Genomic DNA, 72089 nt, shown 5'->3' with positions numbered 1-72089 from the left:
AGGAGAGGTAACCTCGATTTTGAAGCGTTTGCTGTATATGTGTTCTGGTGACGCAGTTGCTGCTGCTGTCGCTTGTCATGCACTGAATCGTTTTGGCGCAGTGTTAATTGTGATTCACAACTGGAATAAAGCGCTACGGTATTGAAATACCAGGCACCGACTGTGGCATTGCCTGAAAGGTGGAAACCTTCAGGCAATGTCGAGGGAAACCTTCGACAAAGAAATGCACGCTCAAGCGGACAAAACCGCATTACTTTCCGCTCGGACAACTACCACAGGAACAACCAACCAGTTTTCCACCAATGTGCTCTCCGCCCAATAACAGGCAGGGTGTACTCGACAATACAGTGAGTGATCTTCCGTCTTTGTTCACTCTCCTCGTTCCCACGTGAATAAAGCACCATTGGTGGTGGTTTCTACGGCAAGGGTAAAAGTTCCAACTCTTTCAGATACTGGCTGAGTGGTTTTTGTTTTCAGGGATTGCATAAAAAACGCCTGTGAAATTATAGGCATAGCTTTGGGAAGGGTAAACACTAATCTGCTCGTGGCCTCTGCTCATTTTCTCTCTCCTACGCTTGCACCTCGTTTAGCGGTTACACTCAATGGACAAAAACTTCGGCAAGGTTTCCTACACCTACCCTATATTTCTTGCCCCATAATTTTTGGAGGCAATAGCCAAGTCGGGGATCAGGCTTGATGTTTGTACGGGCATCTAGAACCATGGCATCAAGAGAAAACCAATCAAGATTGTGCCTACTTTGCAAAAAACGCCATCTGATCGTCTGATCTGCTTGCAAAAAAATGTGCTCGTGTTCTTGGAGACCACAGAGCATTTTTTACTGTTATAAAATCCTTCAAAGAGCCATCACAGCTAAAAGCCAGAATTGGTATTTCAATACCGTAGCGCTTTATTCCAGTTGTTAATCACAATTAACACTGCGCCAAAATGATTCAGTGCACTACCAGCGACAGCAGCAGCAACTGCGTCACCAGAACACATTTACAGCGCAACGCTTCAAAATCAAGGTTACCTCTCCTTGCATACGACGGGAACACAACGCCTAACATTGATACCGCTTATAAGATAGCATTTTTTGGAGGAGGGGTGGACAGCGAGGCTTTACACACAAGCTTAATTTTATGCCACATGAACGATATTTACCTCTGCCGTAAATTACTGCTAATACTAAAATAAATGTTAACAGTAAACTTCTTTAGAGCACTATTTTCATACGTGCATGTTGCCCATTCATACGAGACTGTTACTACGCCGGAATTGTCCAAAGGAATAAACGTTGCTCTGTATGGTCTTGCAGTTCCTTCATCCGTTTACACAGGGCACTCTCGTCTTTCAGTTATTCCGTCTTCAGACTAAATATTCGATCCAGGTTGTGAAATGCAGCACTTAGGCCCATTTCAGAACACCGCTAAAGCCATTTGCTGCAATGTTCATAGAGGTTCCTGTCAGGAATAATGTATGGAGACGCAGAGTCGACAAAGGTGGCGTCCGCCCTATTCGTTTAAATCCGCGTCTCCTGAGCGTCCACCTGCGTGAACTTCTCGGCTCTGCCCTCAACGAAATGCTCGCGACTGGTGCTGTAAGAGCGTCGAACAGTCCTTGGCTGTTTCCAGTTGTTCTAGCTCCAAAAAAGAATGGCTCCGTGCGGCTGCGCGTTCACTACCAGCGGTTAAACGCCGTCAAAGATGAAGACCGGTGCCCATTTTCATCAATCAACTACGTTATGTACTCCCTGGTAGCGGCCGAATTCCTCACTACCCTTGACTGTAGCTGGCGCTTGCTGCAACTTCTGTTAGCAGAGTGCTATGCTGAGAAAAACGCATTTTTCAACATAGGGGATTGTACGAGTTTTCAAGATTATCTTTCAGGTTGTGCAATTTACCGGCCATATTTCAGCGTGTCCAGGACATAGTGCTTCAAGATGCCGAATTCAGTTGTGCAATGGCTTACACGTACGTCGTGTTAATGATTTCAAAAATTTTTGACGAGCCCGTGATCCACCTAAACACTGTACTACAACGAATGCAAGACGAAGGCACCACCATGCACCCGCGGAAAGTTCAGTGGGTCTCAAACATAATCAACCTCATAGAATTCATTGTCGAGGAATGCCAATACGGCCACATGAGCAAAAAAGCAGCATATTCATGAAGTGAATAATCGAGAGTGGGGCGAAGCATTCTTCCGTCCATTCGTTCTTGCTTCTGTCCGTCCATGCGTCCATCTGTGTGACGTCCATGCGTCCATACGCCCGTCCATGCGTGCGTCTGCTCGTGCGTCCGTCCCTGCGTTTGTCTATTCATCCGTACCTGCGTTCGTTCATAAGCCCTCCATGCATCTGTCTGTGTGTCTGTTAGTCCATCTATTCAACACTCCAAGTACCACCATCTTGCATCTTTTCATCATATATTCCACACAAAGAAGCACCGCCATCCAGCGGACATTCCAAGGACTAAACGAGAGGTGGCACACACACACTTTCTTCTGGCTTGCGCTTCGGGTCTACTTTCCACCTTTAACCATCTCGAGTTCATAATATATATTAGTTCACCGTATTCATGGCGCTGCGGCCCAACGCTCGCTAAACCTTTCTAAAACCAAGGAGGTTATGCCTAGCGAGTATAACGTAGCAACCTTTTCCTGTCAGATGTTGGTCAATGTACATGCCAATGGCTGCTCATGAGATATGAAAAACAGGAGAATTCGGCTTTTACTTTCTTACGGCTTGCGCTTCGTATCTACTTCCCACCTTTGACCACCTCGAGTTCGTGGTATATACTAGTTCACTGTATTCATGACACTGCAGTTCAACGCTCGCTTAACCTTTCTAAAACTGAGGAGGTTACACCCAGCGAGTATAACGTAGCAACCCTTTCTTGTCAGATAGAGCTCAATGTACATGCCAATGGCTGCTAATGGGGAATGAGAGACAGGAGCATTCGGCTTTTAGATAACGCGCACGCTGCGAACTTTTTATAATTCAACAAAGCACAGGAGAAATTTCCCACCGGCACTACCTTGCAAATTAAAATTTAACACTTGTTACATACTACGACTACGACTACGAGGGATGAACGGGTGCCGCTTTAAGGAGCTTCGTCCGTAATACTTGAAGCCATCCTGCATTTTCCACCACCAACGGGCGTTAAGAGCCTGTATACTTTTTCAGTATGATGGGCTTCTACCGCCACTTGATTCTTCACTGTGCCGATCTGGCAATACCACTTCACAGCTCCTACGCAAGGGTACCCGCATGGGTACTAGCATAGAGCAGGCAGCATTCCAGGCTCTGTAGGAGGCTATCGTGACACAGCGCGGCGACGCCTCCCTTGAACTTGACTCTACCTTCTCTGTGCAGACCAACACGAGTGAATATGGCCTCAGAGCAGTTTTACTTCAAGAATATGAAGGGATGCTTTACACGCTAGCCACAAGTTATCAGGCACAGAAAGGAACTGCAGCATAACAGAGAAGGAGTGCGTTGCAATTGTATTCGCGCTGAAGAAACATGATATGTATCTGGATTAAGCTGCATTTACGATTGAAACCGATGACCAGGCGCTGTCATCGCTGTCAAAGCTCCAAAACTGATCCGGTTGTCTGGCCCAGTGGGATCTTGATCTTCAGAAGTATACTTACAAATCAGAGTACAAAATTGCACCGGAAACCAAGTGGCTGAAGCGCTTTCCCTAGCGCCACTGTCCGAGGATGATAGACAAGGCACTGAGGTCCGGGTTGTGACAGTGCCTCAAGGTGCCTGACAAACACTGGTCTCACGACAGCAGCTCGTTGATGCTCAGACAAGCGACAACCACTTCAAGCAGATATACAGTGGCCTGGGCGCTGTCAGCCCCACTGGGAACGCCCGGTCCAAAAACACGCATGGCAGCTACATTCAAGTCTATGACGGCCTGCTCTTGCGTTGCATACCTTCACTTGAGACGCAGGATGAGAAGTCCCCGTTCCGCGTTTTCATTCCCCGGACTCTCTACAAAACGTCCTTGGCGTACATTCATGACACATGCCTCGCTGGTCACAAGGATGGCAAAAAACGTTTTTGAAATGTTGCATCGCCACATGGCCTCACATGAGAAAGGGCGCCATACAACACGTTCGCACTTGCTCTGCCTGTCAGACCGCAAAACCGAAAGGAGGCAAGCCACAGCGCCTCATTCAATCTGTAGAAACCAGGTACTTACGAGACATTGTTGCCTGTGACGCAATGGGCCCTGTACCCGAGATCAGCTAAAGGGTGTCTGTACTTGTTACTAGTCAGTGACCACTTTCGAAATGGGTAGAGCTGTACCCAGTACGCCAGCTCGAGTCGAAAGTAATCTGCACTGGTCTGCTGCAGAAGTTCACTCGTTTTGGTTTCCCAAAGCAGCAACGAACAGACAATGCCCCACATTTTACACATAGAATATTTGCGGTGACTTGCAAAGTTCTTGGTGTACACCACAAAAAAATGACACCTTACCTCCCACGGGCCAACTTTACTCAGGGAGTCAACAGAAAGATCAAAACATTGTTAGTGGCTTTCACTGACCTGCCCAGTGACTGGGATGCCCACGTACAAGAAATGGAATTCGCCACGCGAATAAAAGGGAATAGCTCAACTGGCTTTACTCAGGCAGCCATCCTCATAGGTCGCGAGCTTAACTACCCACTGAACATGCGCTCACCCATGGCACTGAATCACAGCGCTACAACCACGCGACGTTCGCGCAAGATCTTTCCAGTCGCTGGAGCGAAATTGCGGGGAAAGCTACAGAAAAATTAGACCACCTGGATCATCGCAATCAATATAACAAGGGCAGGCGACCACTAAAGTTTGCGATTGGTGTTGAAGTGCTCCGCCGCACGCATCTCCTCAGTAATGCAGCAAAAGGGTTTCCCGCCTCTCTTGCATCACGATGGAATGGTTTCTACGTGGTCGCAAAGCAATTTTTAGGTTGGCATACCTTCTAAACAAACGCGCTGGTCAAATAATAAACCATGTTAACGCGTGTGACCTCAAAGCTTACTACTAGCGCCAATGGACGCGCAAACACATTCCCATACTATCATCAACATTGCGGCCCTGCCTATGAGTTGTTTGTCGATCAGGGTGCGGCGCTTTCTTGTTGTCCTGCTGTAGTAATCTTGCCTTTCACAGAACGCCTGCCGCAAATTCAGAGACTACTATCCCGCGACAAAGCACAAGTCTGACACCCATCATGAAACGCCGGCACAGGCTGCTGTGAACACCAATACACGATAAGTGCACGTTAAATTATGTGCAACCGGCGGGACAAAGACAGGTCACGAATTGTTGTGTGATGTATGACGTGTGCGCAGGCTCCATTCAGTGCAACTCAGGACAAAGACGTGAGACTAGTGGTGATTCGTTTTGGCGTCTGACAACTGCGTCGCCAGTGAAATCCGACTAATAATAATGTGTTGTGGTGCCCGACTAACTGTGTGCACCGATCAGGCACTGCTTCTTAGTTTACTCTTTTCTGTTCTTATATGGTATTTATTATTGCCTTTAGTAGCCTGTGGACTATGACACTCAGTGGAGTGTGCATTTTTCTGCGTGGTGGAAATGTCGGGCCTATGGGCCCTTATCTTCCGCACGCACGGTCAAAGCAGGGCCAGGAGAACACATGCGCATCGCGCATGCGCGCGACGAGCGTCGGTATCCAAATAAGCCACAGGGGGTGAAAAAGTGGCTCGCCGATAAGGAGGGAGGTGAGACAGGCCAGGGGGCTTTTCGGTGGCAGGCGAGAGGTGTAATGTGGTGCCGGTTGCGCTAGGGGCGAGTGTTTTTACCTTCAGTGTGTGCTACAAAGCAGAGGCACGCCGGTGTGGGGCGTGCGCTAAGGCGAGACGATGGCTCGTATCCTACGGCGTATTACGCGTGATTTTGTTTTCCTGCTGTTTTCTTTCGCACTGGCTTTCCTGGCGTTATGGTCTGCGCCTATATCATTGACCACCAGTCAGCAGGCTTTGTTCGTTCGGGTTTTTTGTTCTTCCTGCATGCGCTAGTGCTGTGTCGTGCCGGTCCAGAAGGCTGGTTGTGATCAATTTAGTCTTGAATTAAAAGTGGTTCTTGTTCTCAGCGATGCTGGCTCATGTCCAGCGAATTTTCACTGACTGACCCCACTGAATGGAGGTGGGCCCTTCAGTGGAAAGGTGGGTAGGGCTATGGACATCAACGTTTCGCCCAGCAGTGCATGACAGGTACGTATAATGATATGAAGCTGAAGGGTATTTAATGCTGAGCTGATACATCCAGCTCATACAAAGCAATACACGTATAGGTCTCTACATTATAATATGACCTTCACCTGCACGAAAATTTTTTCGGCGGCTGTGAACCTGACGTAAATTTTATACGTGTTCCTAGCAAGTGTGCGCAGTTCAGATAGGCTGATTTTGGTTTTGTCAAGCATGAACAAGGGTGTCTTCAGACCACCTCAGCGCTAATAAAACGCATGGCAAAGGAAACGCCATTGTGATCTCTGCGTCTGGAGTCACTGCACACCGAGTACGAGGATACCAGGTACATCCAGGTCACCAAGCGAAGATGAGTTCGGGCTACGCTGGACCAACACCTCTGGAGGGAATGTGATCTGGGCTTTTAGGTACTGTGCCGGACATCGGCACAATGTAGGAGCGCTGCCTAAGTGCATTGTTGGTATAAGGGCAGTTGGAGGAGCTTGCTGTCGACACGTTGCACTGCGCAGCACCAGCCTCGAGGTGATGCCTTTCCAGAGCTGAATGCTCGTTCACAGTGAGGTAGGATTGGATGGTGGAAGTGAGTTAATAGCCATTGCGTTTGAAGGCTGCTATCTGCTTGGTGCTGCAGTGCGCGCAGGACTGCTGCCGCATGCCTTCACATTTGTGCCACACCGCGGTACCATCTTGAAGACGGTCAATGGCAATGCGCAGTTTCTGTTGGTTCATCCGATTCTCGCGAGCTCCGAGGCGGTTGAAGGTCACCAACCAGCAGGCTGCGTTGTTCTGGAACCCGTAAAATTTGGGTATTTCACAGGCGGCTTGCGTTGATAGGACCTCAGGCGAAAAGGCACAGTGTACCAATGCAAAGCTGCCCAGCTTGTCCTAGAGTTGAGAGAGGCTGCAGCAGTTCTCGCTCTCACATTGTTGTGATGCACCAGAAAAGAAGCCTGTACGCCGTTCTTTGGTGGCTCGTGTATAAGAAGAGTACAGGCAACAGATTGCAGGCTTTGGTACGATTGAACAGAATTCGCGAAGGACGGGTCCCATGCGTATTCCAGCTGCGAAGTGGTAACATGGTTTTCGTTAGGTGATGCCCTGTTACCGCAGAGAAAGCATGGGCGCCATGCACTGGTGGTCCGATGGGCAACTGAAGTGGCGGCCGGGTTGATGACTTCATCGGCAAGAAAGCGGGACGGCGTTTCTAGATGAAAAATCTCGCGCTGCCGACGACCCACGAGGCTACGAACAGATGACCTGAGCCGCAAGGTTCGGTTGTCGAGCTGCGCTATTGTATTGTGTGAAGCAGGCACAACACCCGTGTCATGGGCAAACTGTTCTATTCTGCCTCTTCTTCCTCGCTCTAGCTACCCACGCGCCGGAACCCCAGCATCTTTCTTGGTCATGACAATGTATACATATATAAGGCCATGAGCTTTGAGCCATAATAAAAACAAGTCAGAATAGTACTTTCAGACTTGAGAATCGAATAGGTGCTTTCTCGCTGCGCAGCACGCTGCGTTCACCACTCTGTCACAGATGCGCACGTTCTCCAGAATACTAACGGCGAGCTATGTATATACAACATTTATTGATGGTGGTACGACGATCTCTGGGGAATATACAAGGCCATCACCATCGAGTTGGCACAAAGTCCGTGTTTGGCGTACCGCTCCTTGTGATTCGATTATCCCTCAACCGGCACTTTGCCCATTTATGGGGCATTGATGCCTGTGCCCACTTGCACGTGCGCGCTTTCGTTGTGACGAAGGCAGTTTGTATACCGCGTGCTTTCGCGGGAGAGTTTGGTTTACGTTTCCGAGCACACAAAGGTAATCTTGCTTGCTGCAGAGGCTCCCAGCTGCGAAAGAAGAGTGTTGTTAAAACATAGTGCAGTAACACCGGTGACACGTGGTCCTTCCCACTCTTGCTTGTATACTCATCCGTATGTTTCGTGAATATTTTGGGATTGAGCAGCATGCTTCAACTTGAGATCTGCTTGCCATTCTTCGCGTTGCATTCGAATTGGCTGCGGTCTTCTGTGAACTAACTTATTTACCTTTTTTACCTGAATACTTTGGGCCCTAGCGAAATATACAAACGGATAGGGGCGGCCACTCCCCACAAAGCTCTGAAAAGCGCACTCCTTGAGCATCCAGGTAAATTTCGGGCGGCTATTTGTTTTTTTTTTTGCAGCACAATTATTACCTTCTTGGATGGCGCTACGAAAAGTGGGGTTAGTCGTCTCGGCAGCAGTGCGGGACTTGTGAAATGTGCGTCTTTTCACTGGTAAGAGCCTCCGCATGGTTCGGAAGCTAGACAATAATCTTCGCGTGCGTTTTGTGCTCTTCTATTGTCGAAGCCAGCATCTCATTTCTGAGAGGTACCTCAAGTTGGTAGAACGTGTTTTGTACCGAATTGCGTTCTGTCTAACGTACTTGTTGGAGCCTGTCCCTCTCTTCAAAGCGTCATCCGGCATTGATCAAGCGGAGAAGTACCGCCATGCAATTGAAAACGAAACCAAGCTATAAGTCCTGTTGGCCATGTTTGTGCCATGCATTTGTCAAACGACACAATTTTAACCACACTACAAACGGAGCTTAAGAGAAGCGTGTTACTTGGCGTGCCAGAAGACATATTTCATCTATGAGTGTTATTCTCACCAAATCTGTGAGCTGTTTTGAGAACCTCACACGGTCAAGATAACCTGCAAAGCCACCGAGGAAGTGTGAACGTCCTGTGGAAGCACTCAATCGATGACTTTCGAAGTCAAGGTGAGTGGACTTTATTTTAGAATATAAAACGGCTGAATGAAATACACTTATAAAAGATTCGTTTTTAGAAGCTTCATTTGCACAATTATATCTTTTTTGAGCTGAACTCTCGCTCAACACCAGCACACAAAAGCTTCGCAAACACTTATACATCATATCGTGACTTTTTTCGAATGAGTGGTGGCACCAAATCTCCCTCTATGCGTACTTTTGTGAGGAACTCTATGCGACAGAGGAATGTTATATTTGCTTAAATTTCATGCCGTAAAACCACTGTTTGATTTTGAGGGTGTCGTAGTGGGCGGTTACTGATGAATTTTGACGACGGGTGGTTTATGATGCACTTAAATCAACACACTGGTGTTCTTTGCATTTAGCTTCTAGAGAAATACGGCCACCATGTCTGTCCCGAAAATTTACTGATGGAGGATAGCATCCTTGCTGACGCTTTCTGAAGTATTTTGTGTGCGCAAGCATGAAGGCCTTACTTCGACACACTAAAGTACAAATACGGGCAAGCAGAACTAGTTATGCTATGAGAGAACTAGATGGAAACAAAAGCTAATGGCACAGAACAAATAAGCAAAGAATATCATTACACTAAGCAGGAAATGTTATTTTCAAGGGTTTCCGCACGGGTGATGCACAAAGAGTGGTCAGGCCTCGCTGTTATTGCAAATTGCCTCTCATGGTATGTATCCACCCCTCTCGTAATCACAACTTCCTCGGCAGTAAGACGTTTCTTCCGGTGGCAGCATTGATCGATAGGAAGCAAGCATTGCTTCTTCAGCCGAAACCACAAATAGGAAGCCCAAACATACACCCGGCATTACTGCTTCTCAGCGAATGTGTCGTTTACAGCCGTGACTGGGGGCTCTGCGACCTTCAGATGTACCATGCAATCTGAAGCAGTATCACATTTATTTGTGAAATGAAAGGACGTCTTTTTATGAAGAAAGGAACTTCCTACGGCATTTCGCAACTTAAAACAAAAAACGAAGTGGCACCTAAAGTGCAATGAGGCATGTTTTTTTTTTGGCAGTGAGGTGGAACTTGGGTGTGGTGACGATGCTAGTTTTAACACACCTATATACGTAGAGACCAGTTTGAAAACTCGGTACGATATCTTAGAAGAGGCCACCGAGTTCTGTTGTTTTGGTCTGCAGTGCTATGAAACACGCGGACAGAGAGCAACATAATAGATGGGAAGGGCGCTGAGTTACAACTTATGTTATTGCCTTCGCCAGCGCATATGTGAGCCATATTCGCTGGAAACTCACTGAGACAATCAGGTTACGCCAGAACTAGCAACCAGCAATAAAGGCAATCTAACAATTTGTTTCACAGTAAATTCTCATGAGCATGCGTGCGGTAATGAAAGCACTATGAGCAAGAAACAAAACGTATCAGCAGAAGGGTGATACAAAAAAACAAATCAAAAGACAAGAAACAAAAAGACATCCTAAACCAAGATGTGCGAGTGAAACCAACGAATAAATAAAAACTTTCAGATAATCTGTCTCAGCTTCTGACAAAACACTGAAAGGCCTGCTGAAGCAGTTGTTACCTTTCCTATGATTGAAGAAGAGCCCCCAAAATTTCGCGCTCAGGTTAATCTTTCCATTTCCTTATAAACTACGCACTTTGAAAAACAGCAGTACAGCAACAGCGCTTGCTATGCTAACCCAAAAATCATCTTGTTGGATAACAAACTTTGAAATTATGTTCTATACCTGCTTCATTAAAGCAATGACAAGTCTGACCTATTTATTGCTGACCACAACTCAGGGGAGTGCTGTAACCAAACTCAAAAACACACAGTGTAAAATCGAGGTGGTGTTTCGTGGCGCAGACGCGGCAGTTATCAGTGTCTGTGAAAGCATACAACTTTGTCAGTTTCTCTAGCGCGGAAATACAATTTGAGCGTATTTTTTTAAGTTCGCCTAATATCTGTCGACCACTGGTGCAAATACGGGATAACTTTCACTGGAATGTCAGCCCTTTTAGGCTAGTGGTTTGCAGTCGAAGTTTGATATTATGCAGGTAGGACTCACATCCGGTAGTTATGAGTTCTAGGGTTTAACCACCCCGCTTTAGTCTCGAACTTCACTACAAAGAGTTCAGAAAAGTGTAACTGCGAGCATTACTGAGGGCTGAGTTTAAACCTCCACTGCACTTGACAATTTTCGAGTGAGCGCTGCAGTACGACAGTGTAAAACTCTTTTTAGGGTTGTATAACGAACAGACATCACCATAATGAAAGTGCCACCTCTATCGCTGGGACATTTAAGCTGACTCTTTGCAGGCTCCTCAAAGGTAAACTTGGCTTCGTTGCCTTCTTTCTGAACTACAATGAGAACACTACAAATCTTTCAGGGGGAGCAAAAAATTGTCCGCATGCCAACACAATTTTTAGATACGTGGATATTGTGGGTTTGTATCAATGTGGCGTCCAAAAACAACAGAATAATACATACACAACACTGCTGTAAACGCTGGCCCAATAGAAATTATTTTTGTTGAACATAAAAATTGGTATAGAACTGCACCCCGGTAAAATCCAAATAATGTTTTCGGAAAATTCGAAATATTATACGACAGAGGCACTGGAAAATGTAGGTTCGCCATGTTCCTTGTGCTCTCCTAATTGTCATTATTCACTCATTACGCGGCACACTACAGTCACAATAGGCCATGTCAAAAGAAAACACACTGAGTAAGCCCTCATTCGTGCCTTGCAAAAACTGGGGGACACCCGAAGTCTTGTAAATGACAAACGGTTCATTTCTCACAAGCCCTATAGTCGCTTTAATAGGTAGCCGCAAACAAGATGCGGCCAAGTCACTTTTTAGAAAGCAATAGATCGAAGCGGAACTTCATAATTGTGTGTTTTAACTGCGAATGGTATTTCTACGACTTTTTCATCTTTTTTTGAGCGTGTTCTGGTTCTCCAAAGGATCAAGTCATCCGGGTTTTGAGGTGCAAAGAGTTTTTGTTCTCGAGGGTCGAGTGGAACGTGCTTAGGGTATTTCTCAATTGCAGACAAAGCTTTCTCCTCAAACAGAGAGATTAGGCACTACGACGAAACCCCCTTCTTTGCCTGCCTGAAGAATAGTAAATTAACCCTCACTCAAGACCCTGAGAACCTTCTAGAAAAGCCTTTTCATGGAATTTTTCGTGCTCTTGCGTCATTTAGGGCACTCAACAGAATTCTGAAACAACACTTTTTTTTTCAGCTGCTTGCCATTGCAGTTCGCGAGTTGACGAACGAAGGCTACCTTACCTTGCTGCCGTTTACGTCAGGCAAGTGTACAGTTAAACTAAAGACATGTTTCTTAAACACCTTTGACTTCAACGGAAATAATAGCGCCCTTCAGTACAGTGACGGCATTTTTTTGGACAGAATTTTTTTTCGAGATCTAAAACATGAATAAGCGAAATGCCTTGAGAACTCAACAGAGACAGCAGCCTGTTTTTTCACTTGATCACGCCACTTAGATTTTATTAAGTTTTCTTGCCCGTTCAGCACAAAGTCTCGTAACCAGTCTTGATGAATCGTTTATCGCCTTCACTACTAATCTTCAGAATGTTTCGAATTCGCTCGCAACTACCCCACGGTGACTGAACGACGCCACATAACAACTGAACTTCTAATGAAGCAGGCACAACTGCGTTAGCAGGCCTTCAATTGTTTGTCAGGTGCGGAGATCGACAATCTCAAAGGTTTTGTTGAATGTTTCGTTTTCCTTGCACACTGTCTTTTGGTGCTTTCACATGCTTATGATGTTTTACTTCTCTGCAGCACTCACCTGTGGTTACGTCTTGCTCGTTGTTATAGTGTTTCTTAGCTCCTGCACGCATGCTACATGCAAATTTTTATGCTGGTGAAACAAATTTCTATTATTGTTTTATCGCTGCTTCTCAGTTCAGGCGAACCGTGATTGTTCCAATGAATTTCGAAGGATTATGTCACGCGTGTATGTGCACTGGTGAAAGCAATAAAGATCAGGTCTAAGTGAGCGCCTGTCGCGTGTACTATGTGTCTCTCTGTCCTTGTGTTCGTAGTGCTGCACCCCAAATTGTTTTACCTCGAGCCAACTAACAAAAACTGAAATTCTGCTACCAAGCATCAATAAAGCCAGAATTCATCAACGCTTATGTTAGGCTGGGATATTAGGCATTAGGAGGCTGAGTTCATAAGACAGAAGGTTGGTCGACCAAAGCCGTTTCATTGCCAACATATACGTGCTAAAATGGGTTCTACAGGTTACACTCTCATAAGTCATAAGGAAGTGTCCCACAGGTTACACTCTCATACTGCGTATTTTGAGTGGAATTTACGTGTTAGTGAGTATATATGCCAATCCAGTGGCGATGCGATGCTCCCACCGCCACTTCATGACTTGTGTGCTCTTCAGCAACCCGCTATGTGGCAACACAAATTTATGCGAAACAAAACCATAAGTCACTCGATGTTTCATTTATTCTCCATACTTTTTCTCTGCATAAACTTCCAGTCCTGTTGAGCGTGATGCCATGGCTTGGAGGCTAATGGACAGAGGACAGGAAGAAGGAAGAAGAACAAGAATGGAAGACACTGCGCACGTGGAAGGTGTGGTGTATGTGTTGTTCCTCTAAGATAGCGTAGTCGACACAGTTCAGAAACTTTCTGTGCATTCGAGTTATTGTCAGAGTGATAATTTCTTTTTGTTAGATTGGAAAAGAAGTCATAGAAGGTGCCCGCACGCATTTGACATAGTAAAGTCGTGAAATTCACAACAGATGGTTTGTTCTGTGTAACATGCATAGTATAGTGACGTATCTATATTGACGCGTGAGATCTAGAAGCAATTCTCGTAGTATCGATCGAGCACGTGGTGTACAACCTGCGATCCGCGGTGGCTCACGTGTGCCTTTCACTTTGAGATGTTTACCCTTATATGCTGGCAGAAAGGCACTATTTTCAATACTCATCCTAAGCCCACGCCAGGAAAACAAGAGAAGTTCACGCAGCAAGACAAGTCCATGGCACCACAGCAAGACACAGAAAAAGACTGGACAGACAGAGCACTGCCTGCCGATGATATTCAGCGCATCGTCTGTGTTTGAATCTTTTGTACGCGCATGTTTTCCCTGTTTATAAATTTATCGATATGATCAAGCAGCTTGCCCCTAAAAAAATTGCTGATTTATTTCCAATGTTCTTTGTACTTGTAATATTTATTCGCTGCGATTTTAACATGGACGTACTTCACTAGCCCGAGGTATTTTTCTTTGTGGAACTAAAAAATGGTACAAAAATGCGTCGATTTGCTAGACACATGCCTAATGTTGTCATCATATTTCTGGAATGTATTTTCTCGATTGACTTTTCACCGGCATGTCTTTTCTTTTTTAATAAATATTTCTAAAGGCCGCTAATTTTTTTCTTCATTAACGATTACCACTGTGAGCTGGTACATGATAAGGTAAAGCTGTTTTCCTCACTGTAGCCTTCACTTTTTTTCTTTGATGTTTTTGTTTATCCAGCTCACTGTTTTTTCTTATTGCACTTGTGAACCATTTTTGTAGCACTATAAATCGGTGCTGGAGAACTGTGTTGAGGGAAAGTCTCCTGTTGAGTTTTTTGTCAAAGACAAGGTAAAGAGTTTGATCAGCTTATGCAGATAATAACAATTTTTCGCACGCACGTTCTGAGCAAAGATTTTGAGTGTGACATCGGGCATCATCTATCGAGTACAAAGCCCAGGACATACGTCTTCTAACGCAAGTGCGCATGGCGTTTGCCATTAGGAGGGCAGCAGGAGGCGATTCCTACTCCAACGCCCCCCTCCACTGTACTTTCTTATGACAAAGAGAACAAGCTCAGAACAGCCTACCATTGGTCCACATTTTTCCGGTGGTAAAGGCGAGAAAAACGGAGCTCTTGGAAGGAGCACCAGAGGCCCTTGGCTGCCATAATTGCAGATAACCTGCGTAGGCGTTTGCTAGAGTTTCAAACAATGATGGCGCAGGTGTGACACAGGGGGGGGGGGGGTCCTTATTCAAGTATGGTCGTCCTCCCCTCGGATAAACAATAAGAGAAAGAAGCAAAGCCAATTTTTTACCACTTACGCTCGCCTAATGTTTGAATGAGGGAACAGATCACGAGGAGTGGCAACGCTATTGTAATCACATAACGCATTTGTCGGGTGTTCTTCATCGTAATTTTTTTGTAAAGAGCACAACTATCCCTCAGAGACATTCACATAGCGAAGCAAAAACTTGTCAATAAACTGTTGCCCGAAACAGTTTTTCCAGAGCCATGAAAGCCATCAAGCAAGTATGTACACAAATACGGACACTGAATGTTGCAGTTGAAGAAATCACGATAATTACGGTCATTTAGGACTTCAAAATTTTGGAGCCGCTCAGGTACTAGGTCTCTAACTTTAGACTTATACACAAATATTTAGGGCGGAAACTGTCAGAAGATCACAACAACGGCTCCTGTTCGTGCCATCGTTTTCCGTCACCGCCGCCGCCGGTCTCCGCATCCGCTATATCTCACGAAATAAAAAAAATCAACATCATAAAATATTTTACCCAGAATGGGATTCAAACCCTAAACCTCTGCCTGGCAGGCCAGTATTCTGCCACGCTGGTGCTTCACATTGGTGACAAACCAAGAATCCTGAACGAATGAACGATGATAGGGCAACTTCATTTTTTTGTGTGTATAAAGGTAAACGGGATTGACACAGAGGTAGAAAAAATCACCTCATCACCTCTTGGCTCGTTGCCCATCACTGTGCGTGGTTTCCTATAACATGTCGCAGTAGTTTTATCTTACTAGTTTCTTTTTTGGCACCCTGTAATTTCACTAATACGTTCAGCATACCTTGACGTGAACATTGTGTCATCTATTTGGACGAAGTGACGTTGCTCTGCAGGTGAGTTCATTTATATACTGTTTGGGGCATCATATAATATTCTGCCTTGGACTCCTGGAAGGCAGACCTTGTTTTTCTCGATTGCAGTGAACAAAAACCACAAGCAAACTAAAAGTTGCTTTTTAAATACTTTGGAAATAACTGTGCTCAGGCAATGTTTCTTTTGGGGGAAACAGGGATAACCACTTGTCGAACTTTTTCAACATTCAGCTTTAAAATATGTGATTTTATCCCTCCTAAGACATTGTCACTGACCTGTTGTCAATGACTGTTAAAAGTCTCTCTAAAAAGTCGTATGTAATATGTGATTTGTTAGAGAGCTGGACAAAATATAAGTTTCGATATCTTTATTATCAGCGTAGAAATATTATTCTGGTGTTTTTCCCGTTGGCTTGTTCTTTAGAAAATGTCTGTTTGTTCCTACAGTGAAGGTTTTGTCAGCAAACATGGCCGTTGGTAACCAACAGTTTTCCTCGTTGGGTTAAATTATGGCTCCTCGAGATGGCTCTGTATCAATAAAGCGCTCTCATTCCCAACTTATCTGTAATAACGTAAAAAACTTCTTTGAAGGCACCATGAAATTTAACCATCTCTTCTTTCGATTCAGTCAACTCCCAATTCAGTATGTTTTCCACTTTTGTTGCTTCTCAATTCAATTTTCGGCACCTTGTGACGTGTGCCATTTAGAACACCACCAATTTCTTTAAAGGAAGGTGCCGAAATCACGTACTGTTTAAGCATTCTTATCCATGAGTGCCTGCAATCGCAGACCTTGAAGGTAAAAACTTGTCAATCCTCACTGCGGCTCATTGCGAATGCGTAATTGTAGAAGCCGTACCAGTGCTTCTTCACAGGCCAAGCTTTTGTTTTACTCTTCGAATCAACGTTCAGCCTGGGCATTCGCGTAGACTTTCAAATATTTTACCGGCACTACCGTCAGTGAGGAAGAGCATCCAGAATACCACACACGAAATGATCAGACGTGACTCTCGACCGTCAACGACTTCCGACAGGCGGGAAGAGATCTGTTAGTGCGCTTGTTTGAAAAGCGCAACGTGGCCGCAGCTGAAACGTGATATCCCCCTCGATGGACTCGACGCCTGTCAGTGACCGTCCGCTTTCTCAAAGATGACTCATGGCCTGCCTCCTAAAGCTCAAGTCAAAATAAAAGAAAGAAAGCACCTTCTTCTGCCCAAAAAGCAGCATATTGGCAGTTTGGAACAGTGGAGACAAAGTAAGTCTTTTCGGGTGTATAGAATTTCGTCTTGCCGTTAAAAAGGCAACATTCTAGTTTTGCCTACATATCGTCGCTTCTGACAACGCAAGACAATATCGCATTCTAAAAAACTCACTTGATAAATTTGCAGCCAGCGGCCCCAAAAAGAAACATCCAACGCACTTGTTTCCGTGCTTAAGTGAAAAACTGTAAACTAAACCGCCGTAAACTAAAGAAGTCAGGCTTTGGAGTTTGATTTCTTTAGATAGCGGCACCTATATTAGTGAAAAATTTTAGAATCCCCTGGTAGGGAATATGAAGAAACGACATACCGAATATGTCATTTATAGTGTTTATGCGTTTTTGTGTGTGATGGGGGCGGGGGGAGGGAGGTTGCTCGGAATCCAGAAGAGATGATTTGATAGTATATATTGTTATGTTAGAAAACACATAGTTCTAGAGGCCGTTCTACTTTTATTCCGCCAATCCTGTGTTTCTATATGTGCCTTCATTTCTTCTTGTTCTTTTTTTTTACGTGCACTACAAGGAAACCTACGGCAGATGAGCTACTAGCAAACCCGCATCGCATTCTCGTCCACCAAAAATACTGACTAGTTCGAAGTTTGGAGGGATCATTGGTATGGATAATTTTCCGTAGGGACATATAAATGCTGCAATGTTTGATCATGCGATGGTATCAGCCCTGCGGCTAACAAAGGAATTAGCTCTACCACACACGCCGTGAAACATTGTTCGATATTTCATCACCAAAAAGATGATAGGATTGAGATATTTACGTTTTTTCGGCGCAACCTACGCCACAGCAATATTGATATGTTTATTCCACTTCACATTTATGCCTCATGCAATAATATTTTGTCAGTAACCACCAGATTTGTTGTTAAAGATTAACATAGAAGCACTAATGCAGATACGATTGCCCGCTTCGATCTGAACTCACGCTCACAAGTTGCCCCCTGTTCTAACAGACTCGTAACTGTTGAAACCAGCTATCGGTTTATGTCTTTGACCCTGAGGACAAAAGTTGAGGTATGTTTCGTCTTCGGAATTTAAATCAGCTTTGTTTACTGGCCACTTTGGCAACGAAAGTTGCGATGACATTGCAACAAGGGTTACGTGTGTCCTAATTGTCCGCCACCGGCGCTACCAGTGTCCGTAACCACTATCGCGCGAAATAATAAAAAAAAACTACGTAAATAAAACAAACCGAAGACACATTTGGACTCGAACACGGGTCTACTAAACCCTAGTCCTGCATTCTGCCCTTAGCCAAGCTAGTGCTTGAAACTCCTTTGCATACGTGCATTAGGTCGGCTTCACGTCGGGAAAGGAATCGCGTTTAATGGGTAATGAAGCGAAACAACTAGATGTCACACAATGCGAATCGCGTAACGAGTGGGTCATCAAATGCACCAATTGATTACCAAAATGCGAAATAATGGACCAAACCAGCAAATATCCATACCAATGGAAGTTACGTGAGGTGTACCGTAGGGCAGTGTTTTAGCTAAATTCTTTTCCTTAATTTTATTAATAATCTGCACCAATTCACTGGAACGAACATCAAGGATTTTCACCGATGACTGGAATGTTTATAAAGGTATTTACTTTCCTTTAGATGAGATTGTTCTGAGCAATGCCCTAGAATTTGTCAGCCTGGTGTACGCAGCGGCAGATTACCATAAACGTTGAAACACTGGTCTCACTGAAAATATTGCAAAAAACATCATATTTTGCCTACGCTATTCGCGACATGCTGCTTACTTTCCTTAAACGTCATTATTTTGTACTGGTGATTTCTAGTGACATTAGATCACAGGAACGTGTCATGGTGGTGGTGTTTTCATTCTTGTGAAGGATTCTTTGATGTCCGAAGAAATTTTTATTGATAACAATGAAACTGAATCTGTTTGGTGCCGAGTAGTGCAAAGTAATCGTTCTAGTTTCATTGTTGGTGCTTTCTATCGGCCTCCTGTCTTTGAACCGAATGTTATGCGTCAGCTGAGAAAAATTGCCTGCACATTTTCTAAAGAATGTGTCGTTCTTGCTGGTGACTTTAATTTACCGGATGCTGAGTGGAATAACGGTAATTGTGTCTTAAAGTCTCAGGCAGCGACATACTGTGAATTGAAAACGTTGACTGACGTGCTCGGCCTCATGCAGTATGTTTCCAGTCCTACGCGAGGTGACAACATTCTGGATTTGTTGTTTTGTAATACCCCTGATGTCATTAATGAAACACACGTTATTCCCGGTATTAGTGATCACAACGCCGTCTTTGCAAAGCTAACAAGATCTCGGGTAAATACAAAGAAATGCGAATCTAGGAGAATCTTCTTTTATAGTAAAGCAAACTATCAGCAAATATCAGCTGGTCTTGAGCAACAATTTCTGTCTTTTGAATGCAGTGCAGACGAAGCAACTGTTGAGCAGCTATGGCAAGTGTTTAGCTATGGCAAGTGTTTAAGGAACGCATTACTGGGCTCATTCGGCGTCACGTCCCGAGCGTCTCAAGCGATAAACTGAGTAAAATAAAGAAACCTTGGATTAAGGGGCATCTTATTCAGCTTATCAAAAAGCGCAAGAGGGCTTTTTCCCGATACTGCCAAAAAAAATCCCCTGAAAATTTTAATAAAATGAAAGATTTGACATCACTTTATAAAATGGAACTGAAAGAAGCCAAGAAAAAGTATTTTAAGAGTCTGGCCGCTGACTTTTCTAATAAGAAAAGGTTTTGGAAATATATGAGACGATGTGGTACTGAGAAGGTTAGCCCACCAAACCTACGTCACGGTGGCGAGATTGTAATTGAGGATCGAGATAAAGCCACACTTTTTAACGACTTCTTTAAATCGGTCTTCCGCCCACCTACACAAGTGATTGTCACGAATAAAAAAGAACAATATTTGCCTATGGGTGAGATAGAGCTTTCATTCAATGGCATAATGAAGTTGTTACAGCGCATTGACGAAGGTAAAGCAACTGGCCCAGATGGCATATCACCAAGAGTTTTAAAACTTTGCTCTGAGGCAGTGGCTCGTTACCTTTATGTTATCTATAAAAAATCACTCGATGAAGGCAAGCTTCCTGATGATTGGAAAATAGCTAATGTTGTGCCAGTTTTCAAAAGTGGTTCTAAATCAGACGTATCAAATTACAGACCAATTTCTTTGACGCCGATTTGTTGTAAAGTACTTGAACATGTTCTTTTTTCTGCTTTAATGAATCACCTGACTTCAATTAAATTTTTTAATCCTAAACAACACGGATTTAGACAGGGTTTTTCATGCACAACCCAATTAATTGAATTCTATCATGATATAGCATCAGTTTTAGATAATCGAGGACAGATTGATTGTTTATTTTTAGACTTCAGAAAGGCTTTCGATACGGTATCACACTCTATTCTGATTCAAAAACTGCAGAACTTGAACATTCATCAAACCATTTGCCGTTGGATTGCGGACTATTTGACTTCAAGAAAACAAAAGGTTGTGCTTGGTGGATCTTGTTCGTGTTTAGCTTCGGTGACATCAGGGGTACCTCAGGGTTCCGTACTCGGTCCGCTTCTCTTCCTTGTGTTTATTAATGATATTTCGGATACAATTAGGTGTCGTATTAGAATGTTTGCTGATGACTGTGTGTTGTATACTGAATTGACCGACCAAACGGATTCCACCCAGCTTCAGGATGACCTTAATCACGTGGAGGCATGGTGTAAAAATAATGACATGGTATTAAACACGAATAAATGTGTTCACGTCAGTTTCACCAAAAAGGTTAATAGATTTACAAATCAGTACATCTTAAACAATGAAGTTATTAGGTATGAACACAAATATAAGTATTTGGGTGTCACGCTTTCTGAGGATGGGGGATGGTCTGAGCACATTGGCAGTGTTGTAAGTAGAGCGGGAAAAGCCCTAGGCTTTTTACAAAGAAATCTTAAACATGTAACCAAGGAAGTTAAACAGGCCGCATATTATGCCTATGTGAGACCAATACTAGAATACGCCTGTCCTGTGTGGGATTCGTTTAACAAAATACATATTCATGAATTAGAGCGCATTCAGTCGATGGCAGCAAGATTTGTTCTGGGAAAATATGGCCGAACTGAAAGCTCCCGTTGTATGAAAAGAGAACTTAATTGGCAATACTTACAAGATCGAAGACGTAATCTAAGATTAAAACTATTTTATTCGATATATAACAATAAAACGGGCATTAATGCTTCAGATTATTTAAAAAAAGCGTATTATCAATCCTCCCGTCATGATCACAAATTTAAAGTACGGCCATACAACCCCAGAACGGATCTTTTTAAGCATTCTTTTTTTCCGCAATCCATTGTTGAATGGAACACGTTACCAGCCGATGTAGTTGGCCGCAAGACTGCGGATTCATTTTATGAGGCTCTGTGCCCCCCGCAATAATGCCTAAGTGGCGCTGCGGGATTTGTTTCAAATAAAAAAAAAAAAAAAAATAGGACGCATCTTTAATGTTAAAGGAATATTTTTTTAAAGATGACTATGGTCCACACCACCTCAAACAAAACTCTTACCTTAGAAGGCCTTAATTTTTCCATTCATAAAATACGCCTCGTCTGGTCCTCGCCGAAAATTTGCTAATTAAAAACCTAGAAGGTGTATAAGAAAAGCGGTCAAATTTACCGTAAACAAATACAGTTTTTTTATTTCAATCACTGAAGAAAGGGCAAGAGCGGAGCAACTAATATTACGAAACCACGCTAAACGCACACGCCTAAAAATTCTCTTCCAGCCAATTCATAGACAATTGAACATTGAAAGCTCTAGATTCCTATATATATCAGAAGCCAGACATCCACGCCACAAATATTCGTTAACATTAGGGAATTACCGTTTCAACACCAGTATTCCTTTTTCCTACAGTAAAATAGAGAATTGAGTAGATTTCTCGCCTGTAAATACAACAATAATTATTTGAATAAATTCGGAACTTTACTTGATAAACATAATCATGCTACCAAACTTTTATTGATGTTTTTTTTCAGCTTTTTTTCTAACCTTTGCCCTTCTCGACTGCCTTTTGATTATGTCAATTTTTCAGTGTTTTTTGTGATCACATTTCTCTCACGGTAATTAGCGACCAGTTTTCAACATCATTTAGATATGTCTATTGTGTACTATTTATTCCTAATAAATCATGTGCGCTGCATAGATTATCGTGCCCCTACTCCATGTAATAATAACGAACATCCGCAGGCATGCATTTTTCACTTTGCAATGAATGGGTATCTCTTGTGTATTTAGGTGGCCCTCCTGAAATAGTCCCGAGGGGACGGCACTATGAAAAAAAAGGGTTCAGGCAATAATCTTTGTCTTCGTCAGCCACCGCATAAAATATTGTACAAAACTCTTTGCGAGTAGGTAGCGGGTGCCATTTCTCCGAAAAATGGCTAAGGATTGCATAGTTGGTAGCTTACAAGTGTGCTTGTACCATTGCTCAAAAAGTATTTAACAGAGTCTGAAATGTCACTTTTCAAACTTTTGCTGCGATTGTGCTGCGCGCTCCGCGCAGGCCTGGCGGTTTTAAATTCGAAACATTTGTTTTCGTACTGCAAGCACATCGGGCGTCTATTGGCACATCTATCTATTTATCTATCAATCGATCTATGTCGCCGCTTACGTCTGGGTGCACTCGTAATCACCGAGTTAACTTGGCTTGAACCAAAGTTAGGATGGGAGGGTATGACATGGTATGACAAATATGACGCGCTGTTCAAAGCATGGTAATGTCACAGTACCATCAAGTACGTCGTCAAACACTTCCATGCCAGATAGTGGCACATACCAGTGGGGCGGGTGTGTGCAACGTGTATGTGGGTATGTGCCACAAGTGATTGACACTTAGTAACTACCAAGGAACGAACAGAACACAGATGAATAATTTAACCACGTGAGCTTTAAAACAAAACCTGACATCTTTTTCAAGTTTTTTGTTTGTTTACAAATCAAACACCGTTAAAATTTTACGAAATGAATTGATTTAAAAATAAAGGCACCGCCCATTCATGGCCTATCTCCCTCGGTGGGTTGCGCGAAGTTGTTGAGAAACCGACCAACCGACCTGGCATCGGCGGCGTTGACGTGACGTATGCAAATAATAAATTTAAGGGTCCCAGCAAGGATCGAACCCCAACAATCTGCGTGGCAATCAAGCAATGTGCCACTGAGCCATGCCAGTTTTCTGAAATACTTTTCAAATATACCCTAATTTTCTGAAACGTCACTTGTGGTTCCAGTCTAGCTATCCAATTTTATAAATATTATATATGTATACTCCTATCATACAGTCGTCACCTCGCGTGGTTGTCCATTCAATTAGGCGTCATGCGCTGAAGTTCATTTACGTAGCAGTGTCAAGGGCTACCATCTTCGCGAGCCCGTGCACTTTGCATCACCTTATTGCTTATGGTGTTGCTAATACTCATGTTCCTACAAGTTGAAATCGTCATGCAAGCGCGAACTTGTTATGCAAACATCTACAACTTTTCATCGATTGAAAAGCCAGGTACCAGGAAGGCCATCCTATTTTACTTGCTCAATCTACAAGCGGAAAACAGAATACAGATTAGGTGATATATAATGGCATAATACTAAGGGTGACTCTGAACCGTTTCGAGAAATGAAACGGCTGACCAAAAATTACTTCGTCATTTCGTCGACCACACATGTGTTTTTCCCTTTTGATAAGAATACAAGTCCCGTTTTTTTCCCTCTGCTCTGTCACCGCATATTCAGTGGTGTCCCAAGATACTTTGTGTATTTGAAAAAGATCAATGGTAGTAAATCAATAATGCGCTTTTGCTTTTTTGAGATAAAAATTGTGCCACCTGCTACAGTTTATTAACGAGCTTCATCACTAGATATACGAGGTGTTCATTGTCGTTATATTTTCGCAATTATAAGAACACTCTCGGCTGGATTTTACGGCCGGCGTCGGCGTCGACGTCGTTGTCAATGTCATGCACCGTATACGTATACGAATCTCTATATATGGAAACGCAAGAAAGAAAGATATCAGAGAAAACACTTCGACGCAAGTAATCGAACGTGGGACCTCCGCGTCGTGAAAGTGAGGCGTTAACAACTGAGCCAACCTGAAGAATGGTCTTGACCGTTCAAACAGCAAGCTATTTATATCTACCACTCACAGCTGCTGTGTTGTCAGCATTACCAGAAAGACGGCGCAATGAGCGCACGTCGCCACATTGCGCAGCGGCACCCGTTCTAATCTCCTACGCATTTTTTGCCCGGCCTACCTACACTCCCTCGCGCGTTCTTATCTCGCGGTGGCGAGGAGCGGAGGATCGTACGCCTTGGCTGGCCTCGGGCTTTTGTGTAGAACAATTCTGCTGTAGTTACCGGGCGCACAAAGGTCACTGCAATCATAGCAGTCTCGGTTCGTGAAAAGCGCGCGTTTTTCAGACTCAACGAAGTAACAAACTATTCGTGTACGTCCATACCTGTGAGTACGTTTGATGCTGATGCTGATGCTAACCTCCGATGGATAGCGCTCACCCACAGAGGGGGATGGTCCAAGAACTGGATGGCTGGACACCTGAATGAAACTAAAATGATATTAAAACCAATCTGAAAATTTCGTTTAGAGATAATACTACCAACAAACAAAAATGTTTGCTGAGCAAGCGGCCAAAGCATCTCTTCTTTTTGACAGACATAGGTACAAATTATAAACTAAAGATCTGAAAAGGTTAGGGTTCACTAGCACGGTAACCTTTTAGTTGTATTGATGTAACCCAACATAGTGGAGCATATATGCCTGTGGCAGTAACCAAATGAAGTGCCGCCAAGTGATAAAAGTACTGGTACATTTACTTGTATTCCTAGCTTTTGTAATGGGGCAACTAAAAATCTTTTTCTATAGGAGTAACGACGACAGTATAAAAAGAAATGTTCAATTGCTTCAATTTCGTTGCAAAAATTGCAAAGCGGTGACGCCTTGACTCGAGTTTTGTTAAAATAATAATTTAGTTTTGGAACTGTACAGCGCAATTTGGTATAAGTGACCTTTAACTGGCGAGATACACACCACTGTTTATTCAAGCAATACCTTAAATGCTCAAAATCTCTAAATTTATCCAAACTAACTATTCCCCATTGGAGACAAGCATTTCGAAACCTTCGCGCTGTCATGTAAACCGTATGTGCAAAACTGGGATGGTGGGCTCACTCACGGACACTGCTGCTAAAGGACCGCCATTTCGATCAAATATAATCCGTGGTGGCTTAGTACCCATAGTATATGCAGTTTTTTTACGTTTTTCGGTACTAAATGCTGAAAATTATTCATCAGCTCTCCATTTGCTGCCGCAGTAAGTGCATTTTATACTGATAACGAACCGTAATGATAACTGCTAATGATTCGCTTGAGAGCAATTGCGTAGGGCAAGAACAATAGCCAATAATTTTGCAGTGAATACAGAGGTATAATCTGGGAGTCGAATCAAAAAGAACCAGTCAAAAGAAGGAGAGAAGATGTCAACCCCAGCCTTTTCTTTTGACACAGATGTATCAGTCGCAATGATATTGCTTATCTCTAAGTGAGGTACATAATTTGCTAACTGGTCATTCAAGCACTTATGTGCCAATTGTTTCGCGTTATGAGGAAATATATCATGAAATTGTATGCTAAACATTCACTTTAAGTTGTGTATTAGACCAACATGTTTATTATCCACATCAGTTGCTGTAGCATCGCTTGTGCAAATATTATTGGCGGGTTGTTTAGTCGCGACCTGTGTGTTTCGAAAAATAAAGTTGGTTCTTGAATCAAAACGTTTATAGAGTGTCTTTGCTGTGAACTGTATATCTTTAGGAATGCTTGCACAGTAAGAATTTCAAACCTATTTATCAGAGAAGGTAGGCGCGCTTCCATAAACAACACGTCGTTTGCAACAAACTTTGGGACACCCAGACACAAACGTCTTCGTGCGTAGTTCCTGCACGAGAAATGCAGGGCACGTTTCATTCTGCTTTCCATTCTGCGCGTGACCTTTTAAATTGTTGCTATCGCGTTCATTGCTTCGCCTTTGCGGCAAAGCTGTGACTTTATTTATCGATACCTTCTTGTCAGCTGCATTGTCCTGGTGTGTTATATATGGTGAGTGAAATAAAAAGGACGGCACACAAAAAAAACATTACAAATCATGTATACAGTCTCAGCAGAGCTGTGCGAATGGTGAATTTCAGAACCAAATTTTATATTGGAGATACCGAGTTGATTACGAATACAAGCATTTAACTACTCAAATAGATTTCGTGGAGTAATGAAACCGTTTCGAAAGTAGGCAGTGAAAAAGAAGAAGAGCCTGAAAGCCATGGAAGGATCATCATCATGATCAACACCCACGCTGAAGGATTGGGCAAATTACAATTTCCCAATTACGTAGTAATTGCGACGGACGCAACGCAAAATGTTCAGAAGGCTGGAGTAGGTATTTTTCTCATCAGCCTAATTGGTCTTGTGCGCTCCGATTGCCTGACTTCACACCAATTTATCTCGCAGAATTACTGGATATTACATTGGCTCTTCGAAAACTAAACTATCAACAATCAAAAGCTAATATTATTTCGGATGCTTTATCTGTATGTACACATCTAACGTCCGCCAAGCAGTCTCCTCTTCTCAAGATATTTTGGTCTCTCGTACCGCATAGCCTACGAGAAGTTCGGTTTATTTGGGTCCCCGGGCATGCTGGAGTTTTACTAAATGAAATTGCTGATTCGCTCGCTTTTTTAAATTTTCCAGTGGTGCTAGTAGCTCCACAGTTTCCTTTTATTACTGCAGAACGATTCAAACGCCTGCCTGGTAATCTTAAAAAGCAACAAAACATCGCTTCTACAATCTGAAGAATTTCGGCATTTGCAATTGACATAGAACACCGCAAAATGCATTTCCCGTCAATATGAGGTGACCCTCACAAGCTTTCGCTGTAGAGTTCCTCGGTTCACTTTTTAACTCCACAAATCAGGCTTTTAATTAACTAATCTATGTGCAGTTTGCAATGAACCGGAAATGCGAGGCCGTATGCGATTTTCTAAAGGCAACAAAACAATTAGAATGTTAAGCTGAGGCACAAAATCACTTTATTTCAAATCATATTAGCCTATTCGTTCTTTTTATTACCTCTATTTTATTTCTAATTTATCGTTTCCCGATTGCTTCTTTGTTTAAACATCGTTATCTAAATAATCATGGTGGTAAAACAACTCCACCGCACAAATGAGGCACAATGTTGTTGCAAGGACTCCAAAAAACGGACATATAGTAAAAGCAGCTAGACAAAAATCTGGGATTAGTAGAGAAAATAACCAATCTAGAGCAGCAGCGAAGATCCCAGCTTCACATTTCTCATCCTTTTGTGAAATATTCGTCACAATATCTGTCTTTATTGGTAGATGAATAAGATCATCGCTCACACTAGAATTTAAAAGCCGGCGCAACATTATATTTGTTTGTTTGGGAATAATTTCAATCAACTGTATTTGGATAGACTTATAGCTATAACTGATTAATGATATGCCTCTAGTGTGGACACTGAATTGATCCGCAAAAATCTGCATAGGCTGAACTTGAGGCGTGTAAAATTTCAGCCAGTATGATCTCAAGAACCACTCAGGCTGAGACATTTGAAACTGTTTTGGAACGCTTTGCTGAATATTCATGAAGTTTAAATAGAATTGTACCATCAAAAATTTGAAATGCGGCTAAGGTGATGAAAGTCTACCTTCCAGATACAAGGCTTCAATTGCTACAAACTTAGGAATCACTGAACATAGCCGTAAGGCTTGTCTCTTAAAGACTACAAGAGGGCGATGCTTATATGCCGGAGTTTCAGCGTATAATATGCATTCACATTTGAGGATACAAACACCCTTTCTTGCTATGTATTCAATGTGTGTCTTCCAAGACATCGAGTGGTCGTATAATAAACCAAGGTGTTCTATATGCGACACTGCAGTTTCATTTCATGAACTGCACTCTCCGATACCCCTTTTTGTATTCGCTCTTGGCGAATAGCTGTGAGCAATCGCAAGGGCTTTGCCTCCGCCAAAGGAAATCCTCGCAATCTCTTTCTTTTTTGCTGAAACCGGGACATGGTACGCGGAAAACGATTTTTTTTTATAGTTACGAGCAATCCAGTCGGCTGACAAAGGGTCTGTTGTGCCATGAGATTTGTTGGAAAAATGACGCGCCTCGATTTGAAGTAAGCCGCCACTGAAGACGTTGTTTCTGCCCAGACGGTAGGAAACACCAGACAGGCGGAACGTTCCTCCGAAGCACTTATTTATTTATTTATTTATTTGCAATACCCTCAGGGCCAAACGGCTTTACAGAGGGAAGTGGTTGCGAAAGAAAAGACAAAAATGTTTACAAACTTGCTCCAGTTTTAGAGATAAAATTGACTCCTGGAAGGGAAATGACTTCAATTTACAGCGGGTCGTTGCTGAAGCCTTTATAAGAGCCTCTGTGCTTTTGTTGTGTTCTCCTAAGTTAGTTTAACATTTGCCAACATAAAGAAATCCAGGTCGCCTTTGACAAATGGATTAGTGATTTGCGACACCTCTGATAGAAGTGGAAGACATGGAGATGACTATCGATGGATAATATAACAGGTGCTATCTCCAGACTATAAGAAACAGTCTTTTTGTGCCAGCTCTACCGTGAAGGTAGTAAAAAATAACAAAAGTAGTTAGGCACGAGTTTGCTTGCCTAGAACGAATAAAGGGATGTATATTAGTCGTATTCTTTCTGTTAGGAATGGAAAGGCCTCCTAAATTGCACAGCATAAAAGAGTGCACTCGTGTGCATCATTCGGAAAGTTGTTGAAAGAGCATTTGGTATGTTTTATGCAGTAATTGTGATTTAAAATAGATTCAATTTCGTAGAGGAAAGTGGCACCACTCAGTCTAGCAAAGAATTCAATAGACAATGTTTACTAGACGCTTAGAGCCAGCAGATTGTTTTGGCAGAAAAAAAGCGGTGGTTGGTGGTCCGGCTATTACGAAGGTTGTGCTTCACGTTTATGCTAATGATAAAATAGGCATGCGGCTCATTTCTCGAATAGTACTCTGTGTGACAACCACAAAGATCATAAGTGACGTGTTTTAGTGGTAAAATTTGCTATCTATAAGATATAGAATTATACCTGAGAGATAACCATTAGGCGCAAATTAGAACACTTCATGCTAATTTCGTTTCTGAATATCTGCGTAAATTTGAATCACCCGCGAACACAAATTTCTAGTTTCCTTCAGATAATTAGGGCAACTAATGATTGCAAGTGCAACATCGAAATGTTGAAAGTGTAATACTGGGACTTTAGGCAACATCTAAGCCCGGTCGATGCGGCGCAAGGATCCCTTACGTATTTAGGCATACATCTCCTTTGAACAGATAGATTGCAGTACTTTTTATGCGCATTCACTAGCAAAGAAGGTATGGCATGAAAAAGCTTCAGTTAGGTCCATCGAGGCGTGCACAAACGCGTAGCAGGCCGTTCCGAAGTCGGGAGAGAGGCATAGCTTCTCCTCCACGTTAGCAGGCCGTTAGATTTACTATAGCTGTGTTATTAAATACAGACTGCGCAGCCCAGCATCCACTTCGATGATGTAACGTCATCCATTCGTTAAACAGGCAACCGCCAGAGCATGTGAACTAATCTGTTAAAGTCTGAGCAAAGCACGCATGTGTTTGACACCTGAATTTCAGAGTATATCTTCTATACAACAATGCTGGGCTGGGATACGCCCTCACCTGCAAGAGTCTGATTGTCATTCCCTGAGGCCTGTTCAGTCTGCTGTGTGCTGGCGGATACTTTCGCCTCCTCAGGTAGGAGTTTTTAGCAAGTTCATTGTACGTTGTTGGTGGATCTTTGTTATCCAGAACCTCATCGCTACGCCTTTCAGCACCTACGTGGTCGAAGTCTCCTCGCGCAGCGCTGTGGGCTGGCTAGTTGAAATTGGACGGAGCGCCCTTGATCTGTCGCATGTGAGCGGGGATCCAGACAATTATCAGTTGTGGGAATTCTTTTTTTGGCAGATCCGTGAGGCTGCTTCTTAATGTTCTTAGCGAATACTTGGACTGCTGATTTCGAGTCACTGTACATCGTTGTCTAGTAGGGACTAGGTTATTGTGACCTGTTAGCCAACCTCAGTTGTCGTGATCCGAACCACTAAGGAATTTAGAACTTTCCCATCTTGATCAACGGATGAATGCTTTTCCGTTTGAGTAAGTAAACGCTTGTTCTTTGTTTCGCGCGTCTAAGCGCAATTACTGAGCCTTTTTTCTATTGGCCAAACTAAAACACTTGCATAATAGTTGCTGATTGAATACATCAAAATGACGCATTGTGATGCATGTGTCTGACCCACCAGTGATTGAAAAATAACGCAGTAGCGCACGACACGCGCTTTCATGCGGGCTCTTCCAGCCTTCTAGGGTGTGCGGCAGTGTAAAACGATAGAAACTGACTCTGCTTTCACTAATGAAATATACTCAATCAGGAGAATGAATGTTGTATATTTCAATAAACGTGCCGGAAGAGTATCAGCCCTTGCATAGCGTATCGATTAAGCAGCAAAACAGAACTGATGCAAGTTGGTCACATGCAGGGAGAAAAATCTATTTAAATGGTATTGAGGGAGGGTTTACCGGAAGGCGGGAATTCTTTTAAAAGCCCCACAACGTGGGACCAGAAGGGAAAAAATCGAATCAAAAAGATATAACAATCACCTTGGGCTATCCGATACAAATGTTTCTAAGAAAATTAAAGATCCGATGAGGCACATCTATGTGCACATGGCTGGCGGGTAGACGTCAATTGTGCCAATGGAACGTTGGAAGACCTTTTTTTTTTCAACGGCTACTATATACTTTGACATGAGAAGAAAAAGTCATTTGGTATGAGAGAGAAAGCGAACCGGACCACACAGGAGTGGCTCTAAATTTTTCGCCGTGTTCTAAGCTCAAGTGTCTTAATAGTTTATTTTGCATTGCGGTGTTCCATTTTTAAGTGATAACGAACTTGAATAAAAGTGATGTACTACCTTCGGCAAGCTGGCTGACATTTAGCTTAACAAACAATCTCTGGTAAAGGAGCTCTGTATACCAGATTGTGCCAGGATGCATAATCTCGCATACTTTGAGAGCAATAGCCAGCTTTAGGTCAACTATATGGTCATTGCTAATAAACACTTTTTAGTGGCGAAGCTTCTTATGCCATGGGTCGTATACGTCCCGTCTCGTCGTAGTCGTCGTAGTAGCCAGTTGCATTGCATTGCATGTCAATAAAGAAAGCTGCCCCAGCATATCCTTGGAGTGACTGATGATGAGTGGGGTTAAGCGTCCGTCCATGCGTCTGTGGGTCCGTGCTCCCATTTCGGGCAGTCTGGCCTCGTAGTTCTGAACGATGCTGAGTTACAGACGTCGGAGAACAAGGTGCTGATATTTGCCAGTTCCGCATTGTTCACGTGCACTGGTATTACCACGAGGGCAGGCTGCGGAGAGCAACGCTCCACTCGTCATCATTCACCTCGTGGATATGCTGCAATTTTTTTCGTGTTACTGCTAGTGCAGTGAGCAAGTCAAGTGAGCTGTTCGGCACACCTTCTTAATTCCTTTTTCCCTTGCCTATGGTCCTCTCAGAGATGTCATCATTTCTTCTTGTCTAAATCCTCTCACCCCTGCATTATATATCCTGCAGTGGCGCTAACAATAAACGTTGTTATCCCACTTGATAGCGTGTCTTTTATGCTGCTGCTTGTCATGGCATGTCACTACAAAACGCGTGACTTATCTTTTTCCCCTTTTATCATCTCCAGCGACCTATTCCTCTACCTCTGTACGTTCACCTTCCCCTCCTTCCTTGTTTTGTGCAGTGTTCCCTACCATGCTCAGCCCACGCTTACTTTTCTACCGGTTTGCTTCCCTACGCTAAAGGAATGAGAAAGGTGGGCTTAAAAATGGCGAAGGAAGAAAAAACGAGAAAAAATTGTCAGTACGTGGGCTGACGCATAATGCAGTGGTAGTACTATACAAAACAGACTTCTTGGGGAATGACATGCTCATCAATTGGTTTAGGTGGTTGTATTTCGGGAGCCAGTCATTACGACATTCCCCATAATAATAAGTGTTTTTGGGGCGTTAAAGCTGAATAAAGACTCAATAATTATCTTTCGGTTTCACGTGAAGATTGCTTCATTTATTATCGTGGCAACAACTTCGATCAAAATCCATGATTCTTTTAGCAGTGGACATAAAAACGGTGAAATGTTTCATCTCAGAATGACTGATTGGTTTTTGAGAAGAAGAAAATGACACCTCATTCCTGTCTGATGGTCGAGTGCCTTGTAGGGGAGGGGAGAAGGATAGATAAAAAGAACCGTGAGAAGATATAGGTAAAGAAATAAGACGGACAAGCGACTGAAAAAAAATTACAGCATATCCACAGAGTGAATGATGGTGAGTGGAGCGAAGCGTCCTTGCATTCATCTATCCATGTGTTCACCCGTCCGTGCATGCATCCATGCGTGTGATCGTGTTCGAGAACGCAGACAGCGCGTGGGTAACAGCGACGAGACGCGAGCCAAGAAAGCCGAGCGCAAGCGTCTTCAACGCGCCCGCTGCTCTGCTTCGTCTATGCCCCACCAAGGATCCGCCACGTACGGTGACTATCCAAGAGACTGGGAGAAGCACTTATTCTCCGCGTACCCAGGAACTACCCATGCAGTAGCGCAGCGGAGGGGAGCGGTACATCATCATCTATAATATCCTCACTCAATGGAAGTTTGTATCTGGGAGATACTGCCTTTTTTTGTGTCGCTTGACGCGTGTCGCATGACAAGGTTATACTAATGGGAGCTTCGCCCTATAAGAAAGAGATCAGAAAGTTGGGAGCTGGTCGAGGAAGTCCGAGGTCGGGGCACCACGTGGCGAGAGCTGCACGGCGTCAAGAGGTTCCGGAGGGTGAACCAGTTGTCCAAAGCTACGCTGGCGTCGGAGGTCGCTGGCAGTGCAACAGTTCATCTTGAACTCTTTTGAGTAACTCCCGTCTGCTAGGGGTTAATGGGACAGAGCCGTCAAGCGGCATCTAAAGGCAAATTGGAGAGAGTAACATCAAAGGGCAAAATTGATGGAGTAATAGGAGATGGGACGGCACCGCTCATGTGGCTGGCACAGAAAAAAGAGGAAGCGCTGTTCCAGCTCAATCTAGTGTGCGGCATGACCACCCTTCTTGCACGTACGCGTCTTGTCCCCCTCTCCAACATCATTACGTAAAGGCAAAGCGCGCAGCATTTACTAGCCCACACGCTCGCTTCTGCCTCTCTCTCCTCTAGGCATTCCTTCCTGTAGCATTAACACCCCCATTGTGCATCCCCTTCACCTTTGTTTTCAGCGCTACCCCTCAGTTGCCTCGTAGTGCTAACGCACGCAGCGTCTGATAGCAAGTTTCTTGATTGAAAAAGCCGAGTGCTAGAGCGGCACTGGGGTTTCCAGGGTGAAAAGAGGAAAACTAGTACAAAAATGAGAAAAACAAGGCAAAACGTAGCCAACTTAAGCCAAAGGTCATTAAATTAGCCAACAGAAGCCACGCGTGCGTGAGAACAGCGGCGACGTCTTTATTTGAGCGCCAAAATACAACACCCTGTGTGTAAAAAGTAAGCAAGTACAATATTACCACTTCAGATTTCGAACTGCTCAGATTCAAGCATGAATTGTGTAGCTTAGCAATCACAATGTTTGCAAATGTTGCAATCATTGCAAATGTTGCATTGTTGCAAAAACGACTCTTCACTCATCGTGTGTGATGTTCTATTAAATTAGTAGAAGTAACATTACTTTGCCGACGATAAAATTGAGTATGGTGTGATTGCACTCGGTATCACAACGACAGAGAAGTGCGTACAGTATCAACTAATCAGAATCACAAATGCTTAGATTCAAGGATATGTTGTCGACTTCAGCGATCGTGAATGATGACAAAATGTCTTGTAGAAATGATGCTGTTTCCACGCGACTTGCATGACATTTCTTAAAATGCCTAGAATTAACATCACTTGGATGACAAAAGATAAATACGGTATGAGTACAGACAAATGATTCAAGCATAAATTGTACAGTTCACTTTCGCGATCATTTTGTTGTGGGATGACAAAGTCCGGACAGGCCTGGAGTCGCAGTCTGAACTTGATATTAAGAATTGACACAAGCATTTTATCAGACGTCCGATTTCTGATGTCGTTCTTGGTTAGCGTTGCGCTTGAGAACACTCGTTCACCTTCAGCGTTAGATATGGGTAAGACGAGAACTTTATTGCCCCTGTTGCAAGGCGAACTATAGAATTCAAGCCTGACGGGTCCTTGTATAGCCGTGTACTCTGGTTCAAAACTTCAGAAGGGGTTGGACTGAACCGGTGCTTACAAGTTGCTGCAGGTACCTTAGCGCACGTTTGAGCTGGTGCTTCGAGCACGAAAAAAACACTGGTTGACAGATCCTGTAAGGATGCCATGGCATGTGGCCCGATGATCAACTCTGGACTTATGGTCTTGATATTTTTGAGCAGCGATGCGGCATTCGGCAACCCTTTCTATAGATCGAAGGCACACAGCTCGATAACAGTAAAATAGCGCTGCTTCATGGCTTATTTCTCGTGCGCATTAAGTTGTGTTTGCTGAAGATGCTCAGGCAAGGGCATGTCGAGGTCAGCATCTTTCAAACAAAAAAAAACTGATTCAAAGTTTATAAAACAAAAAAATCACCGAAGCTGCCTTCATGCTGACGTCACACAGATGGCTTAATTATCCTTGTCAGAAGGTTCTTGAAGATTCTCGCGCACCAAAGTTTCTGCGAAATATGGGGCGATCACTTTAGTTACTAAGGCAGTACACTTTGTCCGGTGCAGCTCAATGTCTTGCCGGCGTTCAACCTTGAGGATACCGCAAAGTTTGTTCATGGAGTTGATTGCCATGTGACAAGCCGTGAAAACTGTGATTTTCAAAGCACACCGCTTGTGCTCCATGTAGGCTGTTAGATGGAGGGTGATCGTGTCCTTCAGACAAACCTGGCTGCCTGGCGCGAAATCATTGTGATTTTAGGTGTTCCCTATTGTTTTATCAAGTGCATGTAGTGGGCTCGCATTTTACAGGAGCAGTACTTGGACGTCACATGCTCTGAGTCGTTCCCCGAAGATGCGATTCAATCTGAAACCAAACAGTGCACACGTAAACAAAGAGTCAGGCGCACGGCCTGCAGTGCAACGCGAATCATGCAAAGTAGTGCATCATTCAAAGTTGATTTCGGTTTACTCTAATGCCGGAAGCAAACAAATCTTGCATTTCACTTTCGGAACGTTCATCTACTGCTTGCGGAATACTCGCTGTGAGGAGGCGTGCTTCCTCATGGCTACCATGCATGCTCGAAAACGCGCGCAAATGAGCCAGTGCTGTGGACAGCGGAAGTGCGCGGTCACCGGATATAAAGCGGCAAAAAGGCGAAGCGACCTCAAGTTTCCGCAAGCTCTGGGCCCAGCCGACACCACGTATCTCAAAGCATTTACTTTTGTGTACTGCAAGCACAAAATTTCGGACATCGACAGCCAAATACTTAAAATTTGCTATAATCGAGATAAATAAAAATGGCCAAAAAGTAGCCAAGTAGCCAAGAAATTTTTTGGTGCCTCCAGCTTAAAAAGTAGCTAAATTAGCACAAAGTAGCCAATCCTGGAAACCCTGAGTGGCACAACTATTCACTAGGCCCCTTCTGCATATGAGCTCTGGATTTTGTCCGCCATGGTAGTGCTGCAGGAGATTTTTCCGATGCGTTGTTGAACGAAAAGCATTCGCAACGTGTGTGTAAGCTAAAAATAACTGCAGGTGTCTTTTTTCATGCAATCGGCGTCTTCTCTCTCTCATTGCCCATTTGCAGCGATTTGCATGTTCCAGTAATAAACACCAGCCCGTCACTGCGTGCTTTGCGCCTTGCCAGGTTTCTCTCCTACGCAATGCCGCAATGGGTGTCATCGACTATGCCACAGCCAGTGTAAGCATTTGTGCCCACTGCTTCGCATCTACGTATAGTTCTAATTGGCGGAAGTGGCGTAATTTTTTATTGTCTCCACCATTGCAGATATGTCCATACCTACATCGCTCGAAACTCACGGTGAAAATCACGCTATGTCAGAAGTTACAAACAGCGGTAAAACAGGTTACAATTTGTTTTTGCGGCAGAGAAATTCACATGGAGCATGCGTGCAGAAACGAAAGAACACCATGAGAAGTGAACAATTGTAACAAAAGACGGTTGCTGCGAAAAATGAACAAAATGCCCAAACATGGCTGAAGAATAAATGACATCAAAAACCAAGATGTTCAAAATAAATCAGATATTTAACAAAAATATGAAATAAGCAGTCTAAGCGTAAGGCAAAATGATGGAAGGCATGCTGACGGGCTTGTTCCCTGCTTTAGGGAGGACAACAATTGCGATCTTCTTGAAGTGAATGGTTAAGGAAGCTTGCTGGAAACTTATAGGTTGAACCCTTGAATCTTCTGTTCAACTTCTCTACCATCTTATAAAGATGCATCATGTTCTTATAGGAGTGTTTGTGCGTACACTTATATACACAAGATGTGACAATACACATATTGATGCAGTCATATGCACATTCTTATACACAAAATGTGAAAATGTGCATATGGATGCATTTATATAGAAGGATTACGTTACTAACTACTACGCTGTAAAATGCGTCCAACTTTAAACATTAAAATATTGTGACTGGTGAAATATGGCGTGCCCACACCGCTTGAGGGCTTTTCTGTCATAAAAAAAACGTTGCACTATCGTTGCCACTGCTTTCTGGTGATGTGGGGCCAAATCCAGGTTCATGTGACCAAGAACTGCTCTCGCAAACTTTTGCTGGTCGGAAAACCATCCTATAAAGAATACGTGGCATAGAGTCAAAACTTAAGAGCGTTGAAGATTGTGTGTTAAAGGACTTAGAACGCTAAAACTTGGAACAAGCATTGACAGAATAGAAGATAGTAATGAGGCAATCAAGAAAAAGCTTGTTGATCCTAAAGAGCAAAGTAGGCGCAGTCATTTCATTATATTTGGCATTACAGAGACTGAAAGTGAGAGGACCGAATCTTTTACAGAGAAACTTGTTGAAGAAATATTTAGGAAAACATTAGGTATGCAGGTTTTGTCAGTCGAATGGCTGTAGTGAATGATGCGTAAACAAAGAAATAAACTACGCCCAGTATTCATCAGTGTTTTGGACCACCGCGGTAAGCTAAACGTGCTCTTAAATTGTTTAATGCTAAAAAAAACACTACTGTCTCGGAAGACTTTTCAGCTCCCACAAGGTACACTAGAAATCAACTATTGGAAAGCTGCGCTACAGACAGAGCATCTGGAAGCAAAGCGCAGCCTATTTACGACAATATCAAGATCAATGAATTTATGGGACAATACTGAGATAAAGGTGCAGGTTGGGAAAGACTATGACAAAACCTGAAAAACAAAATGGTATGGGCAGCTGAGAGCACATAGGTACCTGAATATGAACGCATGCAGCGTATTGAATAACAAAGACGGCCGGCAAAGCATTGTTACTGCGCACAAACCTCACGTAATAATTATAAGCGAAACGTGATTGTACAATGACATCACTAACGCTGAAATTACACCTGCTCGCTACAAGATCTATGGATGCGACTGAGACTCCCGAGGTGGTGAAGCAACTATTTTACTTTCAGAACTATTAAACGTCTCCAGACTACGGGACACTCTTGGAGATGAGTGTGTTATTATCAAACATTTTCTCAATGAGCCTAATTTATTATTTGGATGACTCCACTACCCTTTGAAAACTGATAATGCGTTCTTTGATCGACTAAACTTGTTTCTGTGCCCTTCTAGAAATATTGCGTGCAATTCACTACTATTCGGTGACCTCAATATGTCTCTAATGGACTGGGCCCAAGATTTTCTTGATCTACTCTGCAGAGCGTTCAAAGCACTTGTTGACCTTGTTTTATTGCACAATTTAACGCAACTATTGGAGGAACTGACTCGAACTCGAAGGAACAGCGACTCAGTTCTAGACATTTCTCTTTGCCAACAGCGCAAATATTCGTCGCTACTCACAGGTAGAGGTACTTGAAGGCATATATGATAATAAAACAGTGTCTTTAACCATGAAAAGATGTTTTACGAAAAAAACAAGTCCAAAAAAGAAGACTTTTTTCTTCTCTCAAACCCACGATATCGACATTTTAGGTGCTATATACAAACATTTTCTTAGAATACTTGGCTTTACAAATCTGCTGAACATTTAGTAGATCGCCTATAGTTTTTCAATAAATAATTGGTGTTTACAGGATTTTGATTTGCGTAAACAGAAAGTACTGAAAACTGGTAATTCCCGGATAACGAAAAAAGTTATACGGGTGAGTCGCAAGCTGATAGAAGCTAGAAAACAGCACAAACGACGCCCCTCAACGAACAGCACCGATAAAGTGCAAAGAATGTGCGTGCTTATCTAAGGCGTAATTATAAAAGCTAAAGAGTAAAATCAGGAATCGTCTTTAGCAAGCTTTCTTCTTTCATCTCCCGCAAAGTTCTGGCGTCATATTGAACAAAACAAAGGTTTCTTTACACTTTCGATAAAAGGCACAAGTGTAACCCACAGTCACACAAGCGTGCAACAATTACTTTAGCTCGGTGTTCACAAACGATAGCGGAATCGGCCGTCCTATCCCATCGCTAAACCACATACTCCCCATAGACGACATTAGCGTTTCTGAAGCCGGCGTTCTGTCGTTGGGGCCTAATAACGACACACACAAACACAAAAAACGCCTGGAACTGATTCTATACTCAACGAGTTTCTTGTTAGATATGCGGATTTGTGGTGGAAATGTTTAACACTCATATTCTCCAAACTATTGTCTATTGGCAGAACCCTGAGTGAATGAAAATATGAAAAAATAGTTCCAATGCCAAAATCCAAAACAAGTCGCCAGAGACTTCATACGGGCCTATTTCATTGTTGTGTAGATGTGCGAAATTACTTGAATCCATAATTTTCAAACATATGTTGTCGTTCCTTCGGGCTAATGGCATCATCAACCCGCTGCAGAACGGTTAGCGGAAAGTGCTCTGAACTAGAACACATTTGCTTCAAACAATTCACGACCTCGCAGGTTCTCTAGACAGCTATAGTGAAGTTGACGTTATGTTCCTTGAATTTGAAAAAGCTTTCCATCACGTTTCTCATCAGAAGTTGCTTATAAAATCATAATCAATTTTTATAAATGATTATTTACTAGCATTGATACGGGCATACCTTTCTTATGGATTCCTAAGAGTTTCTGTAGAAGACGTAACTTTCAACTTATCATTTATTAACTCCAGTATATCACAAAGTTCTGTCCTGTGTGTGTGTTTTAGTATTCTTTATTGGTATCACCTGTGACATACCCGTTAAAATAAAAGTTTTGCAGAGTGCATCTGTTACCATGTCATCAATAACCCTAATGACGAAGCAACCTTAAATGAATTCCTGGATACGATACAGTAATGGTGTTTCACGTCAAGGTGAAATTTAATGAAAAAAACTATCGCAGTAAAAATACACGTAAGAAATATTCCTTGCATTTCATTTATTCTATTACAACTAACAATATATCTCTTGTTCACAGCTATTATTACTTAGGTGTCGTAATTACTCCCGATTTAAGGTGAAATAAACACACAGTGTACACATGAGAAAAAGGCAAGGAAAATACTCAGGTGCTTAGTAAACACCACTGGCAAGACTAATAAAGATGTTAAATTGTTGGCGTATACAACATAGATGCGACCTATTTTGGAATACGCGTCTTTTGAGTGGGACCCTCACACGTTAGGAAGTGTAAAAAACAGGAATGTGGACAAATAAAATCCGTAAACTTTAATTAAAACGCTTACAGTAGAAGCACGTCCCCATCAGCTCTCCTGGAAATGTCTCACTTGGAACCCTTACAACGCAAGCACGCCTGTGAAAGACTAAAACTATTTTATCAGATCTATCATAATAAGGCGAAAATCGAGTGAGGCAATTATAGTAAACAATCAAAATAAAAAAAAAGTTTCATCTTACCAAGAAATTTGAGGAATTTTCATGTAAAACCACTACTTTCTAAACACCAATTTTTCCTCTAACAGTACGTAGTTGAAACGTGCTCTCCGATGAATATACTTCAACCATAAGTATTTCTTCATTCACAAATACGACGGGAATTCCAGCGATCAACTGATCGATTTGTTGTCAATATATGTTTATTATTGGTACTGCATTTATTTTCTATGTGTCTATGAGCACCGACTCAGTAGTCTGTTACTTTGTGTGCATACGTTACTTTTTTAGCTCATTGTGTCAATATATCAGTTGTTCGTGCCTTTTCTAGGCAAACCTCGCTCATCCTGTGCAAAAAAGAAAAAAAGTGTTATATTCATTTATATTTTCAATGTTTGTAATTCAGAACTCTTTTAAACTTTTTTCCTCCATAAATTGCTTTGCTTATAGGTCATTTCTGTTATTTTCTTGCATTGAAAATGCAATATCAATTGTATATGAGTAATCCACTCTTTCCTACGACTTCGCATAGAAGTCGGCAGTATTGAATAAGCGAATAAATAAATAAGTGAATGTGAAAAGGGGATCTTGATATGTATGTACCAGTTGAAAGTTGGAGAGAGCAATTTTGATACTTCTCCTTATGCGAGGTTCTCTTGGCACCACTTGTATGCCGCCTCTGCTTCATGGGCTCTCACTTCGGGGTACACGTGTTGACGAGCCCTCTTCGCTTACGCGAGTTCTCCCCGTGACGTCTAGGTGGTGGGCCGGCATTACAGAGGCGTTGCGAGCTTTCCGCGCCGTGACCTTCGCTTCCAAGGCGTTCATGAGGAATAGCTACGTAGTGATGTGCACTCACTGAGCTCCCAGTGATGATAAAGCCAGGATGCCTAAAGCACTCGTGCAATATTGGCGCGAGTCTCTGTACTTAGTGGAGCGCCCATGTATGCAGTGGAGATGGCGAAGTACAGGTGTGTGCCAGGCTGGATGGATGGATGTATACGGCTGTGCCCTATAAATCTGCTGGTGGCTCACGCCACCTAGCCATAACGTTAGGTACTATCACTGTGTGTTAAAGGATTGAATTTCACTCGTGGCTGGATTGTAGCCACCGATCAGTTAGTGTCTTCCTGGTTATTTATACTCGTTTAAATTCGATTTTGCCTTCACTGTCCCTAAACTCCAATACTTTCAAATATTTCGCGCCTATATTTTTGACTATAGGTTGGAGCCCTTTACTGAACATTATCAAATGTTTAGCCATTTCCTTCTCCTCTTTACACGCATTACATACCGTGTCTGTGCCTATGCATTTGGCTCGGGACGTCTTAGTCTTCAATACTCGCGTTGTGGCCTCGAACAGCAGAGACGTACCCCGAGAGTCGTCGTTGCTGGAAAGTTAGGTTGGTCTCTAGAGATTATTTCGTACGCGTTCCAATCTTCCACATGTTTCTCTGTGTTTCCTTCACCTTCTTTTTCACCAATGCTTCCTCTTGGCTTAGTATTCTGCTGTTGTACGAATATTTGCTGGGGAATTTCTGAGTTCGCTTCCTCCATTAAGTTTCAACAATTTGCATGGACAAGTAGAGAGAGAAAAGACTTCATTGGACACAATGGGCCGGCAATTTGGTCTCGGTGGCTTCAGGTGGCGGCTCCTAGTCCCTGGACACGGGCGGCATCCTCAGCCTGCCGGACAGCCCAGAGTTGGTCATTCAGCTCTGGGCTTTGGAGGGCCACCTCCCAGTGGCGGCGACACCGAAGAAGAAGGTCCCTGCGGCTCCCGCAGCCGGGGCGGCGGCAGGTACGAGTGAGCTCGAGGCTTCCTGTGATTTAGTATTGACGGCCGCTATAGGCGCATCGCGATTGGTGGCATTTTCGCGACTGTCATCACCGGCACATTCCCAGAGCATGTGGCTTAGCGTTGTTCTGTGCCCGCATGCTTTACATATATCGGTGATGGACAAGTAGCTAAAACTTTTCTAACCCAATGCTCCTCTCCCACTTTTCTTAATCACTCCTGAAATTTCATTTGTTGCTGCTAGCTTCCCTGTGTCCGAATGGTGTCCAGCTCATCTCACCCTGTGCCCCCTGATTTGGGGTATTCCCGTGTGCTCCCAAAGCAAGTGTATCTATGCCACTTTGTTTAATTTCAAATCTTGCTTGAAAATCTGCTTGCATGCACAAGACCACAATGCCGAACGTCAAACCCGGGCACACGACACCTTTCCTGATCCCTCTCACCACGTCATACCTTTTGTAGTTCCACAGTGCTCTATTTTTTATTATAACTGCATCCTCATTACCTTTAGTCATTACGTATCTTTTGTGCTCCCTTGGGTACTCAGCCCCATTATTTACCCACATGTTTAAATATTTGTGTTTATTCCCTATTTTTAGCGCGACCTCCCGTATTTTATGCTCACTGTTTTCATTACGAATAAAATACACGATTGTTAATTTTTCCTTACTGAACTTCACATTTTACCTATCTCCCTCATTACCGCAGAAGTGTATCAATCCCAGAAGATCGACCAAGTTGTCGGCTATTATTACTATATCATCTGCATACATCAATACTGGCAATTACTGTTCAACGTGTTTTTCTTGCTTAAAAAAAGAGAGGCTGAAGCCTAGTCTACTCCCCTCTAATTTGACTTCTAGTCCCAAGAGATAGAGCATAATTAACAAAGGTGGCAAGATACATTTCTGTCGAAGCCTCGAAGCCCGCGTTGTATCTCTATAGGTTTAAATACGCGTTCTTCCTGTTTTATAACTACCTTGTTAGTTTATAACTACTCTTTAGAAGATTAGTTATTGCATCTTCCATATGTAGTGTATCCAGTGTTTCTCTCATTACTTTTCGAATCACTCTATCGTAAACTTCCGAGATGGCGTGTCACCGCTCAAAATGGGGTCACGCCATTTTGGGAGCCATCCAGTGGGCGACCTATAAATTATTGCAGAGCTGCGCCTCTAGCAGTCGCCTCGAAAATTAGCATATATGTCAAGGCCTGTGCACCGAGCATAAAAAGCTTGGCGAGCAAGGTTTTAAAATCTTCCACGATTTGGCACTCAATTGTATTTATTTTTTTCATTTCTTAAGAATATACGTGCGTTAAAAATCAGGGGTACAGCGACAGCGCTTGCAAAGCTCGCCCAGATATTTTTCTCGTTCGAGTGCACACGTTCAAATTGTGTTATTAGCTTTCTGGCAATCAGCTGTAAGTCAGCGGTTATCAAGTCTACTATGCGTATCTCTGTCCGTGTGTTTCATAGCGTTGCACCTCAAAACGTGATCATGAACGAACTCACCCACGCCAATGTTTTGCTCCTAGAATGCAAGCAACGTGTTTACTGAAACTGATGATTGTAAACACGAAAAAAATTTATTGCCGATCTTGTCAATTTAATGCCAATCTCGTCAATGCGTTTTGGCAGTGGTGGGAAGAGCATTCATTGCGCTAACTTATGGACGCCTATCTTGACAGTAGTTGTCCAAGCGGCCTCAAAGCGGGGAACTACAGGAAGCCTGCTACTGTCGCCATAAAGGAAATGCCGTCGTGCAAAATGCGTTAGTAAAGTATGTTCTATAGGAAGCGTTCGTGCAGAACAGGTGTGTGATTTGAGTAATAACACAACGCTAAACTATTTCTTGCTGATAACTGATTAAAAATTGAAAAAGGTGAGTTTGAAAACTGGGCGCAAAAGCGATCAATACAACAAAGGTGCAACCATGAACTTCAACGGTACATTGCATGGTAAAGTTAAATACATACAAAAATTTATTTGTGCATGCACAGTTTTGGGCCGCACATGCTATTCCAGCTAAAAGAGGGGTGGAGGAATCTACGTACAAGATAACTATTGAAGTATTTCTATTCACCTTAATGATAGTTCATCAACGGCTCGCTTCCGAATGCACAACTACTGTTATTGATACGCAGACGTTCGCAGATTTTAGTTCAATATTTTGCTTGACAGCCATGCCTAAAAATAGAACTTAAGTATTCAGTTCCAATATCAATATGTTGAAATATAATATACCTTAAAACATCGGTTAAAGACTTTCCATTTGTCACTACTCCCCGAACAAACAATGTTGTGTATGGTCTACATAGAGACAGTCATGGCTAAAACGAGCTTTAGAAACCACACCTCTTCAGCATTCACTCAATTTACTTTACGATGAAATTCTTTACTAAATCAATGTCTGTGCACGTTTTGTCTCCTACTTGCTCATTCGTTTCAAGCACAGCGGGGCGTTTGTTACTGAGTTTCTTCGCAGCCACGAAAGCGACAATAGCAGAAGCCTGCACTGTTTTTTCTGGTCTGATATTTCTAGCCCTGATTGATGTGTAGCTAATGCTGGCTCCTGAGATGAACGCAAAATTTAGCAATGCTGGTGCTTGAAACTACCAGTATAAGACTTCAAACGTCATAAACTCCAACAGACAAGCACAATCAAGCCTTGTTCACATTTCACAATACCACTGCCGTAAAAAGCACGACTGGCCGACGGGCGAGACGACGTGGCTTAGTGGAAGAATGCGGCACTCTCGACTCTCTGTGTGGAACGCTTTCTTAACACCGATAATTCCGTGCGTGGTAGGATTGAAAATAAAGGTCAGTTAAAACATGTCCATTGTTGGGTTGTGCACAAACGGATGAAACACGGAAGAAAAAGACGAGACATAACTTTCTTGAATACAGGCTTGAAGGTCCGCCTCTGTGAGGCAAAAGCAGCAATTCATCAGAGAAAAGCAGCAGTTCATCAGAGCTAATGGGCTCGGCGGCACACCGGCGATGGGTGATCCTAACCCACTTGACTTCTTTGCTACGCAGTTCTTCGTGCTGCCCTGAATCATGATGGTACTGCAGAACTTCGACCAGCCTACCGGGTCTAAACTATTATGCGGCGCTGGCCACCTGCCTGTGAACGCGTCAGCTCGCCATGACGGGTTGCGCCAGCCCGGCCTCTACTGTGCACTGGAATGCGCATCACCGCCAACGCTATCACTACGGTGGCCTCGTGGTCATCAGCTGGCATCCTAGATTTCGGGCACGCTATCTTCTGACAGCACCACTGTTCCATGGAGCACCAATATTAACCCCGGGCAGACGCTCACCGCGCCTAGTGGGCTTGGCGGCACACCGGTGATGGGTCATCCTAACCCGATTGACATCTTCGCTACGCAGGCAACGAATTACCACTGTCTTTACGCTAAGCGAACTCGATGCCGATCAAACTTGTTCTGCTGAGCCCACGGCGCTCCATCTCTGTAGTTCTCGATTGCGCCAAAATGCTAATGAAATTGTTGTTATTAGCTGGTGATATTTAGACTAATCCTGGACCTAAGAATAAACGCTGTGTGGTGCCTACTGACATGATTTATATACTGAAGACGTTGCAATCTCGGCAGTCGGCCATGCTTGAGCAGTTAGGATCAATCAGATCAACCCTTCCTGAACACGAAAAAAATGTTCAATGACCTGAGCTCACGGTTGACCAAAATAGAATCTGACGTACTAACACTTTCAAATGTTCAGTCTCAAATCGACATCATTGAAAGTGTTGCCACTAACAGCGCTGCTCAGGTAACTAGGCTGTCTGCCCGGATTAGCCACATGGAAAGCAGATCCCGAAGGTGCAACCTGATCTTTTACGGGTTCAGTGATGTGCGAAACTAGGCGTGGCGTGTTAGCGAAGAACTGGTTATTGATCTCTGTCACAAAAGCTTGGGCATGACTATTCAAAGTCGTGACATAGAACGTGCCCAGAGACTCGGAGCTTATAGCGAGGGGAAACGGCGACCGATAATAGTAAAATTTGCTCACTTCAAGGATAATGAAGCACTCCTTTCGTCTGAAGACTTTGCCCCGGAAATTCGTGTAGCCAGAAGACGCCTTATCGAATTTGGAAAAACGCAGCACTCCCTGTTTAAGCTCCGTTATGACAAGCCCATCTGTGGCAGTAAAACATACGTTTTTGGTCAGGCTAAGCCGTTGGTTGTCGAACGTCAGGCCTAGCAACGAGCGCGAATGCCACGAAGGCTGAATCAGAGTGTTAAGCATGATCTCTCGCTGCTTTACACTAACATTTGCAGCCTGATGCCAAAACGTGATTCCTTATGCACCTTGATCTGTTCTTCTTCTAGCAACGTCGTTCTGTTGACGAAAACGTGGCTAACCTCTAACATACTTGATTCTGAGATTCTTCCTGATCTACCAGATTTTGACATTTTTCGCAAGGACCGCTTTGATGATAGCCGTGGGGGCGGTGTGGTGATTGTGACGCGAAAGTACTAAAACGCGAAAGTACTAAAAGTACAAAATATGCGTGCAGTGCGAATCTTTGCATTATCCTTTAGCACTCACTTGACACAGGTACAGTGCCAGATGACTGGAGGACAGGGAAAGTCATTCCAGTCTTCAAAAAAGGTGACCGGTCTTCCCCTGGAAACTACCGTCCCAATTCGCTCACCATCATATGCTCCAAGATCATAGAACACATCTTCTACTCTCAAGTTGCTCCTTTCCTGAGCTCGGTGAACTTCTTTCATCCAAATCAACGTGGTTTCAAAAAAGGTCACTCATGCAAATCTCAACTTGCTCTATTCACTCATGACATTCATTTAAACTTAGACAGAGGCATTCCCACCGATGCTCTATTCTTAGATTTTCAAAACGCCTTCGATAAGGTTCCTCATTCTCGTCTTTTGTTTAAATTGTCGTGCCTAAATAGTCATCAGCTTGTTCGCAATTGGATTGAGTGTTTCTTCACCAACCGGAAACAGCTCGTATACGCTAACAACTACACATCATTCACTTCACCCGTTCTGTCTGGCTTGCCTTAAGGCACTGTTCTAGGCCCGCTCCTCTTCCTAATATACATCAACGACCTGCCACTTAATGTAACCTCTGAAATACGTCTTTTTGCAGACGATCACGTCGTGTACCACCCTATGAATAACTCCTCCGACGTTTGTACTTTTCAGGAAGACCTACTTCGTATTCAAGACTGGTGTACCACATGGCTCATGTCACTGAACACCAGTAAGACCGTGAACATTTCATTCCATCGTTGACTCAACTATGCACCCTCCGTGTATAAGATGATTACAGCATTATAGCTAATGTGCATTCCTTCAAGTACCTAGGAGTTCACCTGTCTAAAGACTTATCTTGAACGGATCATATAACCCACATTATCAATTCAGCGAACAAAATGCTTGGTTACCTTCGCCGAAACCTTTTCATGGCTCAGTCACGTGTAAGAGTGCACACATATCGCTCGTTCGACCTAAACTTGAATATGCCTCTACTATCTTTGACCCCCACCAATCTAATCTCACTAAAGCTCTCCAATCAGTCCATAACCGTTCCGCCAGATTTATCCTTTCTGAGTACTCTTATCACGCAAGCCTTTCGTCTCTAACGTCTAAGCTAGAGCTGGTGCCCTTTGCCTCTCGTTGCCGCATTTCACGCCTCTGCCTTTACCACAAATTCTTTCACGCCATGCCTCGTGACAGTCGCTTGATTCAACTGACTCATCGTACATCCCGAACAAGCCACCTGAACGCAGTATTCCACCCCGTACCAGCACCACTGCAATACATCAGTCATTCTTCGTCAGAACTGCCCGAGACTGGAATGGCCTTCCAAAAGATGTTGCACTTGTCCATGCTGCAACACGCTTCTGATATACTATCGAACATACATGAATTGATGCCTTTGGACTTGTCTTTGTGAAATGAATTGTCTTATTTTTATTGCCGCCATTTGTATCAACATTTTGTACTTTAGTCTTATTGATGTTTATTGTTATATTGTTCATATTTTTCTCTTTACTTATGATACCCACCCCTTATGTAATGTCCCTCGGGACCCTTGAGGTACCAATATATGAAAAATAAAAAAAACAACTTATTTGACCATTTCGTAATGCACAATGTTCAATGTATCAGTTCTCGGAATATTTTGTATCAATGAAGAAACGAATATCTCAATTCGAGGATGGTAAAGCACAGTGGCGTTAGTAAATAGTTCCCTATCAATGATAATTCAATTCATAGAAGTTCGATAAAGTCGATTTTCACAGTAGCTGTCATTTCTCGCAGAGTACGTTTAGCCGGCACGTGGTTGGGTCCATTTTCTCTTACTGTTCATTTTATAGCATGCGAAGCTTCCGGTTGAAGGTCAAGATAGGAAAAAAATATGGTGCTGGCTCCTATCTTTCAGAATGACTAGAATGCGAATTGCAAGTCACACAGGTGCGGCTTTCGAGTGGCAAAGCAATTAACTATTTCTTAATCTAAATCAACGTGACAAGCTCAAGGCCTCAGTAGAAAAACTATGGCGCGTGTGCGAATTTAACATTAGCATAAGGGTTTGTTTTTGCATCATATTAGTGAATTTTCGATATTAGTTCATTTCATAATATTCATCAGACCCTGCCATTCACAGAAGAATGTATCACGTTCTATAAAACAGCAGCCAGTTTACTTTCGGTGGTTTTTTTGTTGTGCTATGCATTAGGTTTCCTACTGGAGTATTTATTTTTGTAGAGTGCCATATAGCAGTATATATGTATATGCGACAAATTCTACTCTAAGTGCACTAATACAATGGTATTACTAGAAGTATTTGTCTGTAACGAATTCATTAACGGAAATCCCTTAACCACATTTTCATTTCTTGATGTGAAGCCACTCAAAATCTTTGCACAGGTTTGCGTGGAACATAATTAGCTAGTTTTTTCATCTTCACGTAGTCATGGAAATAACAATACGCTCTTTCAATGTCTTTATATGCATCGAGATATATTACTGTGTTTCTTTTAATGTGAAGCTTTCACTTTCCTACCAGGCATACCTTGTTATTTTTGGTGAGTATCACCGCCATCAAGCAGACACTGAAGTAATTGATGCACATAACCTTCATCGAACCGAAGAAAAGGGTAATTGCACAGCCAGTGGTGCAGGGCCCTACTCGGATAGCTTCAATGGGTCCGTGGATGATAAATTGCATTTTCGGTCTTCCTCGGCGGAACAGATAAGGCTGGTGGGGACGATGAAGTTGAAGTGCCTGTTTACTGCGCATCGCAGGTTCCTGACTCACCAGAAATAATCGGCGAGGCGTCAATGCCGCCCAAGTGTGGAACTCGGTGGTCCCAGAAAAAAGCGATCGCCACGTGCCACCCATTACTCATAGAACAGATGAGAAATTTTGCGTTTTGTGGTCGGAGTGCGAAAGTTCGTTTTCTCCTCTATTAATAATTATCCTTTTCTTGAAGAAGGCGCTATTCAGTAGCATGAAGTATTCTAAGTTCGGTGCGTCTAGAAACACACATCCTCACTGCCCCACTGACCATGTCGTATTTCTGTAATCATGGTTTGGTGTGCCGAAGTGTCTTTTGAAGTGCTAGCTGTAAATAACTGAGAATATATGTGCTTCTACTGCAAGGAAAAGTACTGTGCTTCTACCTTGATGAATGTGAGGTTACTTGGATACTCGTTGCTTCCATGCATAAACTTGTGTCAGCGACCAGTTGTTACAATATTATTTACTTCATTACGAAGCGGCACAACTCGACTACATAGCACCCGTATAACTGTTTTGCCAAGGAAATTTTGTCATGAGTCACATTAGGCGAAAAGTGGTGCTCGTGATGATCAGATATTAATAATTCACAAGAAGAGATGATGTTATTTCCTTGTATGATAATCCTACAACCTCAATTTTTCTCCCATGCTGTACCCCACCACTTTGGACAGTCTTTTTTCCACACAGCAGCAGGTACATACCATGCTTTTTTTTCAATTTCGCAGAAGCAGGTTGTAGCATTACTATAAAGCAAAAGACATTAAACATATCTTACTATAGAGCTGAATAGAATTTGATATTTTGTACGAAGAAGACTGCTACAAATTACATGGCTTGCAGTCGACAGACAGAGTTGGAAATTTACCATCGTAGACTTCATGTTCAGTCTATGTCAAAACGCGTGCATTCAACTCTTATATAAGTGCCACGCTGTTAAAGTGCAGGCCTGCTAATTTTGATCAAAGCTAGACTTTAAGCTATAAAACACAGAGCCAGGCTTGATCCTGGAAAAGATGATTCGCATGCAACGTTGTATCACCATTTTCGTCAAGTTGGCAGTATTTTGTTCTATTTACTTTTTCTTCATAACTCCCTTCGTGAGGTAGTCTTTGCGTTGTACAAGAAGGCCCTTATGGTTCCTTACCAAATGGGTGTGCACGGAAAGCGGAAGACAAGTTGTATTTTGAGGTAATGCTCTATGTTGTTTATATTAATTGGAGGAGCAAAAGAGCACCATCTATAATATCCTCACTCAATGGCAGTTTGCATTTGGGAGATACTGCCTTCTTTTTTTGTCACACGACGCGTGCCGCATGACAAGTTTAGACTAAGGGGAGCTTTGCCCCTAAAAGAAAGAGATCATAAAGTTGGGAGCCGGTCGAGGAAGTTCGAGATCGAGACACTACACGGCGAGAGTTGCACGGCGTCAAGAGGTTCCGGAGGGTGAACCAGTTGGCGAAAGCTACGGTGGCGTCGGAGGTCGCTGGCAGCGCAACAGTTCATCTTCAAATTCTTTGAGCAACTCCCGTCTGCTAGAGGTTAATAGGACAGAGCCGCCAAGCGGCATCTAAGGGCAAATTGGAGAGAGTAACACCTTGGGACTAAGTTGATAAAGTAACAGGAGATGGCACGGCACCACTCATGTGGCTGGCACACAAAAATAGAGGAAGCGTTGTTCCGTCTCAATCTAGTGTGTGGCATGACCACCCTTCTTGCGTGTGCGCGTCTTGTCCCCCTCTTCAACATCATTTTGCAAAAGGCAATGCGCGCAGCATCTGCTAGCCCACACGCTCGCTTCTGCCTCTCTCTCCTCTAGGCATCCCTCTCTGTAGCATTAACACCCCCATTGCGCATCCTCTCCCCCTTTGTCTTCGCCAGTGCTACCCCTAACTCGCCTCGTAATGCAGACGCACGCAGCATCTGATAGCAAGTTCCTTGATCAAAAACGCTGACTGCTAGAGCAGCACCGGGGTTTCCAGGGTGAAAAGATGTAAAGTAGTACAAAAATGAGAAAAACTAGGGAAAATGTAGGCAACTTAAGCCAAAGGCCATTAAATTAGCCAAAAGAAGCCACACGTGCGTGAGAACGGCGGCGACGTCTTTATTTGAGCGCCAAAATACCACACCTTTTTTGTGAAAAGGGAGCAAGTACAGTATTAACACTAATATTTGAGAACTTCCCAGATTCAAGCATATATTGTTGAGCTTAGCAATCACAATGGTTGCAAATATTGCATTGTTGCACAAACGACTCTTCACACATCGTGCTTGTTGTTCTTTTCAATTTAGAAGAAGTAACACTACTTTGCACGCAGTACTTGCACGTCACATTCTCTGAATTGTTCTCCGAAGATGCGATCCAATCTGAAACCGAACAGTGCAAACGTAAATAGAGAGTCAGACACACGGCCTGCAACGCAACGCGAATCATGCAGAGTGGTGCATTATCCAAAGCTGATTTCGGTTTACTAGAATGCCAGAAGCAAACAAATCTTGCCTTTTAACTTCAGACTGTTCATCCACTGCTTGCGGAATACTCTCTGTGAGGAGGCGTGCTTCCCCATGGCTACCATGCATACTCGAAAACGCGCGCAAATGGGCCAGTGCTGTGGACAGCGGAAGTGCGCGTTCACCGGATATAAAGCGGCAAAAAGGCGAAGCGACCTCGAGTTTCCGCAAGCTCTGGCCCCAGCCGACACCACGTATCTCAAAGCCTTCACTTTTGTGGACTGCAATTACAAAAATTCGGACATTGACAGGGGCGGCGACGTTCCGAAATACTTGAAATTTGCTAAAATCGAGAAAAATTAAAGTAGCCAGAAAGTAGCCAAGTAGCCGATACAATTTTTCGGTGCCTCCACCTTAAAAAGTAGCTAAATTGGCACAAAGTAGCTAAACCTAGCAACCCTGAGTGAGAAAACTGTTCGCTGTGCTCCTTCTGCATATAAGCTCTGTTTCTTGTCCGCCATGGTAGTGCTGCAGGAGATTTCTCCGGTGCGTTGTTGAACGAAAACAATTCACAACGTTTGTGTAAACTAAAAAGAACTGCAGGTGTCTTTTTCCATGCAATTGGCGTCTTCTGTCTCTCATTGCCCATTTGCAGCGATTTGCATGTTCCAGTATTAAACACCAGCCCGTCGCTGCGTGCTTTGCGCCTTGCCAGGTTTCTCTCCTACGCAATGCCGCAAGGGGTGCCAGCGACTACGCCACAGCCAGTGTAAGCATTATTGCCTGCTGCTTCGCATCTACGCATAGTTTTTATTAGTGGAAGTGGCGTAATTTTTATTGTCTCCACCATTGCAGATATATCTATACCATCATCTCTCGAAACTCATGGGGAAAATCACGCTATGTCAGAAGTGAAAAACAGTGGTAAAACATTGTTATAATTTGTTTTTAAGGCCAATAAATCCACATGAAGCATACGAAAGAACACCATGAGAAGGGAAGAAATCGTAACAGAAGACACGTGCTGCGAAAAATTAACAAAATTCCCATACATTGCTGAAGAATAAATGGCGTCAAAAACCAAGATGTTCAAACTAAATCAGCATCGCAACAAAAAATACATGACATAAGGAATCTAAGCGTCAGGCAAAATGATGGAAGGCATGCGGACGGGCGTGTTCCCTGCTTAAGGGAGGAAAACACTTGCGATCTCCTTGAAGTGAATGGTTAAGGAAGCCTGCTGGGAACTGATAGGGTGAACCCTTGAATTTTCTGTTCAACTCCTCTACCATTCTATACACACACATCATGGTATTATAGGAGCGTTTGTGTGTACACTTATATACACAAGATGTGACAATACAAATATTTATGCTGTTATATGCACATTCATATACACAAGATATAATAATTTGCATATCGATACAAATATATAGAAGAATTTCATTACTAACTACTAAGCTGTAAATTGCGTTCCACTTTGAACATTAAAATATTGTGACTGGTGAAGTCGAGCGTGCCGACACCGCTGGAGGGCTTTTCTGTCATAAACAACGTTGCACTACCGTTGCCGCTGCTTTCTGGTAATGTGGAACCAAGTCCAGGTCCAAGTGACCGAGAATTGCTCTCGCTAAGTTTTGCTGGTCGGAAAACCATCCTATAAATATTACATAGAATAGAGTCAAAACTTAAGAGCGTTGAAGATTCTGTGTTGAAGGGCTTAGAACTTTAGAACTTGGAACAAGCATTGACAGAATAGAAGATAGTAATCAGGCATTGGAGAGAAAGCTTGTTGATCTTAAAGAGCAAAGTAGGCGCCATCATTTCATTATATTTGGCATTGCATAGATTGAAAGTGAGAGGACCGAATCTTTTACAGTGGAACTTGTTGATGAAATATTTAGGAAAACATTTAAAATGCAGGATTCGTCAGTTGAACGACTGCACTGGATGAGGCGTAAACAAAAGATAAACTACGCCCAGTATACATCAGGTTTTTGGATCTCCGCGATAAGCTAAACGTGCTCTGAAATTGTTCGATGCTAAAAAAAACATTACTGTCTCGGAAGACTTTTTAGCTCCCACAAGGCACACTAGAAATCAACTATGGGAAAGCTGCGCTAAAGACAGAACATCTGGAAGCAAAGCGCAGCTTATTTACGACAACATCAAGATCAATGGCATTAAGGGACAATAATGAGATAAGGGTGCAGGTTGGGAAAGACTATGACAAAACCTGATAGACAAAATGGTTGTATGGGCAGCTAAGAGCACATAGGTACCTGAATATGAACGCACGCAGCGTATTCAATAACAAAGATGGCCTGAAAAGCATTGTTATTGTGCACAAGCCTCACGTAATAATCATAAGCGAAACATGATTTACAGTGACATCACTAACGCTGAAATTCCACCTGCTCATACAAGATCCATGGATGCGACTGAGCCTCCCAAAATGGTGGAGCAACTATTTTACTTTCAGAGTCATTAAACGTTGCCAGGCTACCGGACGCTCTTGGAGCTGAGTGTCTTATTATCAAAAATTTTCTCAATGATCCCACTTTAGTAATTGGATGATTCTACAACCCCTCGAAGACTGATAACGCGTTCTTTGATCAAGTAAATTAGTTTTTTTGCCCTTATAGAAGCATCGCGTGTAATTTGCTCCTAGCCGATGACTTCAACATGTCTCTAATAGACTGGGCCCAAGGTTTTCCTGATCCGCTCTGCAGAGCTTTCAAACCATTTGTTGACCTTGTTTTATGGCACAATTTAACGCAACTAGTGAAGGAGCTGACTCGAACTCAAAGAAACAGCAACTCAGTTCTGGAACTTTTTTCTTGCCAACAGCGCAAATATTCCTCGCTACCCACAGGTTGAGGTACTTGAAGGCATATCTCATAATGAAATGGGGTCTTTGACTACGAAAATGGGTTTTACGAAAAAACAAGTCCAAAAAAAGAAGAATTTTCTCTTCACTCGAGCCCGTGACGTCGACATTTTAGATGCTATCAACAAACACTTTCTTAGTTTACTTGGCTTTACTAATCGGCTGAACGTTTAGTTGATCGCTTCTAGTTTTTCCTTAAATAATTGGTGTTTTCAGGATTTTGATCCATGCAAACATAAAGTACTGAAAATAACAAATTCCTGGACAACGAAAAAAAAATTATACGGGTTAGTTGCATGCTAAAAGAAGCTTCAAAACTGCACAAACGACGCCCCTCAACGAACAGCACCGAAAAAGTGCAATGACAGCGCGTGCAGATCAAATGCCTAATTATAAAAGCTAAAGAGCGAAATCGGGAATGGTCTTTAGCAAGCTTTCTTCTTTCATCTCCTGCAAAGTTCTGGCGTCATATTGCACCAAAAAATAAAGGATCCTTTACACTTTCAATAAACGACACAAATGTAACCCGCAGTGCAGATATCACACAGGCATGGAACAATTACTTTAGCGCGGTGGTCACAAACGATAGCGAAATAGTCCATCCTGTCCCATCGCTAAACAACTTAGTCCCCATAGACAACATTAGCGTTTATGAAGCCGGCGTGCTGTTGTTGGGGCTTAAGAACGACACACTAAAAAAACGCCTGGACAAAAAACAAGTTTCTAGAGACTTCACACTGGCCTATTTGGTTGTCTGGATGTGCGAAATTACTTGAACCCATATTATATAAACACATCTCGGCGTTCCTTCGGGCTAATGGCATCATTGACCCGCTGCAGAATGGTTAGCGGAAAGTGCCCTCACCTAGGACACAACTGCTTCAAACAGTTGCTCTAGACAGCTATAGTAAAGATGACGTTATGCTCCTTAATTTTGAACAAAGATTTCTATCGCGTTTCTCATCAGATGTTGCTTATAATATCATAATCAATCCTAAAAATGATTATTTACTAGCATGGATGCGGGCATATTTTCCCATAGATACCTGCGAGTTTCTGTAGAAGACGTAAGCTCCCCCTTATCACCTGTCAATTCCAGTATATTACAAAGTTCCGTCCTTTGTCTGTGTTTTAGTAGTCATTATTGGTAACACCGGTGACATACCCGTTAAAATAAAACTTTTTGCAGAGAGGTGGATCTGTTACCATGTCATCAATAACCCTAACGACAAGACAACCTTAAATGCATCTCTGAATACGATACACTCATGATGTTTGACGTCGCAGGTGAAGTTTAGTGAAAAAAAAGTGTCACAGTAAGAATTACACGTAAAATGTCCCTTGCATTTCATTTATTTATTAACACAAACAATATATCTCTCGTTCACAGCTATTAGTACTTAGATATTGCAATTACTCCCGATTTAAGGTGATATGAACACATAGAATAGACACGAGAAAAAGGCAAGGAAAATACTAAGGCACGTACGAAGAACCACTGGCAAGACTAATAAAGAAATTAAAACGGTGGCGTATAAAGCACAGATGCGACCCATTTTGGAATACGCGTAATCTGTGTAGAACCCTCACACGTTAGGAAATATAAAAAACAGAAATGTGAACAAATAAAGTTTAAAAGGTTTAATTTAAACACAGTAGAAGCACGTCCCCATCAGCCCTCCTGGAAATGTCTAACTTGGAACCCTCACAACGCACGCGCGCCTGTGAAAGACTGAAACTATTTTATTAGATCTATAATAATAAGGCGAAAGTCGATTGAGGCAACTATAGTAAACCATCAAAATGAAATGGTCGAATCTTAGCAAGAAAGTTGAGGAATTCTCATCTAAAACCACAACTTTCTAAACACCATTTTTTACTCAAACAGTTCCTAGTTGGAACGTGCTCTCCGATGACTATACTTTAACGACAACTATTTCTTCATTCACAAATACGACAGAAATTCCAGCTATCAACTGATCGATTTGTTGTCAATATAACATTGTCATTGCCACTGCATTTATTTTTTATCTGTCTGAGTTGTACTGCTTTGCTCTGATGAGCACCAGTTCAGTAGTATGTTACCTTGTGCACATATTTTACTTTTCTTGCTCATTGTAACAATACATCAGTTGTTCGTGCCTTTTCTAGATAAACCTCGCTCATCCTGTGCAAAAAAGAAAAAAATGTGGTATATTGATTCATATTTTCACTGTTTGCAAGTCAGAACTGTTCTAAATTTTTTCCTCCATATATTAGTTTTCTTATAGGCCCTTTCTGTTATTTCCCTGCATTGAAAAATGCAATATCAAATGTATATGAGTAAACCACTTTTTCTTACGACTTCGCGTAGAAGTCGGCAGTATTGAATAAACGATTAAATAAATAAATAAATGTGAAAAGGGGATTTCGATTTGTAAGTAGCAGTTGAAAGTTGGAAAGAGCAATTTTGATATGAGTCATTATTCGCTGTTATCGTGGCACCACTTGTGTGCCGCCTCTGCTTCATGGGCTCTCACTTCAAGGTACACGGGTTGACGAGCCCAATTCGCTCTCGCGAGTTCTCCCCGTGACGTCTAGGTGGTGGGCCAGCATTACAGATGCGTTGCGAGCTCCCTGCGCCACGGCCTTCGCTTCCAAGGCGTTAATGAGGAATTGCTACGTAGTGATGTGCGCTCAGCTCCCAGTGATGAAAAAGCGAGGGTGCCTAAAGCACTCGCGCAATATAGGCACGAGTCTCTGTATCTAGCGGAGCACCCGTGTATGTAGTAGAGACGACGAAGTGCAGGTGTGTTCTAGGCCGGATGGATGGATGTATATGGCTGTGCCCTATAAATCTGGTGTTGGCTCACGCCACCTAGCCATAACGTTAGGTACTATCACTGTGTGTTATGGGATTGAATTTCACTCGCACCTGAATTGCAGTCACCAATCAGTTCGCCCTTCTCCTGGTTCTTTCTACCTGTTTAAATTCGACTTCGCCTTCACTGTCCTCAAACCCCAAGGCATTGAAAGATTTCACACCTATATTTTGGACTATAGGATAGAGCCCTTTACAGAACATTATCAAATATTCATCCGTTTCCTTCTCCTCTCCACACGCACTACATACCGTGTCTGTGCCTTCATATTTGGCTCGGCACGTCTTGGTCCTCAATACTCCCATTCTGGCCTCGAACAGCAGAGACGTACTCCGAGAATCATCGCTGCTGGAAAGTTAGGTAGATCTCAAGAGATTATTTCGTACGCGTTCCAATCTTCCAAATGTTCTTCTATGTTTTCTTCACCTTTTTATTACCGAGGCTTCCTTTAGGTTTGGTATTCTGCTGTTGTATAAATACTTGCTGGACAATTGTTGAGTTCGCTTCCTCCATTTAGTTTCAACAATTGCATGTACAAGTAGCTAAAGTTTTTTCTAACCCAATGCTCCTTTCTCACTTTTCTGAATTGCTCCTGAAATTTCATTTTGCTGCTAGCTTCCCCGTATTCGAACGGTGTCTAGCCCATCTCACCCTATACCCCCTGATTTGGGGTATTACCGTGTGCTCCCAAAGCAAATGTACCTATGCCACGTTGTTTAATTTCAAATCTTCCTTGAACGTCTGATTTCATCCACAAAACCACAATGCCGAACGTCAAACCCGGGAACATGACAGCTTTCTTAATACCTCCCACCACGTCATACATTTTGTAGTTCCACAATGCTATATTTTTGATTACAGTTGCATTCCCATTACATTTAGTCATTACGTATTTTTTGTGCTCCCTTGGGTACTTAGCCCCATTATTTACCTACATGTCTAAATATTTGTGTTTATTCACTATTTTTAGCGTGACTTCCAGTATTTTATGCTCACTGTCTTCATTACGAATAAAATTCATGATTATACATTTTTCCTTACTCAAATTCAAATTCAACCTATCTCCCTCTTTACCACAGATGTGTATCAATCCCAGCAGATCTTCCTTGTTGTCGGCTATTAGTAATATATCATCTGCAGACATCAATACTCGCAAAGACTGTTCATCATGTTTTCGTTGCTTGGCAAAAGAGAGGATGAAGCCGAGTCTACTCCCCTCTAATTTGGCTTCTAGTCCTTGTAGATAGAGCATAATTAACAAAGGTGGCAAGAGACATTTCTGTCGAAGCCTCGAAGCCCGCATTGTATGTCTATAGGTTTAAATACGCGTTGTTCCCGTTTTATAACTACCTCGTTATTTTTATAGATATCCTTTAGAAGATTCGCTATATCATCTTCTATATGTAGTCTGTCTAGTACTCTTCACATGTCTTCTCGAATCACTCTTTCGTAAACTCCCAAGATGGCGGGCCGCCACTCAAAACGGCATCACGCTATCTTGGGGGCCATCTAGCGCGGGACCTATGAGCTATTGCAGACTTGCGCCTGTAGCAGTCGCCTAGAAAATTAGCTTAGATGTCAAGGTCTTTGCCTCGAGCATAAAAAGCTTGGCGAGCAAGGTTTCCACGAATCTTCCACGATTTGGCACTCTAATTGTTTTTTTTTCATTTAAAAAAAGCGCTGCGGTCGCGGAGGTGTGCTCCTATCGGCTCCGTCGTTTTCAATGTTCTGTAGCGTTTTTGGATGCCAACCATTGACCTTTTAGCATTACCGTATCGGCCTGAGCACCAAGAACTCGTGGACACCCAGTTTTCGAGGTGGGTGCCCCTTTTCAGCATTTTGAGACGACTTGTCTGCCAGCGTCGAGCAGGCACCGAGCAAAGCCTGGGCTTCCGCGCCAACTGAGCGCAGGTGTTCGCGACAGCTGCGGAACGCACGGTGCGTTCCCGATATTCGCCATCGTGTAAGCGCTTGCACCATGTCTATGCAAGTTGCGGTAGACGGAGAGGATGTTTCTCCCGAGGAACTTCAATCTCCTGGTTGGACCACAGCTGTTAATTGACGGAAAGTCAAAACTGTACCCGACGGTACGGGCGAGGCGCCGAGACCGAAGCCCGGCGTGGCGACAGTGTCGCAGCCTCGTTGGTTACGCACGAACGTCAAAAAGCAAGTCATAGTGGAGTCAAGAATGCCACAGCTTCCGAAAGATCATTTGCGGGTGATTGTCCGTCCACGCTATGTCCTCGACATGAGGCATGTTAGCCAAATCAAGTTTGCATTCGCCCTCGCCAAGGTGGCGAATCTTGGCTAGGAAGAAATCACCGCGGGCGTAGTTTGCCCCAACGTCATGCAAAGCATTGCGATGGTGAGCACTCCAACGGAGAAGAACGCCAGGGCGTGAGCCAGCATATCCAGTGTTGCGTTGGGCAGTGTGGAGTACGAAGTCGATGCATATATGGCTGCCCCGCACGACACTTGCAAAGGGGTCATAGAGGGGTAGACCTCGACATCGTCTTGGTAAAACTTCAGACGCTGATTGTTCATGACAGGAACCTAACGGCTCTTGAAGCAAAGCGAATCAAAAACTCGAAAGCGGTAGTGATTCTGTTTGATGGACTCAAAGTTCCCAATCATATTACTTGCGGTGCGAGAATGTTTCGCTGCACATTGTTCAGAAGGCAGACGGATGTTTGCTACGCCTGTGGCAAGGTCGGACATCACGCTGAGGTATGTCCTACGCCAGATGAAGTCATATGCAGGGGATGCGGCAAGAAATCCCCATCGGAGAAACACGAGTGCAAGCCGATGTGCAAACTTTGCGGAGGCGCACACGTAACAGCAGACAGAAAATGCAAGCAGCGTTTCCGGATCCGGCATGTTGTGCGTCACAGGAGAAAGGAAAGACAGAGGCTAGACTCTAACCTGGGTTTTCAGCGAGGCTACGCCGCGTAAAAAGACTTTCCACTGTTGCACAGCGACAAGCCAGGGGGTGCCAGTGCGACAGAGCACGGTCGCTCCCGATCCAAGGGCGACCAATCATGATCCAGAGGGCGATCAGCCTCCATGGTAAGATCCCTATCTAGGACGTCTTCAGTTCGCACCAAAACACCAGGGGCTAACAAGGGACCATGGGCCACCAAGGCCAAGAAGACGACACAACCACTGGTAAAGAGGGGTGCTGACTCAGAGCGTTATCTTCAAGCTACTTAGTAGTATTCAAAAGGTGAATGCTACTCTCAGAAGCATTGTCGAACAGCTCAAGTCTGAAATAGCAGAAATCAAGGGAGCTAAGGTGGTGAATGCCGCTCCTCCATCGCGGCCGAACAGGCCCGTAGAGAATATAGGGGAGTAGCCAATAGCTGAGATGCCAATGGACACTTATTCTGAGGTTAGGCCGCCAATAAGAGAGGCCACTGCTGAGCATATGAGGAACGAGGAGCTCAATTTTCAGGTGCAAACCACAGATTTTTTTTTGTGGAGAATAAGGAGACTCTTAAGCAAATGACCAAAGCGATGGCATCTCTTTGTGCTAGGACTTCCAAGCTTGAAGAAGAGCTGAGCAAACTGAGAGCCAAGAAGGGCATGAAGTGGCTGGTTAAGAGTAGGGCTACTTTCTTGGGGGTGATCTATGGTAGCACCCAGGCTGGATCAGCCGACATCACTAATGATGGCTACGAGTAACAGCATATTGAACTTCACGATCTGGCAATGGAACTGTTGGGGCTTCTCTCAAAAAAAGGCGGCTTGACAAAAGTTCCTCTGATCGAGAGAATCGCGACCACAGATTATCTTATTACAAGAGGTATTACGGATACAGTTTCTCTGTCGGGCTACACATTATACGTAAACAAAGGGCCGGAAGGTAGTGGGGTCTCCACCTTAATCTCTAACAAACACACTTTTATCGAGAATGACTTAAAATGGGTAGGTGCAAATTGAATACCTTTTTTGGCGAGGTTATCCCGAGTGGCGAGCTCGAAAATAGCATATTCATCCACAGCGTGTACAGTTCCCCTAGAGGGGGGGGAACATCGTTTCACTTCGTTGTTGGCCAAGGCAGTTTCTGTAGCAGGCAGGGTCAGGGCCCCCATTGTTGTGTCCGGGGACTTTAATACCCACCATCAGGCTTGGGGTTAACCACACACCACACGCAAAGGCGCGAATCTCTGGCAGGCAACGGCGGACCTTGGACTCACTTAAATAATCGATTCCAACTTTCCCACTAGGATTGGCAACTCTGTGTCACAGGATTCGACTTCCGAATTCACATTCGTGGTGTTGGCAGGGGAATTTCCCTGCGCTAACTTGGAAGTAGAATTAGGAAGTGATCACTATATTGTCAGCACGGAGTTGCAGGTTGGCAGGAAGCCTCCCAGGACATATAAATACAGAGACTGGGATCACTTCCCAAAGATCAGGGAGGAAAGAGGGGCTGAATCATTGGAGAACTTCCAAGATTGGATGGCCCGTGTCAGAGTGAACGTAGAAGAAGCGACCAAGTTGACACATACCGAGCTCGAGGTTATTCAGATGGATAGCAGATTAGCACACTTACTAGAGGCAAAGGGTTCTCTGCTGTCTCGGTGGAAAACACAGAAGCTCAATCACAGGCTTAGAAAGAGGCTAGCCGTGCTAAACAAAGAAATATGACACATTGCGAAGTACTTGAGAGACAGATTTGGCAGGAGGTGTGTAACATGGTGGATGGACAGATGCGAATAGGCCGGAAATGGAACCTACTCAAGCACTTGCTCCATGGAAATACGACCGAAACCAGCCAGAATGGGGTGGTGGATAGAATTCCATATGCGGAAAGGCAGCACCACGGGGATTACGAAATCGCCACGCGCTTAGCACGGAGGTATCTTCCTCTGGCGGGCGATGCTGGATCTCAGGGGCTGGCCTGATCATGATATGAGGGCAAACCAGCCATGCGCTTTGATAGGCCGTTCCATGAGGCGGACGTTCGCGAAACACTACAAAAGCTCAATGGCTGGTCAGCCCCGGGACCCAATGGCGTAACTAACAAACTGCTGAGCAACTTAGACGACAGGTCGATAAAGGTCATAACGGCAGAGATCAACCGTATATGGCAATCGGGTGTCTTTCCAGATGAGTGGAAGGTTGCGTCCGTGATTCTTATTCCCGAGCCTGGGCGCAGCCCCGGGGCTGAGAACCTCCGGCCAATCTGCCTCACGTCTTGCTTGGGCAAGGTGGTGGAGCATGTGATAAATGATCGGTTCTTTAAGCACATTGAGGACGAGGATCTTTTTCCAAACAACATGATAGGCTTCAGACCTCACATCTCTGTGCAGGACGCCATGCTACTCATCAAGCATGATATATTAAATAGAGACACCCGAGACACGAGGGCCATTCTCGGTCTCGATCTGGAAAAGGCCTTCGGCTAAGTTTCATATATGCATATTCTAGACTCAATCCCCCGCCTTGACCTGGGAGAAAAATTTTACAGATTTTTGCATTCTTTTCTCGGAGGTAAGAAGGCCACCATCAAATTGAGTGACCTAACATCAAAGGCTTACGATCTCGGGCAACGGGGTACGCCACAAGGCTCGGTTATTTCGCCGCTATTGTTTAAAGTAGCGATGCAGGGCTTAGCAGTCGAGCTTGAGGAAATGGATAGTATTGGCTCCGCAATCTATGCGGACGACATCGCCCTCTGGTGCTCTGGTGGGTCGGACGGCAGCGTTGAAGAAGCACTGCAAGCGGCAGTGCATTGCGTCGAGAAACACGTTAGTCAGATGGGCCTCCGTCTCCCACCTTCTAAATCAGAGTTGCTCGTATATCGTCCCACTAGAAGGGGACCAAAGCCTAGAGGTTGGAGGCCTCCCGAAGAGACAGGTATTAGGGTACGAACTTCATCCGGGTGCGAGATCCCCAGAGTTCGTTCTCTACGGGTGCTAGCATCATTATTGAAGCTAACGGTCGGCACGGGCGTACTATAGATAAGCTTACAGGGCATGCTGAAGGACTACTCAGACTCATTGCAAGGGTTTCCAATAAAAAAGGGGTGCTTATGGAAGATAATCTACTCAGGCTATTTCACGCGTTCCTCATGAGCCATGTGAATTATATCACTCCCATGCACAGTTGGGAGAAACACGATATTACCAAGCTGAACACGCTGATCAGGAAGTGTATTAAGAGAGTCCTGGGACTCTCAATGCACACACGCACAGAAAACCTAGCAAGGCTTGGGATACACAACACATTGAAAGAAGTGATTGAAGCTCAGCAGACCGCACATATTTGCAGACTCTCGTCTACGACGGATGGAAGGGGAGCCTGACTTAGGTTGGACTCAGTCCGACGACTTTAAAGCATAGGACCATTTAGCTTTCGGATAGTGTGCGACAGGCTATTACAGTCTGCCCTATTCTAAGGAACGTGCATCCAACTTTCAACGCTGGCAGGAGGACGGCTCGCGCCCCCACGCTTATGCGGTACGCGCATGCGCATGAGGCAGAGTCGTGTTTTGTAGACGCTGCCCAGTACGAAGGTGACTCCAATAGCTTTGTTGCTAACGTTGTGGGCCTAAAGGGACGCGTACTATCAGCCGCGTCAATCAGCACGTCGTCGGCTTGTAAGGCAGAGCAACTGGCCATTACACTGGCAATCCTCAGGTCAGACAGAGGAGAGATATTTACGGACTCGAGATCAGCCCTTTGACCTTTCTCAGCTGGGGCTCTTTGTGAGGAATTTGCTAGGGCACTTGAGGATACACGAAGGTGCCGAAGGTGCCGAGGTAGGGGGTTCGCCAACGTCAATGAGTTGGCCCATGCCCAGGCGCGAAGTCTTGCCGGCAGCGCCGGGCACTGGGAAGCCGGTGTGCCGGATGGGACCGGTGACGGGCTTGCTTCAACCCTTCGGGAAGCTCACCCACCCGCTTCAAGGACATTCTCTCCACCTTTAACGAGATCACTAGCCACTACCAGATCAGCCGCAAGGCTTTCCCCTTGCCACTTCGAAATCTCACGAGGCCCCAGGCCGTGACTCTCAGGCTTCTGCAGACAAAGTCCAATACCACACTCTCCGTCTTCAGTAGGTACACAGAGGTCTCCCCTCTGTGTCCCGACTGTGGGACGGTAAGCGACTTTAAGCATATGCTCTGGGTGTGCCCCTCTTAGCAGCACCACAAAATCCACGGCTTGACGGAGGAAGCCTTCTCTGCTTTCCTCACGAGCCACGACTGGTTTGCCCAACTCCGGGCTGTCCAGAAGGCCTACAAGGCGGCGGTGAGGCTTGGCTTCCCTGTCCCAACGTGGGAGCGGCCCGCTGTCTTGCCCCTATAAAAACGCGGTGAAAATTCTTCCGTACCCGAATAAAGTTAACTATCTATCTATTTATTTCTTAAGAACATACGTGCGTTGAAAATCAGGAAAACAGCGACAGCGCTTCCAAAGCTCGCCCAGATATTCTTCTCATTTGAGTGCACACATTCAAAATGTGTTATTACCTCTCTGGTAATAAGCTGTGAGTCAGCGGTTGTCGAGTCTTCTATGTGTTTCTCTGTCAGCGTGTTTCATAGCGTCGCACCGCAAAACTTGATCATGAACAAACTCACCCACACCAATGTTTTGCTCCTAAAACGCAAGCAACATGTTTACCAAAACTGATTATTGTAAACGCGAAAAAAATTTAATGAAAATCACATAAGTTGGTCTATGCGTTTTGCCAGTGGTGGGAAGAGCATTCATTGCGCTAATTTATGGACGCATATCTGGACAGCAGTTGTCCAAGCGGCCTCAAAGCGGTGAACTACAGGAAGACTGTTACTGTCGCCACAAAGGAAATGCCGTCGTGCTAAAGGCGTTCGTAAAGTATGTTCTAAAGGAAGCTCGTGTGGCAGATCAAGTGTGTGATTTGAGTAACAACAAAACGATAAACTATTTTTCGGCGATAACATATTATGAGAAAGGAAAAAGGTGAGTTTGAAAGGTGGGTGCAAAAGCGATCAATACAACTAAAATGCAACCATAATTTTCAATAGTACATTGCGTGTTAAAGTGAAATACATACAAAAAATTATTTGTGTATGTGCGGTTTTTGGCGACACCTGCTATTCCAGCTAAAAGAAAGGTGGAGGAGTCTAGGTGAGAGATAAATATTGAAGTATTTCCATTCACCTTAATGATAGTTCATCAACGGCTCGCTTCCGCATGCACGACCTTTGTTATGGATACGCAGACGTCAACTGTTAGAGATTTTAGTTCAATATCTTGCTTGTACTGCCATGCATAAAAATAGAACTTAGGTATTCAGTTCCTATATCAATATTTCTAAGTATAGTAGACCTTAAAACATCGGTTAAAGACTTTCTATATGTGACTACTCCTCTAATAAACAATTTTGTGTATGCTCTACGTAGAGACTTTCATGGTTAAAACGAACTTTAGAAACCACACCTCTCCAGGATTCACTTGATTTATTTTACCTTGAAATTCTTTATTAAACCAATGTCTGTGCACATTTTGTCTCCTACTTGCTCATTCGTTTCAAGCCCGGTAGGGCGTTTGTTACTCAGATTCTTCGCAGCTACGAAAGTGACATTAAAAGAAGCCTACAGTGTTTTTTCTAGTCTGATATTTGTAGCGCTGAGTGATGTGTAGTTAATTCTGGCTGCTAAGATAAACGCAAAAATTACCAATACTGGTGCTTGAAACTACAAATATGAGACTTCACATGTCATAAGATCCAACAGACAAGAAAAATCAAGCCTTGTTCACATTGAACCATACCACTGCCGTAAAAAGCACGACTGGCCGACGGGCTAGACGACGTGGCGTCGTGGAAGAAAGCGGTACTCTCGACTCTCTGTGTGGAACGCTCTCCTAACACCCATTTGATTCAGTGTGTGGTAGGATTGAAAATAAAGGTGAATTGAAACATCTCCATTGTTGGGTAGCGCACAAACGAATGAAACACAGAAGAAAAGGACGGGCCATCATTTTCTTAAATACAAGCTTGAAGGTCCACCTCTGTGAGGCAACAGCAGCAACTCATCAGAGAATCCAACTTATTTGAACATTTCGTAATGCGCTATGTTCAATGTATTAGTTCGCGGACTATTTTGTATCAATGTAGCAACAAACATCTCAATGCACACACGTTAAAGCATAGTGGCGTTAGTAAATAGGTCCCTGTCAATGATAACTCAATTCACTGAAGTTCGATAAATCGAATATCACTGTAGCTGTCATTTTCTGCAGAGTATACTTAGCCGGCACGTGGTTGTGTGCATTTTTTGTTACTGTTCATTTTATTGCAGCCAAAGCTTCCGGGTGAAGTGCATGATAGGAAAAAAAACATGGTGATGGCTCCTATTTTTCAGAATGAGTACAATGCGAATTTCAAGCCACGGAGGTGCGGCTTTCGAGTGGCAAAGCAATTAACTATTTCTTAAGTGAAATAAACGTGACAAGCTCAAGGCCTCGGTAGAAAAATTGTTCTGTGTATGCGAATCCAACATCAGCAAGAAGGTTTCGTTTTTACATCATATTAGTGAATTTTCGATATTAGTTCATATCATATTATTCATTGGAGCCTGCCGTTCACAGACGAATGCATCACGCACTATAAAATAACAGCCATTATACTTTTGGTGTTTTTAATTGCGCAGAGAATTGGGTTTTTTGCATGAATATTTCTTTTTTATGGTGTCGTTTCACAGCGCATACCTATATGCGACAAATTCAACTCTAGAGGCACAAAAGTGATGGTTTTATTGGAAATATTTGTCTGTAACGAGCTCAATCTAAAAAAAATCTTTAATCAATTCTCCATTTCTAGAAGTGAAACCACTCAAAATCGTTGCACAGGTTAGCGTGAAACATAATTAGTTAGTTTTTTGATCTTCACGTAGTCACTGAATCAACCATACGCCCAACACACTCTTTCGTTAACTTTATATACATCAAGCTACTTTACTGTGTTTCTTCTAATTTGGAGTCTTGACGTTCCTACCTGGCATACCTTGTTATTGTTTATTGAATATCACCACCATCGAGCAGACAATAAAGTAATTGATGCACATCACAGCCATCGAACCAAAAAAAGGGTAATTGCACAGCCAGTGGTGCAAGGGCGTACTCGGATAGCTTCAATGGGTTCGTGGATGACAAATTGCATTTTCGGACCTACACAGCGGAACAAATAAGGCTGGTGGGGACGATCAAGTGGAAGTGCCTGTTTACTACGCATCACAGGTTCCTGACTCACCAGAAACAATCGGTGAGGCGTCAATGGCGCCCAAGTGTGGAACTCGATGGTCCCAGAAAGAAGCGCTCCCGACGTGCCGCCTATGACTCCTAGAACAGTTGAGGAATTTCGCGTTTTGCGGTCGGAATGCGAAAGTTTGTTTTCCCCTCTATCTATTATTACCCTTTTCTTGAAGAAGGTGCTATTCACTAGCATGAAATATTCTAAGTTCGGTGCGTCTAGAAACACACATTCTCACTGCCCCAATGGCCATGTCGTATTTCTGTAATCACAGTTTGGTGTGCCGAAGTGTCCTTTGAAGTACTAGCTGTAAGTAACTGAGAATATATGTGCTTCTACTGCAAGCACAAGTACTGTGCTTGTACCACCATGAATATGAGGTTACTTGGATACGCCTTGCTTCCATGCATGAACTTGTGTCAGTGACCAGTTGTTACAATATTACTTACTTTTTACGAAGCGGCACGACTCGACTACAAAGCACTAGTATAACTGTTTTGCCAAGGAATGTTTGTCATGAGTCACATCAGGCGAAAAATGGTGCTGCTGGTGATCAGATATTAAGCATTCGCAAGAAGACATGATGTCATTTCCTGGTTTAATGTTCCTACAACCCTAATTTTCCTCCCATAGTGTACCCCACCGCTTTGGACGCTCTCTTTTCCACACAGCAGCAGGTACATAACACGCTTTTTTTTACAAATTCCCAGACAACTAGGTTGTAGTATTACTATAAAGCCAGGTACGTTCAACATTTTTTACAGTGGAGCTGAATATAATTTGATATTTTGCACGAAGAAGCCTATTACAAATCACACGGCTTGTAGTCGACAGACAAAGTTGGAAATTTACCATCGTAGACACCATGTTCAGTCTATGTGAAAACACGTGCATTTAACTAATATATAGGCGCCACTCTGTTGAAGTGCAGGCCTGCTAATCTTGATCAAAGTTAGATTTTAAGCTTTAAAGCACAGAGTCAGGCTTGATCATGGAAGTGATGATTAGCATGCAATGTATTACCATTTTCGTCAAGTTGGCAGTATTTTTTTCTAATTACTATTTCTCCATGACTCCTTTCGTGAAGTAGTATTTGAGTCTAAACAAGAAGCCTCTCATGGTTCCTTACCAAATGAATATGCACGGAAAGCGGAAGACAAGTTGTATTTTGAGGTAATGCTATATGTCGTTTATAATATTTGACACGCATTCAAGGGTATGCGATTACACTATGAATGAAAAAAACATAGTGGAGTAATGTTAAGGCTAATCCTCCTTTGCATTTTTTCCGTTTTGCAAACCAGCTTTTCCGAATCCCGCATGGCCGAGGGAGGGTTTGAAAAATGAAATGGACAACCAACCGTTCGCACCACAAAGCCAGAAAGCAACCCATATATATATTTTAGAGGCTTTGTGCAACGGAAGGGTACTTGTCAGTTTCATTTCCTTAACTGCTCTGCCACCTTGTGAAAATCCGTGGTACTTCTTTGCCACACAACTTGTCACACATCAATAATAAGCATAATTTCACGAGAAGTTGTTCAATCAAATTGTTATCGCACTGGCAATTGCTTGCTTCCTCGTTCGATAGAGTGACCTAACTAAAAAGACGTTTGGTTTGGGTTTGATTTTCAGACCAGAGCGGATCTCCACGCAACTAAGCAGTTTTCATTCTCAGAAATCTGCCTGTATTTCCTGCGGCCTTCGTGCTACCGCCAGAGGGTGGTGAATTTTCCTTCTATCCAATCCAGTATATTTTCTGGACTATAAACAACCGAGTCTCTGTGCTAGATCGGGCGCCAACTAGGGGATTAGTGGGAACAAAGGCGCAATAATGCGGTCTTAGCAAGACGTGGTGGTCAGAGAGAAGATTGGTGGCCATTACACGTTATTATCTCAGAATGAGATGAGCATTTAGTATAGTGTGATAATCGACATTTTGTTCTGCTATAATAGAATGCTACTTCAGCATGGAAGTTCAGGGCGAAAAAAAGGGTAAAGAAAATATTCTATTAGAGTGAACTTTTCTAAGAGTCCCATGATAGAAAAAGCGCGGTGCACAATGAATTGGAATGTTGTTTGTGCTACGTTCGTTCGTTCTATGCTTATTAGTATTTGTTTTTCCTTTCACGATGAACGTCCCGTACCGGTAGTGTCTTATCACATCGTTGGCGCACAATGTACTTTCTTGTTGAATGAAGTGTACGACTCCGGAAGTGTCGTTTTGCTGACTTCGAGAAACCATGGGCACTCTTATATCCAAGAATAAACCACACTTGGAAACTCATGAATTAAGTCTCGGCCGCTTGTATTGCCTACAGAACCTTGTCATAAGCAAGGAAAAGCAAAAATTTCAGCGGCTTATGCAACGCCTTAAAAACTGGATAACTAGTGCGCATCGGATGTGGTTCTGAATCTCAGGTCACGTTACACAGCACAGTGTGTGGCACTCCTAGCGACAAAGATTACTCCTAGCTACAAAAATTACTGCTATTGAATTCGTGAACAAGTAAGCTTATTTACCAACTTTATGGAGGTTTCAAGCGCTTATGTATTTCAAACGTGACACTTGCAGTCATCTATACCATGTGAAATTGCTGATATCACGTTTGGAACGTCTTTTCAGCATGCTTCGGAGAAGAGGCCCACGAGTGACTCAGAAATTTGGCCAGTGTTGGGGCACCACATATCTGCAACAAAATATGTGTAGACAAAACACATGCCACACATGCCACAGGTACGTTTTGGTAAACTTCCAAAATATTCTTGAACTATGAAAGAGGGATGACATCCCATTAGCCTAATATTTATTTCAAAGAATATAGTGAGCTACTACAATGATGAAATAATAAATTGCTTCCGTTTCTCGTCAAGCATGCCATCTCTCCCGACTTCTCAAGTCATTCATAAAGCAGCGGCGCTTGTGTGCAATTATAAAGGCGCTACGAAACAAACCAATTCTTTACAATACTTCCGGCAAGTTCTCAGAGAACCAGAAAATAGGGTGGTAACACACCGTTTTCCGGGGTAGAAGAGCGCTGTGCTAGTCTACAGAGTGACATTCGTAAACCTGTGATTGTGCGCTTTCTTGGTTATGAATCGACTGACGTCTTCAGTGAACATCAGAACATCTCCAAATGAGGATTTAAGAATCCACACAAAGGACTCAAGGAGTCATGGTGTTTTACGAAGAAATCATTTTATTGAATCAGAAGAAGGTAATACATAGCAGAAATATTATACAGGTCCCAAGGCTCTAGGCTGCAAAGGGACCTCCTGTGCTCGTTAAATAAAGGAAAATTAAACAATCAAAGCGAATGGCAAACAGAAAAGAATAAGTTTCAACGGATCAGTACCATTTGACAGCAAATGAATTAAAACAGAATATACAAATACACTGAAATACATGTCCGATCACAAGAGAACGATACAAATCATGTTAATACAAATTACAATGCAACACTCATGTCCAAAGGGTAAAATGCGGCAACAATAAAACAGTCATGAATGAATTACTGCTATGCGAGATTTAACTTGTGATAATTCAAGGGCAATAAAAAAGATAAAAGGCTATGCCACAAACCGGCAGCAATTTCAGCCACATAAATATAAGCAATTTTGGTATAATAAAAAAACAAACATATTAGGCTAAACAGTTTCTTTTGAAAAGCATAGATGGAAAAAAAATATTTAGACGCTGTATAAAAACAAAAAATTAAGTGTTTTTTGCAACTAATGATGCTCGGAGACATTTTTCTGTCACTTGGAATACCGTTGCAGACAGGAATCACTGTGAATATGCCATACTTAGTTGTAACTTTAGGTAAAAAGTAGATACTATTTGACGCAAATTGATTTGTATTTTGATTCATGAGTTAATTTTTTATTAAAAACCATGAATGGTATGTTTGAGTGAAGATAATTATATGTAAAGATTTCCGTGTTAAAATAGAATAACTCCTGAATGGTTAGAATACGATGCTCTTGTTCGATGTACTAGATTGTGATGACTGAACTATGATAATCCGAATAGCCTGGTTGTCAACATATTTTACAGATGCCCGATGAGCGCTAATTGTAAATGGGCGCAATGCGGTAGACGAAGTGACTGTGAACGAAGCCATAGTAAAGATAATGCGAGGTATTCAGACGAAAGTGTGGGCGTGCCTTGATGAGAATG

This window comes from Rhipicephalus microplus, chromosome 6 (assembly GCF_043290135.1).
Source record: "Rhipicephalus microplus isolate Deutch F79 chromosome 6, USDA_Rmic, whole genome shotgun sequence".
Lineage (NCBI taxonomy): Eukaryota > Metazoa > Arthropoda > Arachnida > Ixodida > Ixodidae > Rhipicephalus > Rhipicephalus microplus.
The sequence above is the reverse complement of the archived record's forward strand: the minus strand, read 5'-3'. Positions refer to the sequence as shown.